Here is a 72,089-nt window from a genome sequence, read left to right on the forward strand (position 1 = left end):
AAAATTTCCCCTCTATTTCTAGTTTACTGAGAGTTTATCATGAAAGGGTGTTGTATCTTGTTGAATGTTCTTATTGCACCTACTAATATGATGGTATGATTTTTCTGCTTCAGCCTGTTGATGTAATGAATTACATTAATTGACTTTAAAATTTTGAACTACCCTTGGATACCTGGAATACACATTTGGTTGTGAGGTATAATCCTTTTTATACATCGTTGGATTTTATTTCCTAATATTTTGCTGAGGATTTTTGAATCTATGTTTATGAGAGATATTGATTGGTAGTTTTCCTTTCTTGTAATGTCTTTGCCTGGGTTTGGTATTAGATAATGCTGACCTCATAAAATGAGTTACGAGGTGTTCACTCTGCATCTATTTTTTGGAACAGATTGTAGAGAATTGGTATCATTTGTTTCTTAGATGGTTGGTGAAATTCAATAGTGAAACCATTTGGGCCTGGTCCTTGCTATTTTAGAAGGTTATTAATTATTGATTTCAATTTCTTTAATAGTTGTAAGTCTACTCAGATTGCCTATTTCCCCTTGTGTGAGTTTTGGTAGATTGTGTCTTTCAAAGAATTGGTCCATTTCACCTTTTATCAAATTTGTGGGTGTAGAGTTCAAAATACAGTTGACGCTTAAACAACGTGGTGGTTAGGGGCACAGACTCCTTGTGCAGTAAAAAAAAAATCCATGCATAACTTTATAGTAGGCCCTCCGTATCCATGGTTCTGCATCCAAGGACTCAATCAACTGTGGATCATGTACCGTTGTAGTGTTTATTTAAAAAAACCTGTGTATAAGTGGACTTCTGTAGTTCAAACCTGTGTTGTTCAAGGGTCTACTGTATTCTTTTATTATCATTTTACTGTCCATGGGATTAGCAGAGCTGGTTCCTCTTTCATTTCTGATACCAGTAATTTGTGTCTCCTCTCTTTTTCTTTCTTTTTTTTTGTTTTAACCCTAACCAGCCTTGATTTCAATGGCAGAGCTCCAGCAACCTGGAAGCACCTCACCAAGCCTCTCAGTGGAGTGGGAAGGGGCAGGGAATTGGAACTCAGAGGCTCAAATCTTAGAGAAGGGCTGATGGCAAGCCTGGGGAGAGGCTGCATGACTGTGGAGAGTCCCCTAGCGCAGGTCGTGGGCCATGAACATGCCCCTGGCCCTGTGCACGATGGGGTCCTTGGCGACATCACTGGGGTGCTCCTTGGACGGGATCTCCAGTACCGCTGGAGTGAAGCGCTGGTGGGCATCGGGCGCATGCCGCACCTCTCTGCGATGTAGTGGTTGATGAGGATGATGCCGATGTCCTCCCCATTCAGAAACCACCGGCAAGTGTCTTCAGTCTCATTGATGGTAGTATCCTTCTCCAGCACCAGGAAACTAGGGTGGTGGTTCTTGTTAAGCTCCCGTGTGCCACCCAGCAGGAAGCCAGTCACCGTGCCCTTGTCTCCCATCACCACAATTAGCTTCCCCCTCTCCGCCACACATCCTTACACTCAGCAATGCTTTAAATATTTTACTTTATTCTCTTTTTGCTTGGATGGTTTCTGAAGATAAGTTCGATTTAAATGTTCTTATTCCTCTGTTGGTAAGACTTTATTTTCTCTGGCTTCATTCAAGATGTTCTGTTTGTCTTTGATTTTCTGCAGTTTGAATATGATACGCCTAGATATCAAATTTTGGGCATTTACCCTGTTTGTTGTGTTCTGAGCTTCCTGCATGTGTGGTCTGGTGTCTGTCTTTCATTTTTGGAAAATTCTCAGCCTTTGTTTATTTATTTATTTATTTAAACATCTTTATTGGAGTGTAAGTGCTTTACAATGGTGTGTTAGTTTCTGCTTTATATTCTTAGCCTTTAAAACTTCAAATATTTCTTCTGTTCCTTTCTTTCTTCTCCTTTTGGTATTGATATTACATGTATATACACTTTTTGTAATTGTCCCACAGTTCTTGAATATTCTGTTCAGTCTTTTTCATTCATTTTTTTTCCTTTTATATTTCAGTTTTGGAAGTTTCTATTGATCTATCTTCAAGTTCACTGATTCTTTCCTTTATTAGTGAATCCATCAAATACATTCAACATTTCTGTTATAGTGTTTCTGATTTCTAGCATTTTCTTTTGCTTCTTTCTTCAAGTTTTCATGTCTCTGCTTACATTACCTACCTTTTCTTGCATTTGTCTACTTTTTCCCTGAGAATGCTTAGCATATTAATCGTAGCTGTTTTAAATTCTCAGTCTGATAATTCCATATCTGAGTCTGGTTCTGATGCTTCCTTTGTTCATTCAGTGTGCTTTTTGTCTTTTAGTATGACTTGTGATTTTTTTTTTTTATCGCCAAACATGATGTATTGGGTAAAAGGAACTGAGGTAGTGTGAGGTTTAAATTTATCTGACTAGGAGGTAGGCTGTACTTTTTGTTGCAATTGTGGTGTCAGAGACTAAAATTTCCTCTGGTGTCCTTGCTTTTTCTATTTGTCTCTCTAGTTCGGAGGGCAGGAGTTTCCCTACGAGCTCCATTGTCTGATGACTACAAGAATTGTTGATTTTTACCTTGAGGAAAGCTCTCTCTTTTTCAAGAAATAAATTTGTTTATTTATTTATTTTTGGCTGTGTTGGATCTTCATTGCTGTGCGTGGGCTTTCTCTAGTTGAGGCAAGCGGGGGCTACTCTTCCTTGCAGTGCGCGGGCTTCTCATTGCGGTGGCTTCTCTTGTTGCAAAGCATGGACTCTAGGCGCACAGGCTTCAGTAGTTGTGGCACATGGGCTCAGTAGTTGTGGCTCGCGGGCTCAGTAGTTGTGGCACACAGGCTTAGTTGTTCTGCGGCATGTGGGATCTTCTCAGACTAGGGATTGAACATGTGTCTCTTGCATTGGCCAGTGTATTCTTAACCACTATGCTGCCAGGGAAGTCCAAAGCTCTCTTCTTGTGAGTACTTCGAAGCTCTTTACGTGTCAGACCTAAAACTGGAAGTCAGAACCATTTCTTTTTTAAGAGTAGACTTTCTATTCTGACTTAACAAGTAGTTTTCAGATGCAACCTTTTGGGTTTTTTTGTACTTGGCCTTAAATTTCCAATATAATTTCTAATATCTGTATTCTCCAACTCTTGATTAAGTTTAGGCTTGCTACTGTTGAGTTCTAGACTGCCAATGGCACATGTCAATTTTTGAAGAACGTATTTGACTTTTATGCCATGCTGAATAATTGTGAAAATCCACCCACCTCAGAAGTCCCCCAGGATTTGGAAGCATCAACTAACTCTGGCACTGGGGACAAAGAGTTGAGCCTCTGAGTTTCCAATCAGCTTTTTGGTTCCTTTGATCTTAATCATGACTGAACCAAGATTTATTTAATGAGGCCTGAAAGCTCTTGCTTCCATTTGTAATTGCAATATCCAGACACTGGAATGGAATGGAAGGAATGGCGAATCATTTTCTAGCCTGGTTTTCTCTATTTTATTATGTCTCTAAACAGTCTGTGCCTCATGGCAAGCAGTTTTTGCTATGGAATGAACTGTGTCCCCCTAAAGTCATATGTTTAACACTAGTCGCCCCCTGCCCACCATGAGACTCTATTGGAGGTAAGGCCTTTAAGGAAGTGATAAAGGTCAAATGAGGTCATAAGGGTGGAGCTCTAATATGATAGAACTGATGTCCTTATAAAAAATGAAGAAGCACTAGAGATCGATCTCCATCTCTCTCCATGTCTCTCTCTCTCTCTGTGCTATGTGAGGACTCAGCAAGAAGGTGGCCATCTGCAAGACCGAAGGAGAGCTCTCACCAGACACTGAACCCTGCTGGAAACTTGATCTTGAATTTTCCAGCCTCCAAAACTTTGAGAAAATAAATTTCTGTTGTTTAAGCCACCCAGTCTATGGTATTTTGTTATGGCAGCCGTAGAAGACCAAGACAGTCCAGTCCTTTGTTGACTAATGTAACTGGGTTTACTGAGAAGTTTCAGCTTGGTGCAATCTCAAGATAAAGTGGCTGCAGTGTTTCCAATTACTGTCTTCTCTCGTGTACTGTTGGATCTCCCTTTCCAGTACAGCAATATGATCTTATGAAGATTCCCTAGCTTTGTGGCCACTTTGGGGTATTAAAATTTAGTTCAAATTAAAGCATTAATTTCAAAGTTGTTTTAAATCTCCTCTCCTTTCCTTATCCTCAGGTCAGGCTTGAGTGGCAGTCCTGACTATGGGATTTGAGATGGAAGGTGTTGGCAGGGTCTGGCTCTGAGACACCTCTTTCCTCTCTCTTTAATAACCCTCTCTGTGGCTATTCCTGCTTCTCTAATACTGACAGGCTGAAGATGCCCTCTGTGTGGCAATGCCGAAATATCAATCTGATCATTGGACATACATCTAGGTTCTTCGTGGGTCTCCAAGAAGCCTCTCTACTATGCTGTTCCCTGACAGATGAGCCCCCCCTTTAGCAGAACATCCTATAGCCGCCTGTTGCTAAGGTGCCTCACTTGGTAGCCAGCCTCCTTGATTGGGCTATTAGCAAACTTGCTCTAGCCAAGTAATCTTGGTAGTGACCACTGGAAATTGATGTATTTTCGCATGCCAAAAGGAGGGAATTCAGACTGCTCTACTGCCCTCCCTCTCTCTCCAGTCATCCATATGTGTTTAAGCCTATTCTTCCTTCTCAGATAAGCACACAAATGAAATCCTAAATAGTGTTTAAGATTTTGATTTATGTCAAAAGAGATCTTCAGGAATAAAGAAGAACCCTTAAAACAGGGACAAATTAACAGGCTTGGGAACTCATTTTTGTAAATATTACCTTATCCTCTAATTCTTAAATTGTTATTCAACTTCCACGGGATGAATCTTTTTACTTTACTCAACAAATATTTATTGAGTACCCAAGGTATGCAAGGCACAGAAATAAAAATGTTCAAGATTGTTCCTGCCCTCAATATATCTAAGGAGAGCTAAAATAGATAAATATTTTTAATCTCAAGGTAAAAGATGATAGGTGACATAAGAGCGTGTTAAGAGAATTCAAAAAGGAATAAATAACTATTTTGATTTATCCAGGAAAGACCTAGAGAATGGGACATTTGAGCTGCATAGGAGTTGTATATTCAGAGAAAGAAAAGATATTCTAGATTATAAAACAAAAACAAAAGCGCTGAAATGGAAAAAAAAAAACCACTTGAAATTGTTGGGGAAAAGATATATATTTTAGTGTATCCCTCTTTGATGTTAGTAAATATTGAAAGTGGAAGGATATAGGAATAAAAAGAAGGCATGAAGGAGTAATAAGAACTAATTAAGCAGTTGGATTTTCCCAAGTTTAAGCAGGTTCGTGTAGCACTTTGCACAGAGTGAATACTGAAAAAGATGTTTTAGCAACTTGACTGCTAAATCCCAACTATGCTTAACCATCTCATTCTCTTCTACTAAATTAATAGACATTAGAATAGGGAGTTTTGAAAGCAGCTTTATGTCTTTTTATTTTTTTCTCAGTTGGGCAACTATTCACTATGTATGTCTAGCCACCATGAGAAATACAAAAGCTATAACATAATCTCATCCTACAAGGAGCTTAAATTTTATTTTTTCCTTTCCCTGATTTGTTTTGTTTTTGCAAAGATAGCAAAATAACTGACACTGAGGAGCCTAATTCAATTTTAATTTATTATTAACTACACCCCCTACTGTTACTGTTCTTCTCACTCCTTTGCTTAAGAAAATGTAGGAATAATTTCTGACATAATGTTAACCTGAGTTGTTACTATGGGTTATTTACTGGAACAAAATGGTTTTATTACGGCTCTTTTGTCACTGAGAGCCAAAAATAACTTTTTGAATTTCTAATTGGCATATTCTTTCTCTGTGATTTCCATGAGTTTTCAGTGACTACTTTTATCAGCTATATATGTATGGCTTATATATTTTTTCACTTCATTTTCAGAATGAACTGCTAATCAAAATGCTTTTCCCATTTCAAAAATGAAGATAGACTAGGTATAAGAAAGTAGGTAAAATAAGGCCCCTATATTACAGAGATTTGAACTTTAGCGAGATCCCTTACGTCAGCTATTCCAGTTTAACTGTCCTAACCTTTCGTGTCGATTACCTTGAGCAAGGCATGTTTGAACAAACTTAAGGCAGAGAGAGGCTTGTTAACAACAGTCCATTCCTCAGCAGATGGTAACCACATCCTATTTGACAATATACATGCTACCTGTAGATGTCACTATACCCTTATAATTCTTCTCAGTGCAGTGACCTATTCATTCCCCTCCACGCCCCCCCACTTCAGAGTTACGGGAATGAATGTTTGAAGAGATCCTGAATTTGTTTTCTAAACAGAGAACTGAAAGGTGAGATTTCCCAGAATACAAAATACAAAATTGCAAAGCAGGCAATCTCAGAGACAGACGGGTGTGTGCACACCCGCCACCACCAAAAGGAGTGCTTTCAAAGGTAGATAATTATATTTACCACCCATGTTTCACTAGTCAATTGGATAACCTTTCAGGTTAGAAACAAGATCAAGGCAAGAATGTGGCTATTACCTCTCTTTTCTTCTTTATTTGCAAATAATCTGTAAAATCTTAGCCTAAAAATAAACAAAATCATGTTTCAACGACTGTTCACTCATGGGATCTTAGAGGAGTTGAAAAAAATGGATTTCCTGTTTTAAAAAAAGAATGTGAAATTGACACTTTCATGGATTAACTAATGGCAGAAGAAATATAAACAAATATGCCTAGTTTTAAGAATAGGTTTTTGCTTTGACAGCCTTTTGCCTGGGCAACCAAACACCAGGCCCAGTTTTTTGTTTACTGGGCACTCAGGTCCCCTTTTGTCAATTTGGGCCTAGGGGTTACTTTAACACCACTCGCAGCATACCGAAGTGTTCCAGATGGGAAGAGAAGGATACTCAAAAGTGACTTGGGCCTTGAAAGTCATCCTTACCATAACTGCAAAAGGCAGATCTCCCCCAGTAAGAGAAACATAGCCCAAGCTGAAGCAGTAAATGATCTCAGCTTTTCAAAGCCAAAGAGAGCTGGAGAAAGGGAGCGTCAGTTAATTAAAATCAGCTTTTCAGGTAGGAATGTGAAATGTCCAGGTTATTCTCTGGTTGATGCTGACTGCCAAAGTGCAAGGCTCAAAGAAAAACCTCTACTGGATCAACAGGAGGGTTAAGGAGTCATATCCTTCTACACATAGGCCCAGAAGAGAGGAAAAATCAAAGAGAGAAAAAAATCAAAATCAAAATCATGTAGTTAGAATGACCATGAGTGAAAAAGTAAGAAAATAAAAATAAAGTAAGGTGTGTAGAATGGAAAAGTCTGAAATAAACCCTATAGATGGCTATGGATTTGGACAGAAGTCAATAATAGCAAGGCATAACTGGAGTTGGGGTAGCCACCGCCAATGCTATGAAGGCCTTACATGGTAGCTATTTGTAAATATGCTTCATACTTGTCGTTAGTGACTCCTTAGAGGGCTAAAACAGCCTATTCATCTTGGTTCCCCCATAGCACCTAGCAAACCACCTGGCACCTACTGGATTCTCAAAAAACATTTATTTATTAAATAAACTGAAAGCAAAAGGTATCCAGTGGGAAAAACAAAACAGAATGTAGATAGTTCTTGGATGCTGTCAATAAAAAAGAATAGGATGTCAAAAACTACTTTGAACGTCTCAATTTGGAGATAGTGAAAAAGTTGGTATTGTTGTCAGACACTTGGAAGGCAGAAGGGAGATTCAATTTGTATATGAGAGATTCCTTTCCTTTGAGAATATATAGGGATGGTCCATATTTGATGGAGGAATATAAAACAGACTGGGCTTAAATCTAACTGGTTGGAAATATAAGATGTTAAGAAAGAAGCTGGAGAGGAAGATTTGGGATTCCTAGGTGGAGAGAATACGTTTAAATCTTCAGAATGAATGAGACCCCTGAGGAAATGTGTATAACATATTATGCATATTAAGAAGGTCAAAAACTAAAGATTTTTGGATATCTGGAGTGAGCAGGTGGGAGAAGAAGGTGGAATCAGAGCCAGCTGAAGAGAAAATAGTGCTATACTAGCTGAGAAAAGAAAATTGTCAAAAAGGAAACCATATTACTGCAATAATGAACAATATATAATAAAGAATTTAGATGGATAATTTTAAAAAAGCAAACAAACCCCTTTACTAATTTCTTCCAACAGGTCTTTAGTTGCCTAAGAGAGCTGACTTACTATGATATATAAGTTAGATATTTTGACAGTTCCTTCAGGAAGGAGTTGGAGGGGTCGGGGGGGGGGAGGTTAGTGGGCTAAGTGGTGAGGAAATGGAAACCACATATATAGGCAGAGGGTGTAAATGAAAGATCTCTTAACAGACTGATTATGTAAGGTCAAGGTAGATGGATTCACTTTTTTTCACTTGGTGGTCCTTTGCCTTCTCCATGGACAATTGAATTAGAACTGAAACTACACTAACTTCACATATGGATAGCTGAGAGAAGGAAGATATAGCACTAAAACATTTATCCATGATTTTTACATTAAGAAAAAACAAATGTTTATTTAATTTAAAGGTTCTTATACCTCATTTTTCGGAGCGGGGGGGAGTATGGGATGGGCTATTCTGAGTCTTTTGAAAGCTATGTTCCCCCCAGAAGAAAGTGCACACTCACACTGAAAATTACCTGAAATTAGAGGAGATCTACAAATCCCTTCCAAAGACCCCAGTGTAAGAAGCCCTAACTCAGCAAACAGCCTGCAAATTCACTGAACCTGACACTTAAAGTGACAAGAGCATAGTAGGATGAGGAGTCCTGAGTCGTAGTTTCACTGTTCCCAGTTCAGCTGTGTTATCAGGAAGAAATACTATGATCTTCTCAGAGGTCATGAGTCTAAATTATATCTTAGGTCCCTTTTAGTACAACCTGTTACATGTTATGTTTCTACTTAAAAAGCCAATAAAGAGTATCATCACTGAATTAATTCTTTTCTATTTGTATTTCTATTTTTATGCTTATATTTCTTCTCACAAAAAGCAACAGACCATTTTACAGATTATGAGATACACATTTCAATTTATGCTTACCAGATATTTAGAAGACAGGTGCTAATTGCATTTTAAACTCCCATGTGAACACCAGCTGCTCCTAAATAACTTTTAGTCTGACTACAACTTTTGGATCTTTCCTTATTTTTCTACTAATTTGGAGCCCTTTTGAAAAAAATAAGAGATAGCTTAGCAGCTTGGAATACAATCACAGGCCACTTTCATAGGGGAATGATCAAATTTAACTTCCTAGAAAAGTTAGACCATTGTTTCTTTTGAACATTTTGAAGTTCTTCTGCCAAACAAGAACTGAAAGACGTCAAACAGGCTTCTTCACAGAAAGCGAGAGCTTAGTAACAGGAGAGTGGCAGGGTCAAATGAAGGTGCTCCAGAGTGCAGAGAAAGAGAGAAGGAGACGAAGCACTCAGAACTGACAGGAGAATGAGGAGAGGACAAGCTAGCTGGATTTCTGCTCCATTTGATACTGCACATATGGGTATACCAGGAGCGGCTGCTTCAGAATGAACACAAGGCAGCTTTGTCTCCAGGTGAGAGTACTGAACCTCCAGACATTTGGAATCCACATCCTGATTATTTTGGAGGAAAAGGAAAGAAGTGTTATCTGGTTATTCTCAACCTAAATTTCCCCTTTAGAGTCATTTAAAAAAAAAAAATTCAGGAAGGCATCTGTCTTCCAAACTAACACTTTTCTAGAACCTTCTAAAGAGGCATTTGGGGCAAATATAGTTTATGGAACTTAGCGGAACAGGATGATTATCTGTAGAGCTAACTTCTGTGATGGGAATACATAAGTTATTAGAGTCAATTCTAACGAGCAGCAGAATTTTTAGACTGTATTTCAAAAAAGGGGAAAAATATTCCAATACCTGAAAGTCAACAGCACAACATTCTGATTCCTAAATAGTCTTTCAAAAGCCCATGAAGACATTGGTTCAAGATGGTGGAGTAGAAGGACGGGCTCTCACTCCCTCTTGGGAGAGCACCAGAATCACAACTAACTGCTGAACAATCATCGACAGGAAGACACTGGAACTCACCAAAAAAGATATGCCACATCCAAAGACAAAGGAGAAGCCACAATGAGATGGTAGGAGGGGCGCAACCACAATAAAATCAAACCCCATAACTGCTGGGTGGGTGACTCACAGACTGGAGAACACTTACACCACAGAAGTCCACCCACTGTAGTGAAGGTTCTGAGCCCCACATCAGGCTTCCCAACCTGGGGGTCTGGCAATGGGAGGAGGAATTCCCAGAGAGTCAGACTTTGAAGGCTAGTGGGATTTGATTGCAGGACTTTGACAGGACTGGGGGAAACAGAGGCTCCACTCTTGGAGGGCACACACAAAATAGTGTGCGCATCGGGACCCAGGAGAAGGAGCAGTGACCCCATAGGAGACTGAACCAGACCTACCTGTTAGTGTTGGAGGGTCTCCTGCAGAGGTGGGGGGTGGCTGTGGCTCACCAAGGGGACATGGACACTGGCAGCAGAAGTTCTGGGAAGTACTCCTTGGCATGAGCCCTCCCAGAGTCCGCCATTAGCCCCACCGAAGAGCTGGGTAGGGTTCAGTGTTGGATTGCCTCAGGCCAAACAACCATCAGGGAAGGAACCCAGCCCCACCCACCAGCAGACAAGCAGATTAAAGTTTTACTGAGCTCTGCCCACCAGAACAACACCCAGCTCTACCCACCACCAGTCCCTCCCATCAGGAAGCTTCCACAAGCCTCTCAGATAGCCTCATCCACCAGAGGGCAGACAGCAGAAGCAAGAAGAACTACCATCCTGCAGCCTGTGGAACGAAAACCACATTCACAAAAAGACAGACAAGATGAAAAGGCAGAGGCCTATGTACCAGATGAAGGAACAAGATAAACCCAAGAAAAACAACTAAATGAAGTGGAGATAGGCAACTTTCCAGAAAAAGAATTGAGAATAACGATAGTGAAGATGATCCACGACCTCAGAAATAGAATGCATGCAAAGGCCGAGAAGATGCAAGAAATATTTAACAAAGACCTAGAAGAATTAAAGAACAAACAAACAGAGATGAACAGTACAATAACTGAAATGAAAACTACACTAGAAGGAATCAATAGCAGAATAACTGAGGCAGAAGAATGGATAAGTGACCTGGAAGACAGAATGGTGGAATTCACTGCCATGGAACAGAATAAAGAAAAAAGAATGAAAAGGAATGAAGACAGCCTAAAAGACCTCTGGGACAACATTAAATGCAACAACATTCTCATTATAGGGGTCCCACAAGGAGAAGAGAGAGAGAAAGGACCCAAGAAAATATTTGAAGAGATTATAGTCGAAAACTTCCCTAACATGGGAAAGGAAATAACCACCCAAGTCCAGGAAATGCAGGGAGTCCCAGGCAGGATAAACCCAAGGAGAAACATGCCGAGACACATAGTAATCAAATTGGCAAAAATTAAAGACAAAGAAAAAGTATTGAAGGCAACAAGGGAAAAACGACAAATAACATACAACGTAACTCTCATAAGGTCAACAGCTGATTTCTCGGCAGAAACTCTACAAGCCAGAAGGGAGTGGCATGATATACCTAAAGTGATGAAAGGGAAGAACCTACAACCAAGATTACTCTACTGGGCAAGGATCTCATTCAGATTCGATGGAGAAATCAAAAGCTTTACAGACAAGCAAAAGCTAAGAGAATTCAGCACCACCAAACCAGCTCTACAAAAAATGCTAAAGGAACTTCTCTAGGCAAGAAACACAAGAGAAGAAAAGGACTTACAAAAACAAACCCATAACAATTAATAAAACGGTAATAAGAACATACATATCGATAATTACTTTAAACATGAATGGATTAAATGCTCCAACCAAAAGACAAAGGCTTGCTGAATGGATACAAAAACAAGACCCATATATATGGTGTCTACAAGAGACCCACTTCAGACCTAGGGACACATACAGGCTGAAAGTGAGGGGATGGAAAAAGATATTCCAAGCAAATGGAAATCAAAACAAAGCTGGAGTAGCAATACTCATATCAGATAAAATAGACTTTAAAATAAAGAATGTTACAACAGACAAGGAAGGACACTACATAATGATCAAGGGATCAATCCAAGAAGAAGATATACCAATTATAAATATATATGAACCCAACATAGAAGCATCTCAATACATAAGGCAACTGCTAACAGCTATAAAAGAGGAAATCAACAGTAACACAATAGTAGTGGGGGACTTTAACACCTCACTTACACCAATGGACAGATCATCCAAACAGAATTAATAAGGAAACACAACCTTTACACGACACAACAGACCAGATAGATTTAAAAGATATTTATAGGACATTCCATCCAAAAAGAGCAGATTTCACTTTCTTCTCAATTGCTCACAGAACATTCTCCAGGATAGATCACAACTTGGGTCAAAAATCAAGCCTCAGTAAATTTAAGAAAATTGAAATCATATCAAGCATCTTTTCTGCCCACAACACTATGAGATTAGAAGTCAATTGCAGGGGAAAAAGTATAACAAACACATGGAGGCTAAACAATACGTTACTAAATAACCAAGAGATCACTGAAGAAAGCAAAGAGGAAATAAAAAAATACGTAGAGACAAATGACAATGAAAACATGACAATCCAAAACTGATGGGATGCAGCAAAAGCAGTTCTAAGAGGGAAGTTTAAGCAACACAAGCCTACCCCAAGACACAAGAAAAATCTCAAATATACAATCTAAACTTACACCTAAAGGAACTAGAGAAAGAAGAACAAACAAAACCCAAAGTTAGTAGAAGGAAAGAAATCATAAAGATCAGAGTAGAAATAAATGAAACAGAAACAAAGAAAACAACAGCAAAAATCAATAAAACTAAAAGCTGGTTCCTTGAGAAGATAAACAAAATTGATAAACCATTAGCCAGACTCATCAAGAAAAAGAGTGAGAGGACTCAAATCAATAAAATTAGAAATGAAAAAAGGAGAAGTTACAACAGACAACGCAGAAATATAAAGCATCTTAAGAGACTACTACAAGCAACTCTATGCCAATAAATTGGACAACCTGGAAAAAATGGACAAATTCTTAGAAAGGTACAACCTTCCAAGACTGAACCAGGAAGAACTAGAAAATATGAACAGACCAATCACAAGTAATGAAATTGAAAGTGTGATTAAAAATCCTCCAACAGGGCTTCCCTGGTGGCGCAGTGGTTGAGAATCCGCCTGCCGATGCAGGAGACACAGGTTCGTGCCCTGGTCCGGGAAGATCCCACATGCCGCGGAGCGACTGGGCCCGTGAGCTATGGCCGCTGAGCCTGCGCGTCCGGAGCCTGTGCTCCGCAACGGGAGAGGCCACAACAGTGAGAGGCCCGCATACCGCAAAAAAAAAAAAAAAAAAAAAAAAAAAAAAAAAAAATCCTCCAACAAACAAAAGTCCAGGACCAGATGGCTTCACAGGTGAATTCTATCAAACATTTAGAGCAGAGCTAACACCCATACTTCTCAAACTCTTCCAAAAAATTGCTGAGGAAGGAACACTCCCAAACTCATTCTATCAGGCCACCATCACCCTGATACCAAAACCAGACAAAGATACTACAAAAAAAGAAAATTACAGAGCAATATCACTGATGAATATACATGGAAAAAGCCTCAACAAAACACTAGCAAACAGAATCCAACAACACATTAAAAGGATCATACACTATGATCCAGTGGGATTTATCCCAGGAATGCAAAGATTCTTTCATATATGCAAATCAATCAATGTGATACACCATATTAACAAACTGAAGAATAAAAATCATATGATCATCTCAATAGATGCAGGAAAAGCTTCTGACAAAATTCAACACCCATTTATGATAAAAGCTCTCCAGAACGGGGGCATAGAGGGAACCTAGCTCAACATAATAAAGGCCATATATGACAAACCCACAGCAAATATCATTCTCAATGGTGAAAAACTGAAAGCATTTCCTCTAAGATCAAGAACAAGACAAGGATGTCCACTCTCACCACTATTATTCAACATAGTTTTGGAAGTCCTAGCCATGGCAATCAGAGAAGAAAAAGAAATAAAAGGAATACAAATTGGAAAAGAAGAAGTAAAACTGTCACTGTTTGCAGATGACATGATACTATACACAGAGAATCCTAAAGATGCCACCAGAAAACTACTAGAGCTAATCAATGAATTTGGTAAAGTTGCAGGATACAAAATTAATGCACAGAAATCTCTTGCACTCCTATACACTAATGATGAAAAATCTGAAAGAGAAATTAAGGAAACACTCCCATTTACCAGTGCAACAAAAAGAATAAAATACCTAGGAATAAACTTACCTAGGGAGACAAAAGACCTGTATGCAGGAAACTATAAGACACTGATGAAAGAAATTAAAGATGACAACAACAGATGGAGAGATATGCCATGTTCTTGGATTGGAAGAATCAATATTGTGAAAATGACTATACTACCCAAAGCAATCTACAGATTCAATGCGATCCCTATCAAATTACCAATGGCATTTTTTACAGAACTAGAACAAAAAATCTTAATATTTGTATGAAGACACAAAAACCCCAAATGGCCAAAGCAGTCTTGAGGGAAAAAAACTGGAGCTGGAGGAATCAGACTACCTGACTTCCAGCTATACTACAAAGCTACAGTAATCAAGACAATATGGTACTGGCACAAAAACAGAAATATGGATCAATGGAACAGGATAGAAAGCCCAAAGATAAACCCACACACCTATGGTCACCTAATCTATGACAAAGGAGGCAAGGATATACAATGGAGAAAAGACATTCTCCTCAATAAGTGGTGCTGGTAAAACTGGACAGCTACATGTAAGAGAATGAAATTAGAACACTCCCTAACACCATACACAAAAATAAACTCAAAATTGATTACAGTGCTAAATGTAAGACTGGACACTATAAAACTCTTACAGGAAAACACAGGCAGAACACTCTGACATAAATCACAGCAAGATATTTTTTGATCCACCTCCTAGAGTAACAGAAATAGAAACAAAAATAAACAAGTGGGACCTAATGAAACTTCAAAGCTTTTGCAAAGCAAAGGAAACTACAAACAAGACCAAAGACAACCCTCAGAATGGGAGAAAATAGTTGCAAATGAAGTAACTGACAAAGGATTACTATCCAAAATTTCTAAGCAACTCATGCAGCTCAACAACAAAAAAACAAACAACCCAATCGAAAAATGGGCAGAAGACCTAAAAAGACCTAAGTAGACATTTCTCCAAAGGAGATATACAGATTGCCAACAAACACATGAAAGAATGCTCAACACCATTAATCATTAGAGAAATGCAAATCAAAGCTACAATGAGATATCATCTCACGCCGGTCAGACTGGCCATCATCAAAAACTCTAGAAACAATAAATGCTGGAGAGGGTGTGGAGAAAAGGGAACCCTCTTGCACTGTTGGTGGGAATGTAAATTGATCCAGCCACTATGGAGAACAGTATGGAGGTTCCTTAAAAAACTAAAAATAGAACTACCATACAACCCCACAATCCCACTACTGGGCATATACCCTGAGAAAACCATAATTCAAAAAGAGACATGTACCAAAATGTTCATTGCAGCTCTATTTACAATAGCCAGGACATGGAAGCAACCTAAGTGTCCATCAACAGATAAAGAAGATGTGGCACATATATACAATGGAATATTACTCAGCCATAAAAAGAAATGAAACTGAGTTATTTATAATGAGGTGGATGGGCCTGCAGTCTGTCATACAGAGTGAAGTAAGTCAGTAGGAGAAAAACAAATACCGTAAGGTAACACATATATATGGAATCTAAGAAAAAAAAATGTCATGAAGCACCTAGGGGCAAGACGGGAATAAAGGCACAGACCTACTAGAGAATGGACTTGAGGACATGGGGAGGGGGAAGGATAAGCTGTGACAAAGTGAGAGAGTGGCATGGACATATATATACTACCAAACGTAAAATAGCTAGTGGGAAGTAGCCGCATAGCACAGGGAGATCAGCTCAGTGGTTTGTGACCACCTAGAGGGGTGGGATAGGGAGGGTGGGAGGGAGGGAGACGCAAGAGGGAAGAGATATGGGAACATGTGTATATGTATAACTGATTCACTTTGTTGTAAAGCAGAAACTAACACACCATTGTAAAGCAATTATACGCCAATAAAGATGTTAAAAAAAATAAATAAAATAAAAATAAAGAAGATGTCGGGGGTAGGAGTTTATTAATTAATTTATTTATTTTTGCTGTGTTGGGTCTTCGTTTCTGTTCGAGGGCTTTCTCTAGCTGTGGCAAGTGGGGGCCACTCTTCATCACAGTGCACGGGCCTCTCACTATCGTGGCCTCTCTTGTTGCGGAGCACAGGCTCCAGACGCACAGGCTCAGTAGTTGTGGCTGACGGGCCTAGTTGCTCCGCGGCATGTGGGATCCTCCCAGACCAGGGCTCGAACCCGTGTCCCCTGCATTGGCAAGGAGATTCTCAACCACTGAGCCACCAGGGAAGCCCAGCTGTTTAGCTTTAAGGAGATTTTTCACATTTCTGATCCTAAGTGTTCTCACTTGTAAATGAGAATAAGAGTGACTGCCTCATAACCTACGTATAGCACAGTTGTCATTCATTAAATTTTAGTTCCCTCTTGTTATTTGAAGATGCAGAGACAAACTTTTAGAAAAGAAGTTTACTTGCTAAGAATTTTGAAAAGTTTGTCCAGAGGTTAGAATAACTGATTCATTAAATTAAAAATGTAACAGGCTTTTAGAGAAATTAAAAAAAAAATGATTCCATAGTTACCAAGGTTACAGTTAGTCTGTTCTTAGTAAAACAGAATTTTCTCATGTTTGTCATATCTATAAAAGTTTTCACATATACCTTAAGATATCAATGAAAGTCAAGGATCAAGTGTTTTATTATTGTTTTAATTTTTTTGTTTTATAATGAGCCAATAGCAAACAGCAAAAGCTAAAGATTACTTATATTCTGGGGACTATCAGTGAGACATGATGTGCAACCTGCCCATAATGACAGCAAGGCAAGGTACTAATTTTGCTTCCATAAGGATGAGAATAAGTTTAATTTGGCTGCTTATTCTTAAAGCCTCTCTATGAAGGATGCAGTTCAACATAGAGTTGGGGCTCTGTCCTGCTGTAGCCTATTAATCATGTGATTACAGATGGGTATAGGCTGTAGATGATGATGACTTTGAAGACTGAAAATTAAGGAATGATCATGGTAGTGATGCTTTGGAGCTTAAACCAGGCCAAAACACTCTGAAAAATAGGACTTGGGATTGAATTGATGCTAGGAGAAGCTGCGATAAATAGAAATGCAGACAGAGATAGGTTGGCAATATTTATCTTCAGTGACTTCTGTGCTAGTGGATTCTGAAATATGAGGTATATAAATGAAAAGAAAATAAATTTAAATTGGTATTTAACTAGTAATCAACATTTACTCTTACTTTTATAATTGAGGCTAATTTTAAAGAATATTTTTGTGCCATATATGTCCAGAAAACTGGTGACTTAATTATATTTAACTAAATAATAAGTTACCAAATGAACCTCAATAAACACAATCTTTAAATTTGGAAGATCTATATACATGATAAAATTTTGATAGGCTTAAATATATTCACCTCATCCTAAAGGGATTAGGCGATATAAGGTATGTTAAGTATATGCTTTTGGAAGCAAGTGATTCTTCCTGCTTATTTCTTCCCTTTTTATATGACCAAATATTTAATACTTACAGTGTGATGTCTGAGGGTGTTCATCATCGTTTTCTATTCATTCATTTGTTCATTCATTCATTCATCATTCAACAAAAATATGTGAGCCCCTATTATGTGTCAGGTTTTGTATGAAGCACTACAGAGAGATTATAAGAAAGATGTGGTCCCTGCCCTCCAGGAGCCCACATTCTAGGGGCAGAGACAGGCACCTAAGCAAGTGCACTTAAAGGCTGTGGTGTATTTGCATTGTGTCAACTTAGCCAAGTTAAAATTATGTTTCTCAGGATTTCCTTCTCTGCCCAGGTCCACATTAGTGTGGACTACAATATACATATTGTAGGAAACCCTAAACAAAATGAAAAGACAATCTACGGAATAGGAGAAAATATTTGCAAATGACGCAACTGACAAGGGATTAATTTCCACAATATACAAACAGCTCATACAACTCAATATAAAAAAAAAAAACCCAATCAAAAAATGGTTAGAGGACCTAAATAGACATTTCTCCAAGGAAGACATACAGATGGCCAAGAGGCACATGAAAAGATGCTCCACACCACTAATTATTAGAGAAATGCAAATCAAAACTACAATGAGGTATCACCTCACACTGGTCACAATGGCCATCATCAAAAAAAAAAATCTACAAACAATAAATACTGCAGAGGGTGTAGAGAAAAGGGAACCCTCCTACCATGTTGGTGGGAATATAAACTGGTGCAGCCACTTTGGAGAACAGTTAAGAAAGGCCCTTAAAAAACTAAAAAGAGAGTTACCATATGATCCAGCAGCCCAACTCCTGGGCATATACACGGAAAAGACAAAAACTCTAATAGGAGAGATACATGCGCCTTAATGTTCAGAGCAGCACTATTTACAATAGCCAAGACATGGAAGCAACCTGTGTCCATCAACAGATTAAGGGATAAAGAAGATGTGGTGTGTATACACACACACGCACGCGCACGCGCACACACACACACACACACACAGAGTGGAATATTACTCAGCCATAAAAAGAATGAAATATTATCATTTGCATCAACACGGATGGACCTAGAGATTATCATACTAAGTGAAGTAAGTTAAACAGAGAAAGACAAATATCATATATCACTTATATGTGGAATCTTTAAAAATGATACAAATGGACTTACAAAACAGAAACAGACTCGCAGACACAGAAAACAAACTTATGGTTACCAAATGGGAAAGGGGGGGAGGGGCAGGGATAAATTAGGAGTTTGGGATTAACAGATACACACTACTATATATAAAATAGATAACCAGCAAGGACCTACTGTATAGCACAGGCAACTATAGTCAATATCTTGTAATAGCCTCTGATGGAAAAGAATCTGAAAAAGAACTGAATCACTTTGCTGTACACCTGAAACACAACGTTGTAAAACGTTGTAAATCAACTATACTTCAGTTACAAAATATAGTACATGACATCTAGAATTGTTATGATGCTCAAATAAAATAACATGGGCAAAAGAAGATACATGTTGTGTGAGATTCAGAAGACAGAATTAAAGCAGCTGCCATCTTCATTTTTTGCTTTAAAGGTTGGTGTAGGACTGCAGCTCCATTAAGCTTCTCTGTGAGCTCCCAGAATGGGTGTGCAGCCAGAGTTCTTAGAGAGCTTCTTCAACTTCTCTGACTCTTAGGCCAGAGGAATGTTTAGCTGCTTGATGATGAGCACCAGCTTCTCCTGCAGGACACCCCCATTGTCAAAGTTGGAATCTTGCAGCAGTGAGAAATCAACCTAGGTTCTAGTAAGTTCTCATTAGTTCAAGCTCAGTTTTGCAGATTCTACTTTATCCTTGCTTCCCCAATATCTTCTTTTTTGACTGATTTCTGTGCAGACTTCAATCTCCAGACACAAAAATATACAGACTGTTTAATCTGCTCCCCCCAAAATCAGGGAAAGTAAAATCCCTTTAAGAAATCCCTTGTCTGTCTATCTGTCATCTATCTCTTTCCCCACCCCTCTCTTTTTCTCTCCCCCCTCCCCCTCCCTGGGGGTTCTTATCTTACTGAACACTGACAGAAACACAGGCATATATACTGAGTACTATAAGCAGAAAGGCGAGTGAATGAGTAATTTTTCCTGAAAGGGGAAGAACAGTAAGGGTGAGGGTAGGGAAAGATTTCACTAAGAAAAATATTTGAGCTGGGCTAGAATGATGAATGGGAGTTTGTTACGTGAAAAATAGGGACAAATTTATTTCACCAGACAGGAAATGCCATGGATAAAGACATGAAGTTGGGAATCATAGAGCTTATTAGGGTGACGATGAAATGATTATATTTGAGTATGGGGAGCTGGGAAGCAGGGGAAGAGATATAATATCAGAAAGAGACAGGGTATGAGCAGAAAAAAACAAAGGGAACCCAAACTGTGAAGGACTATATAGTAGACATACAGGGAAGGTATTAACAAAGTTCACTGAGAAAATGAAATAATCAGATCTCATACATATAAACTATTTAGTCAAATACACTAAACTTCTTAAGGAACATAAATTCTGTTTGCCTTCCTCACCACCCTTTACATTCAATAAAGTCTCAATAAATATTTTATGATGATGTAACTCCTTATATTTACTTATTCAAATACCACTATCCAGCCTCCTCAATAAAAACGCTCTGAAAGGCAGAAAGTGATATTTAGATCCATATAGCAATATGTCCATAATGGATACCTATTTGAAATAACTTCAAATACATGGGAAATGGCATAGAGCTGTGGTTCCCAAACTGTGTGCCAACGTGTCACAGGGCAACACAGTAAACTTACAGGAACACCTTAGGCTAGTTTAAAATTTCAAGGTAAACTCAGCGACACATGTGGGCTACCAGGTGGATTACATTCATTTTGATGATGTCATATCTTTGCAAAGCTGGCATTCTGGTAGTTGTGATAAAAAGCAAGTGCTGTGCAAAAATCAATGTGGAACAGGAAATGAGGGAGGCAGTGTCCAATTGGATTCCAAGGTTTGAGAAGTTGTACAGTGACCAACAGGCACATATATCCCATTGGTAAATAACTGGGATTATTTAAAGTTAATTTTTTCAATTTTTAACTATTATAAAGTACAAATATAAATATTATTCCAAACAGATACTAAGTTGTTAGGATATGAATACTTATTAAGTTCTTTGGACCTACCTAACTGCTTAGTAAACAGAACTATTAAGTGTTTTTTTGCGGGGGGGGGGTGACTAGAGAGTCATGAAAAAATTACTGAGAAACTAAGGGCGCCATGAACCAAGAAAATTTAGGAACCTCTGTTAGAAAGACTACAACACCGCAAAACGTGTGGTATAAGACACTGTTGGGGCAAACATTTCAGACTGATCCTTGTAGGATTCAACATTTGGCCTAAAGTTGCTATTGTATTCCATAATTGCAGCATCTTATAGGAGCATGAATATTTCTCTGCTTGCCTAGCTTTTTTTTTTTTTTTTTTTTTTTGCGGTACGCAGGCCTCTCACTGTTGTGGCCTCTCCCGTTGCGGAGCACAGGCTCCAGACGCGCAGGCTCAGCGGCCACGGCTCACGGGCCCAGCCGCTCCGCGGCACGTGGGATCCTCCCGGACCGGGGCACGAACCCGCGTCCCCCACATCGGCAGGCGGACTCCCAACCACTGCGCCACCAGGGAAGCCCTTGCCTAGCTTTTGATAGTAACTCTAGCTGTGAGCCCCTTATGTCACATTTTCCTTGGAGCAGAAGCCACGTGGAGAAAGAATACAGAGGATTTCAACAATTCAATGCACCAGATTTCTACAATGGCAAAGTGAAGTGCATTACCGAAAAACTGCAAGTAACTAAAGCAGCTGCTTGATTTTCCATCTGATAACAAGTGGTAATGTTTAAGGTAGTTTCTACTCTTCTGCATGGCCATTTCATACATCAACGAATAGTTATTACATTTACAGTCTTTTGCCTTCTTATAAGCATGAACCTTTTATCCATCATGACTGGAATTCCAGATATCCGTAACTTTCAATGATGTTATTGGTTTCTAAATGAGTAATGGTTCTCATTTGCACTAGTTTTCTTCTGTCTGCATTTCTTGATTGTGTTCACTCGAAGAGGGTGAAGGGATGCTGTTCAATTTTAATGATATCCTGCTATAATAAAAAGTGAATACCTATTTGCTTACTATGTGCCAGGCACTTTTCTAAGTATTTTATAAACATAGGAATTTAATCTTTATTGCAACACTGTGGTATGGGTATTATTTTTATCCATGTTTTGAGGATGAGGAAACTGAGGCACAGAAAATTTATGGAATTTTACCAAGGTGACTCATCTAGTAGATGATAGAATCCGTTTCATCTCACACTTGACTGATGCCTGGACCACCATCTTAACCATTGCGCTAAACTGATTTCCTGCTGTGCCAGAATTTGGTAATCACTGTTTGGTAATCATTTTAGGAAAGTCAAGCTGTTTAAATCTCACAATATTCCAGAGGTTCAGAGATGCAAAGTAATGTCTCAAAAGCTCCAGGGATAGCTAAATGAGGGCATCGAAGTTCTGTCTCTCAATTCTCTGCCCTTTTGGCTATATCAATGGTTTCCGAAATGGGGTGAATTAAGTCTAACCATAAGAAATTGCCAATATTTGTTCATTTTTACTTCAAAATCACAAACTCATATGGTTCAGCTTTCAACAATATGATCCATGGAGATCAGCAGAAAATATTAGAAATCCTATTAATGTCTACTTCTAATTTACAATGAAGAGTAAATTCAGTTTTATGAAGTTTTAATTTTTTTATTGATAACGTGCCCTCCTCACACGTCAGATGATCCTGCCCACAGACAGTCAGTGAGGTCCTTGAGGGATGAGTTGTAGTTCTACATTGCAGAAAAATGGAGAGAGGCAATGACATTACTTTGTTTTCTTTCTACATATTGTGCGCTTTAATGATGGATGCAACTTTCCATGTTATTGTATATTGCCAATATGATTAATTATCTAAACTATGACCTTTAAATAACAAAAATGTTTACAATACTTTGTAGTGAGGTGCAAAATGACCATGAAAATTACTAATTACTTTTTCAGAAATATGGAGAGGCTAGGTTATTCAGATCATCCTCTTAATGAAGACAAACTAAAGACATCAAAGTGCTGTTAAGAGAATACATTATGGGACAAAAATCTAAGGGCACTTGGGAATCCAGAGAGACAAGCACAACACTGAATTTTATTTTATTCTAGGCATTTATCAGTACCAGCTAACTTGAGCTTTTCTTTTAATGACTCAATAGGGGAAAGCAGGGAGAAACCACAAAATTTGGTGCCCATCTTAGTTGGGAATTATAGTAGACATTCTTTCTATATTGAACTGGGACCATTTTACTCAGCGTAAGAGTAAGTCTGTCTCCCTCATACCAACACCACAACTGTTGACACTTTTTTCCCCCTTCAGTATTTTAAGGACATGCATCCACTATCTTCTGGCTTGTGCTTTTTAATGAGCAGTCACCTGTCATTTATATCTTTATTCATCTGTACTTTTTCTCTGGCTGCTTTCAAGATCTTATCTCGATTTCTAATTTTGAACAACTGGACTATGAAGTGCATTGGTGTTTAATATTTCTCGTCCCTCAGAGGAATGGATAAAGAAGATGTGGTACATATATACAATGGAATATTACTCAGCCATAAAAAGAAACGAAATAGTGCCACTTGCAGAGACGTGGATGGACCTGGGGATTGTCATACAGAGTGAAGTTAAGTCAGAGAAAAACAAATATTGTACAATATCACTTATATGTGGGATCTAGAAAAATGGTACAGATGAACTCATTTGCAAAGCAGAAATACTGGAGACAGATGTGGAAAACAAACTTACGGTTACCAAGGAGGGAAGGAGGAGTGGGATGAATTGGGAGATTGGGATTGACATATATACATTACTTTGTATAAAAGAGATAACTAATGAAAACCTACCGTATAGCACAGGGAACTCTACTCAATGCTCTGTGGTGACCTAAATGGGAAGGAAGTCTAAAAGAGTGGATATATGTATATGTATAACTGTTTCATTTTGTTGTATAGCAGAAACTAACACAACACTGTAAAGCAACTGTACTCCAATAAAAATTAATTAAAAAATATTTCTCATCCCTCGGGTTCATTGAGATTCTTGGGATCTGTGGTTTATAGATTTTCTTTTTAGCATTTTTTAAAATTTATTTTATTTATTTATTTTTGGCTGCATTGGGTCTTTGTTGCTGTGTGCAGGCTTTCTCTAGTTGTGGCAAGCAGGGGCTACCCTTGGTTGCAGTGCACGGGCTTCTCAATGTGGTGGCTTCTCTTGTTGCGGAGCATGGGCTCTAGGCACTCAGGCTTCAGTAGTTGCAGCAATGTGGGCTCACTGGTTGTGGCATGCAGGCTCTAGAGCACAGGCTCAGTAGTTGTGGCGCACGGGCTTAGTTGCTCCACGGCATGTGGGATCTTCCCAGACCAGGGCTCGAACCCATGTCCCAGGCATTGGCAGGCAGATTCTTAACCACTGCACCAGCAGGGATGCCCCTATAGTCTTTTTTTAAAATCAAATTTGCAAGAATTTTGTCCATTACTTTTGAAAATGTTACTTCCATCCACTTCCCTCTCCTTTGTGGACTCCAATTACACATATATTTGGCCTCTTGTAGTTGTCCATAGCTCACTGATGCTCTATTTTTTTTCAGTCATTTTCCTGTGTTTAGTTTTGGAGTTTCTACTGCTTAGTCTTCAAGATCACTGATCTTTCCTCCTGCATCAGTACCTAATCTTCTGTTAATTCCATCTAATGTATTTTTCATCTAAAAATCATTTTTTTAAATCTCTAGATGTTCAATTTTAGAGTTTTAAAATATATTCCATTTCTCTCCTTAACATGCTAATGCTCTGCTCTACCTTCTTAAACATATGAAATATAGTTATCATAATCATTTTAAATGTCCTTATCTACTAATTCTATCATCAGTGTCATTTCTGTTTGTTTCCATTGGTTGATTTTTCTCATTATGAGTCACATTTCTCTGATTCTTAGCATGCCTAATAATTTTTTATTGGATACAAACATTGTGATTTTACCTTCTTGTGAGCTGGAAGAAGGTATATATTCTTGAGGTTTGTTTTGTCTGGAGCATAGTTAAATTATGTCAAAAGGGTTTGATTCTGTTAAGTTTTATTTTAAAGCTTTGTTAGGTAAAACCAGAAAAATGTTTATTCTGGGGTTAATATTTCTCTGCTAATAAGGTACTAAGTTATCTTGAATACTCTACCTGATGCCTTAGGAATAATAAGGTTTTTCCACTGTTCTGGTGGGCACATGAACTATTCCAGGCACTGATGGCTCTTTCCCTGGTCTTGGCTATTTCCTCACACACATATGCTCACCAGTGTTCAGATAAAGACGGGAGGAGAACTCTCTGTAGGACTCTGGAGCTCTCTCTTTAGTAGTTATCTCCTCTCTGTTTCTCTACCCAGCAAACTCTAACCACCTTTACCTTCCCGGATTTTAAACTCTGTCTCCTCAACTAAGAGAGAACAGAGATTCTGTTTCGGTTCTCCCTCTCTGCACTGTGGCCTTGAAAGTTTCTCTAGGCAGTGCATTTGGACTATCTCATTTATTTCTCTTCCCTCAGAGATCACTTTGCTGTGCTGCCTGTCATACAATGTCTGAAAACTGTTGTTTGATATATTTTGTTCAGTAATTTAGTTGTTTAAGTTGGGAGGGTAAATTGGCCATAAACATAAGCCTGAATATGCTTATTATATTTTCTAAAAGCTCATAATTGTAAAAATATCAACAAGGAACAGATATGTATATAAAAAAACCTAGCAGGTTATAGATAATAATCAAGTATGATTCCTAGAAAAGAAAAATAGTATAACCAAGTTTAAGATCTTCATGAACAAGTTTACCAGCAGACATGACTGAAGAGAAAATTAGTAAACTGTCGATAATTTAGAAGAAATTATAGAGGCAGTATCCATTTGCAGGACAGATATTCTATTTAGGTGTAAAATGTGAAAAAAGAAGGCCATGCAAGGTTGTGTGTGAAGGTTTAACATACATTCAATTACAATGTCAAGAAGAGAGAAGGAAAAGAATGTGGTGTAGGCAATATATGAAGATTTAAATACTGAAAAAATTCCAGAACAGAATGAAGACATCATTCTACAGACTTAAGACTGATGAACTTCTCAAGGGATAAACACTGGAAGAATCCACAATTAGACACATCAGAGTAGAAATGCATAACTATAAAGACAAAGGGGAAATATTAAGAGCAACATTTTAAAAGGAACATCAAGTATAGAACAGAATGACTTCTACAGTGAAAACACAGAAAACAGACAGTGGAATGATATTTTCAGTGTGTTAAGAGAAAATAACTGCTAACCTAGAATTGTATCCAGGGAAAATAACTTTTAAGAGTGAGGTTAAAATAAAGGCATTTTCAAATTAAAACAAATAAATAAATAAATAAACATGGGAGAGTTTACCAACAGCAGATCCTAATTTCCTAGATAAATTCTAAGAAAATTACTTCAGAGCGAAGAACTACAACGTTGGACAGAAGTTCTAAGATACAAAAATAATGAAAACTGCAAAAAGTGGTAAATGTGTGGTTAAATAATGAATGGTGACTAAATAAAGTCATAATAATTATGTCTGTGTCTCATACAATTAACAGTTAGAACTAAAATATAGGCAAATAACAACATGTTAGTAAGGGTGTTAGTGGAATTAAGTTGTTTTAGAGTACTCAAATTTTCTAGGAGGAAGGTAAAAGCAATGATATATTTTATAATTTGATGCATTTGGCATATTATTGTCATTTCTAGGGTAACAAATAACAGAACAGAAACACACTGTATAATTTTCAAGTGAGTTAATGAAAAGTAAGGAAAAATAAAGATATTAACGCACACACCCCCAAAAGATAAGAAAAGAGAGAAACATTAATGAAAAATAGGTGGGAAAGATATAAGGTGCAAAAAATGTAGGTATATCCAATCCCATCTTTCAAAAATTACATTGAATTAGATATACTAGTTGCACCACTTAAAAGGCAAAGATTGTCAGACTGGAAAAAATAACTAAACCCAGCTATATGTTGTTTTTAATAAATTCATCTAAACATAAGTTTCCAAAAGGTTGAAAACAAAATAATAAAAAATAAATTAGCATGCAAATACCAAATTCAAGAAAGCCTAATACCTGTATTAACAGACTTATTTGATAGACTTATTTTTATTATTATTTTTTATTTTTTTGGCCGCACCATGTGGCATGTGGGATCTTAGTTCCCAGACCAGGGATTGAACCTGCGCCCCCTGCAGTGGAAGCACTGGAAGTGTGGTGTCTTAACCACTGGACCACCATGGAAGTCCCTGAAATAGACTTTTAAAGAAAAGTCATATTCCATTTTATAATAAATGATGTATTTATGACAAAATTATAAAAATAATTTTGTATACACTTAATAATATAGGTTCAAAACATATAAAGCAAAAATCAACAGGAGAGAGAAAGTAAGCAAAAATACAATCATAGTGAAAAAATTTCAAAATGCATTGGTCAAAAACTGATAAACAGAGAAACACCAAGAATATAGAATTAATTATGATTAACAAATTTTAACTAATGGAAATATATAGCACTTGTACCCAATAGTTGAAGAGCATTCATTCTTTTCAAACACAAATAAAACATTTTTGAAAAATTGACCATTTTGTGCCATAATTTTTCTATCAGTTTCAAAGGTTTGACAAACCACACAGAGCATGCAATTAAACAAGATCTTTAACAACAGTGATGACAAAAAAACTAATATACTCCCATATGTTCTATTTATCTATCTATTTATTTATTTATTATTTAACATCTTTATTGGAGCATAATTGCTTTACAATGGCGTGCTAGTTTCTGCTTCATAACAAAGTGAATCAGTTATACGTATACATATGTTCCCATATCTCTTCCCTCTTGCGTCACCCTCCCTCCCACCCTCCCTACCCCACCCCTCTAGGTGGTCACAGAGCACCGAGCTGATCTCCCTGTGCTATGCGGCTGCTTCCCACTAGCTAGCTATTTCACGTTTGGTAGTCTCCCATATGTTCTAAATCCACTAATCCAAGAAGAAAATAGTAACAGAATTTAGAAAATATTTTGAGGTAATAACAGTTTAAACCAAAACAGGTGAGATGAAGCTGAAGAATACTTAGATGGGAAGATATAGTTTTAAATGTGTATATTATAAAAGAAGGTAATTAATGAACTAGACATATATCCAAAGAAGTTAGAACAGCAAAATAAACTCAAAGAAAGCACGAAAAAAGGAGAAGAGAAGAAAATGATGGAACAGAAAATACACGTACAACATGGTATCAATGAAATCAAAGGTTGGTTCTTAAATTGACAAACCTCTGGAAAGCTTGACCAACGAAACAAGAGATCAGGCAAAAATAAACAATATCTATCTAAATCACAGATTATCTCTTCAAGATAAAGGCAACATATTAACAATATGTGAGAAAATAACTATTTTTCCAGGAAAAAGCATGCTACAGAGAGCTCATTTTGATAATGAATATTTGGAAAATTTTCCTTTGATATGTGTGTGTGGGGGGGGGTTACTCACAATTATGGCACCTATAGAAAACCTCATACCTTCATGCTTAAAAAATTTTCAGGAGAAACTATGACTAATCGGTAGACAGAATTAAAAACAGTTTTATGGTCAATAAGTGGAAACTAATATCTTGCTTTCATAAGCACAGCCAGTGATCTCATTTAGGTTTCAATAACTTTGTGAAATATATTTTTCTACTCACTAGATGGCAATGCCATCTCCCCCTTTCTCTCCATTATGACAACCAAAAATGTTCCCAGATATTGCTGGACGTCCCCTGGGGACAAAATCACCCCAGGTTGAGAACCACTGAGCTACAATAATGTTGATTTCAGCACTGTTTCTAAAAACTAAAAAATTAAAAATAATATAAACATTCCCAAGTAGGAGTGGATTAACAAATTATTACAAATTCACAAAGTGGCAAGACTATTCGATCGTTAAAAAACTAAGTTATAGAAGAATATGCAGTGATGAGGAAGACCTTTCCCATATATTGTTTAGGGAAGTTGTTACATTACAAAACATTATTTTTTATAATGTGTGTGTGTACTGACAAAAAAAACCAACACTCAATGGGCAAATGCAAACAGTACTTTAGGTGTAACTAAACTCTGTAAACTCTCTGTAAACTCTTTAGGTGATGAAGTCAAAACTATTTTTTTTTTGCTTTGTTTGTCTACATTTTAAAACATTCTGCAGTAACAGTGCATTACTTTTATAGTAAGAACACAAACAGGGGCTTCCCTGGCGGCGCAGTGGTTGAGAATCCGCCTGCCAATGCAGGGGACACGGGTTCGTGCCCCGGTCCGGGAAGATCCCACATGCCGCAGAACGGCTGGGCCCATGAGCCATGGCCACTGAGCCTGCGTGTCTGGAGCCTGCGCTCCGCAATGGGAGAGGCCACAACAGTGAGAGGCCCGCGTACCACAAAAAAAGAACACAAACAATATGTTTTGTTATTGCCTTTTAAAACTATAGCTTGAAAAAGAATTTCCCAAAGATATGACAAAAGAAAGAGCTACTTTGAGGTAGGAAATCAATTTGTAGTTCCAATCAAATCATATTAACAAGATAGCTGCTCACAATACCTAATCATAAACTGATCTTATTTGGAGATGATATTCTGGAAGGTATGGGCTGAATTTTTAGTGAAGCACATCAGGTTATGCAGGTTGCCTGCCTCCCTGCTTTCCTGACTTCCTGCCCGCGTTTCCTTCCTTCCTTCTTTCCTTCCTTTTTTAAAAGAAAAAACTGTCCAATACCTTGTTTCTTTTACATTTTCTTCTTATCGTTTCTGAATAATGTAAAGCACTAAAGAGTCTCATTCGTTGGGGTTTTGTTCTCCCAACAGCCAGAAGTGAAAAGGTTAGCAAATTGAGAGCTTAAAAAATTATCAATAGGTCCATTTTACCTTGAACCTGAACACCTGTGAAGAGTACATAGGTATACCTAGAACAAGACCACACCTAACATGGGAGGTGAATCACATAATATCCAAGCTAATATCATTTATAGCAACCTTGCTTCCTTGGTTGAAATTCTATTTTTTTCCTGACTTTCAGACATTTTGCAAAAATTCATTCATACACTTCCTTTTCTAAATTTTACAGCCAGATCGTAAGAGTAGAGTCTAGTTTTCAACCTTGATTTTATTTAGCAATGACTGGATCCATGTTTCTTTCAAATGCTCACAATCACTGCTAACTGCATTCTGAGAGCCCTGGCGGGTCTGACTATTTAATCATCTTGATTTCTCAGGTGGTCATCTTCTTAGCCTTTATTTGCCATAACTTCCTCAAGGTCTGCTTGAATGGCACCAATTCTAATAGCCCCTCAAGATGACTATGGGCTATTTAATTACGAATTGAAAAATTGAGCCTGTTAGCATGAAGTAAAAGAGCAACAATTCCCTCACCCGGATCTCCAAGGGACACACAAATCTTTAAATGTTATGTGGGAGGCCTCCACATAAATGCAATATATACTGCTTCTAAAATCATACCTACCCCCAAAGACATTTAAATCAAACTGCACTAACATCTGGTTTTCTATAAATCAAAATCTTAGATGCTATGTTTAAAGGACCATCTGCCTTTTGAAAGGAGAACCTTAATGAAGGAAATAAGAGTAATTTTAAAAATTTCAGGCTTCATCTGGAAACATTCCCCTGATAACCTCCCCATACATTTATTCCCATGACATATCTTTTCAGCCCCGGAGATGCTAACCTGTTTTGGATAACTTGTAAATCTCTTTCCTTTGGAGCACGGACAAGATGACTCTCTTGTGTTTAGCAAAAGGATACAGATGTTGGATTGAACTGGGGTAGACTTAACTTTACCTTCATCAGCAATGTGCAAGCTTACTTCATTGCTGAAATATCATCAGTGGCCACAGTACCAAGCGTCCCCAGTCCTCAAATTGATCATTTAACAAAGTCAAAAAATTTAAAAAGAAACAACAAAACTTTTGCCTATGATAGACTCAGACTATGTGGTATGATTATTATTGAAATTTACTTCAACAGACTCAACTTTATTCTCTGCCTTCTTTTTTAAAATCATGGCATACCTCTAAATGCCTATTAAAAAGTTATAAACTTATTGCTTAAATATTTTTCTACATTTCACCTTCACCTGTAAGAAACTACCAGGAAAATGTGTACAACAGTAGCTGCCTGGCTTGTTAATGAGCAGTAACTTGGACACGCTCCTTAGCACAGCACATTTTGATAGTGCCTTTGATGGTGGTGGCAAGTTAAAGAACAGATGGGTAAGGGAGGACAAGGCATCTACTTTGACAGTGTTATTCCAGGCAGAGACATCTAATAAGTGACAATACAAATGCACACAGCCGCTCTGGAGCGAATTCTTGCCCTAGTGTAAAACCGCTTCCCAAATACATTTGAAGATTGCTTAACTTCTCGCTCCCTTTTTCTCTTCTTTGGTTCATTTCATTTTTATAGTAAAACAGAATTGGGGGACTGAAGACAAGAAAATGAACAGGAGGAAATAGCATCATAGGTTACAGTATGTACGTTACTCTCTTCGAACTCACTTTTTACAACTGGATGGCTTGCTAAACAGTGATTTCCAAAATTAATTGCGTACACATTATCTGGGGATCTTGGTAAAATACATATTCTTTTTTTTAAAAATTTATTTATTTTATTTTTGCTGTGTTGGGTCTTCGTTTCTGCGCGAGTGCTTTCTCTAGTTGTGGCAAGCGGGGGCCACTCTTCATCGCGGTGCGCGGGCCTCTCACTATCGCGGCCTCTCTTGTTGCGGAGCACAGGCTCCAGACGCGCAGGCTCAGCAGTTGTGGCTCACGGGCCCAGGTGCTCCGCGGCATGTGGGATCCTCCCAGACCAGGGCTCGAACTCGCGTCCCCTGCATTAGCAGGCAGACTCTCAACCACTGCGCCACCAGGGAAGCCCTTAAATACATATTCTGATTCTACAAGTCTGGAGGGGGCCTGAGATTCTGCATTCCTAGTAAGCTCCCAAGTGCTTCTGTATCTGCTGCTGGCCTGGGGACGAGCCGCCCTTCAAAGAGCAAAGCTGTAAAGGACTTTAACCCATTAGAATCTGAATCCTATCTAATGTCAAACCATTCAGTAAAGGCATCTCTCCGCTGTACTGAACATAAAAGAACAAAATCATAGGCTGAATAAATTTCAAATCAAGGCACATTTAAGGAGTATGCTCTCTGCTTGAATTCACAACTCATTTAATCTTAATAAAAACTTCGAGGGCTAGGGAATATTATCCCCGTTTCCTGGGTAAAGAGCCTAAGGAACAGAAGTGTTAGGCAGTTTGCCCAAAGTCACGCGACTGGAAAGTGATAGAACAACATTTTGCACTGAGCTTGTTTCGTGTCTTCTCATCCAGCTGCTTTGTACAGCATTTTACATGAGTAAAAAGGCTTTTATACGCGTGAACACATTTGATCCTCACGATATATACCCTGTGAGAAAAGTATGATAGACCTTATTATCCTTATTTTGTAGATGGGGAAAGTAAGGCAGGAAAGATTAAACAGCATGGCAAGGTCCCAAGGCTAATTAGCAACAAAATCAGAGCTGTCATTGAGTCCTTCTGATCCCCACTTTTCTTTCCTCTTTTTATCATTATCATGCTACTCAAGAGTAATGAATTTGTAAACTAGAATGAAACAACAACAGCTAGGAATATGCTTCTGAAATTTCCAGTAGGAAAAATTAGCATGATTTAAAAACTCAACCTATTAAAATAACTTTGAAATAGGGGATATGAGCATTCAGCTTTCATTTCACTTTTAAAGCTCTCAAAACATACATTTCCAATGTTTCCTAAATCTGTGCTGATATCCCAGGTGGGAGGGTAATGAGCAGATCATACCCCTTGGAGATGAAACCTTAATCACTTTTGTAATTACCTTATTTTCACTCTCAGACTTTATACTAAAATATGAATTACTTTTCTTGATTTTAAAGGTCTACCCTAGGTTGCTGAAAGTAAAACCCATTTCAAGGGAATCTGCTTCATTTCTCTTAAACAAAAATAATATCCATTTTACTCCACAGATATTTTAATTCCTGTATTTTCAATTTTTCTCTCAACTGGTTCTTTTCAAGGAGTATTTAAACATAAGCATCTTCTTCCCATAGTAAAATAAAAGACTCTCCTTTTAAACCAACATGTTGCTACATATACCACCTATTTCTCTCCTATTCTCCAGAGACAAACATGTTTAAAGACCTGTCTATCTACACTTATCTCTCCTTCTCTATTGTACTACTCAACCCACTATAGTTCAGAATCTGCCCTCATCATGCTATTGAAACCACTATCCCTAAGATGATCAATTACCTACATATTAGTTAACGTCATGGGCCCACTTGACTTTCCAGCAGCATTTGATTAGTTTACTGCTCCTTTTCTTTGTAAAATGCTATTTCCCCCTTGGCTTGTGAAGCTAAGGCTTGTAAAGCTGAGTTTCTTCTAACTTTCATGCTTATTTTTTCTCAGCTTCCACTGTAGATCCCTTTCCCTATGTGTGGTCCTCATTAATTTGACAGGTATTTATTGAGCCATACTCTGTTCTTTGTATTATGCTAGGTGCTGGGACTAAAATTGTAATTAAAATATATATTGTCTCTACTCTCCTGGAACTTACATTCTAACAGGGAACAGGCCAAATGAGTCAAGAAGTCAGGAAAGGCTCCAAGAGAAGGTTGGTTTAACGGAAATCTAAACAGTCAAGTAGGCAGTTCTAGCTTTTCCGCATCACGCCAAACTTCAATTTAATTTAATCAGGAGGCAGCTTTGCTTTAGTAGGAAAAAACAGGTAATATGAAATCATGTAGATGTTACTTTTAATAGCACTTCCTTCTCATAAAAGTTTTGTGCACCCGAGAATGTTAGTTATTCCAGGCTTGAGTAGTTCCCTTACTATTTCTCTCGTACTCAACTCTTAGACTGCACAATGTAGTTACTAAGGGCACAGCCTCCAGAATCAGTCCGCCTCTAAAAGCTGTGTAAATTTAGAGTACGTTAAAGTCTCTGAGCCTCAGGGCAATATTCTAGAAATGCAGGATAAGGATAGTCTTTATTTCATGTGATTTTCTGTGGCTTAAATGAAATTAATTCATTTAATGCTTTTACCTGAGCTCCTGGCACCCACTGAACAAGATATAAATATTAGTATTATTGAAAGGTTTTTATACTCAATAAATGAAATTATATTGGTTTCATTCCCCACTTTTCACTCATTTATCCCAGAATATGTAGAAGAGATATTCCCATTACAGTTTCTCATGTTACTTTCATTTCATTTCAATCCTTCCACTTACTCCAGAACTTGGAAATCTTGTGCTTTTCATTCACCTTTATATACCCAACGCCTGGTACAAAACCTCATGCACAGTGGGCACCAAACACATATTAAATGTAATTGTTCCATTATCCTATTTGGTACTTTTTGAGCAGCTCTGCTTACATACATCAGCTGTTATTATTCTAGTATTTCTATTTGTAACTTTCATGAGAGTTGATACATATTCACAGTTTATTAATTCTCCACTATCTCTAGAGAACTCTACCAAAATGATGGTAAATAAATATTGATGACTAAAAAAACAAGTGAGTAGGAATTCATGAGGTAGTGAGAAAAGGAAAGCACATTCTATGAGTCGGGAATGGATACACAAAGGCCTTGTGCCATGAGGAGCAAGGGTCATAGGTTTAGGATGGAAAGGTTGGCAGAGACATGTGAAGGATTTTGATTTCTCCTATAGGAAGCACTGAAATGTTTTAAGCGGTAGAGGGATGTGATCAGATCTGTATTTCTGATAGACATGGAAGATCACTCTGGCTATAATATAGTGAAAAACTGGAGAATACAATAGTGGATCACGGCAGATCTCTCAGAGGCAACTGCAGTGGTCTAGTCTACAGATGATGATTGTTTCACGTAGGCCGAGAGCAGCAGACTTAGAGAACAAAGTGTTGGATTAGGTAAGAGGAATGAGGAAGAGGAAGATTTAAAAAACGGCCCATGGGATAAATTATCCTTGAATTATTTGTGTGGGAATAGGTTAGGGGGTTCTAGACACTTTCGGAGACAAATGGTAGTGTAGGAAAACGGACACCATTTCCATTATAAGGGAAAAGGACAAAGAATAGTTGAGGATACTGGTAAATTTGTACGTTTGGAGGCAGGGAGGTAAATGTGGTCCCATCTGTAATTTCTATATTTAACATGAAGAGAGAGGTAAATTTAACTCCTGGCATTGAAGAAGATCATGGTGAGGTGGTAAGTTTAGTAAAGTGAAACAGGTTGGAAATTACATTTGAAAATAAGGATGCACAAACTTAGAAAAATTCCTGGCCAATGGGTTTCTGATTCCAAAGATGAAAGTAAATTCTTCATCAATGAAAAGCCTTCTTGTATCATGCAGAAAACCATCACTCTCTCCATTCTTTTGAAAACTCTAACTGGATTTTAGGACAAACATTGGGGTAAAGGAAAATATGATAACATTCTTCTTTCTCTGCTATGTTGAGGCTGGCATCTAGGGAAGAATGGCACACACATGCTGAACATGAAAATATTTATGTCGATTCAGTGCTATGGGACCACATAAATGGAAGTTACAAAATGTTTGCTCAAAATGAATTTTCCTAGGAAGGCAGCTGAGCACTGACAGAAGTTACGTAGATGAGACCTGGCAGAAATTCACAAACACCTCCTTAATAATGAAGGATAAGGTCTGAAGGTGAGGGTGAGCTCTGGTAATGATTTTTGCTGCTGAGTTCAATAGCAGGTAAAATGTTCATAGTCAAATCCCGGAAGCCACCCAGTGAAAAAAGCATCAAGGACAGGGTTAGGTGTGACCAAATCAGTTATTTAGCACAGGGGCATGGATATTTGCCTTAGAAAGCTGGGGGCTCTCATAAGTCATCACACACACAGAAGAATCTATACAGGGACAACATTCTTCACAACTCTTTTTCTTCTTACTTCTCTCTGGCTGACAAAGCATTGAAATGTCTATCATCTGCCTTTCCTCTAATGTGCTACTTGGCTTCTAATTGCATCTAGGGCAATCTAATGGCCTTCGGGGGTCAAAGACGTGATGCAGGAGAAATCCTCCCACCAGGCTAGGGAGAACCAATTGGAATTGCATGGAGAGTGATCAATAAAAGTCCAACACTGGGTCAAGGGAAAGAGAGAACACATGAAAAGATGCAATGGGAGAAGCACAATTTTAAAAGCATTGGTTACAAAAAATAAAAGTAAATAGAAAGCATATGATATTTGTTCACAGTACTGTTTAAGAAAACATGACTACAAGAAATAAGAGCTAGGATACAAGATATGGTAAGAAAGAAAGGAAGTAAAGTAGAAATTAAAAGAATGTTAGGTATAAAGCTTAGTAAAGAAATGGAAATTATTTAGCATATTAAAAACCTGTAGTGGAAACAGTAATAAGGAAATTTGACACTGCAAAATCATTAAGGTGGAGGAAAACTTGAGTATTTTCCATTAGGTAGAGAGGAAATGTAAACAGATAAAAATTATGAGAAATTATAAATGTAGAGGCCAGAGAGCAGAGATTCAGCAATGAAGACAATCATATTTCTGAGGAGTATACCAAAAGAAATGAAACAGAAACAAAAGATGTAATAAGAGAAAACTTTTCTTACGAAAACAAAGACTTGGATTTCTAGATAAAAATGAGAACAAAATAAATGTTTGGAAAATTTCCTAAAATATATGACTTTTCACACCTTGGAAAAGAAATAAAAATAAATAAATATTGCATTTCATTTTAGGTATTATGTTTTGATCTAGAATGTATTGTGGTTTTTTTTTTTTTTTTTTTTTTTTTGTGGTACGCGGGCCTCTCACTGTTGTGGCCTCTCCCATTGCGGAGCACAGGCTCCAGACGCGCAGGCCCAGCGGCCATGGCTCATGGGCCTAGCCACTCCACGGCATGTGGTATCCTCCCAGACTGGGGCATGAACCCGTATCCCCTGCATCGGCAGGCAGACTCTCAATCACTGCGCCACCAGGGAAGCCCAGCATTTGTTTTTAATAATAACTATTTGTAAATTAAGAATAGAAAGATACCACCACAGCCCGATAAAGTATATGAGTCTCAAACCAAGAGCTAACAACATATTAAATATTGAACGCAGAGGCAATCCCACTAAAGTCAGAAACAAGATTAAGGATGCCTTCTATCCCTACTGCATTGCAATTTTCTTCCAGAATATCTATCCACTGCTGTACGTTAAGAAAAAGAAATGAGGTGTAAGTACTAGAAAGGTGGGGAAAAAAAAATCACCATTTGAAGAAAATATCTATGTAGAAATTTAAGAGAAGAAACTTCCAAAACTTCTTAGAATAACAATAAATCTCAACAAAGCACCTGATTACAAAATAATTATACAACATTAATACAACCTCTATAAAACAATAGTTAAAATATAATAAGATCCTTTATTAACAATGTGCTCTGAGTACCCACTGTAACCACACCACATTCTTAAGCAAGCATTCAAAACACAGTTTGCCATGCTTTATTTATACCACATGACTTCATTTCCCTATCCACAGAAAATCTGATCAAAGCAGTCATGCATAAAGGAGCCTCGGCCTGTCGAATGAGGTGATCTTTATTTCTTATCTCTGAACCAACCAGATTCTCTCTATTAATGTCAACACACCTAGGGATACAGTCACTAGAACACCTCAGGAGCTGAGACACACAACAGAGAGAAGGAAATTTGTATATGCCAAAAGGCAGAAAGGGAGAGGAGAAGCAGAGATGGGGAGGAAGATTCAGGCAGAGAAGCTGACCTGGAGGAGCTGAGTCACTTACGTACTACACTGGTAGAGCTGTTTTGTCATTCTGTTTGGTCACTAGTCTATTTCTAGAAGGACTGATTGGAAAAGCTGTGAAAATGTGGAAATAGAACTAAAAACAGAAGGCATTCTGAATGTAGAACCATGTCTTACAACCTAATATTGCCAAACACAGATGCCATATGCAACAGCAACACTAAATATTAAAAAAACAAGTAAAATGTGTATCAATAAAAGACCTATTTAAAGAAAAATGATATTTTAAACTCAAGAATAATTGAACAAATGGAGAATTATGTATCAAAGCAGAGAAAATTCAATATTCAAAAATGTCAACTGGACAAAAAATAATTTATGACTTTAAAATGCAATTTTAATCAAAATATCAATGGGATGTTCAGAAATGTGACAAAACTGTTTTAAATTTCCTCTGAAAAGTTTAAATAGATGAGCTACTTCCAAGAATATATATTAAAGAAATAGATGCACAACATATGTATGAAGATATTAATCATGGCATACTTTATAACAGTAAACTCTGAAAATATCTAATATGTGTAAATAGATTATGGTATAGCCATACTAAGGGAAACAACTAAGTCATTATAATGTTGTCAAAAATATTTAGTTACAGTGGAAAATGTTCATGATATACTTAAAATTAAAGAGGTCTACATATTAAGTACACATTTAAAAAAACACTATCCGTCTGTCAGGAATACTTATCACTCAAGTTTATAGTCCAAAGTATTAACGCTGGTAATTAGATTGCAGGTATTTTTATTTTCTAATTTGTATATTTTTGAATTTTCTAAAATGTCCCTACTGAAAATGTATTATTTTATGATGAAATAATACATGCTATTATAATGTTACAAAAACCCAATTCAGCAACAAGAGCTTGAAACAGAGCATAGCAAATGGTAGAGCCAAATAAGTGTGTTAGAATGAATGAATGAATGAATGGCCAAGATAATTTTGAAAAAAGACACTTGTGTTGATGGATGGTAAAGTTCATGCTACAAATGTAACATTTTAGTCACAATTTATCACAGAAATGAATGTAAAAGTAATCAGTTAACTGAAATAAAATAAAAAGATCAGCAACAAACCCAATATAAAATATTTTAGTATGTGATACATGTGAAATTTCCAGTGAAAATATTCATCGAGGAAATGGACAACTATTCCCTAAGCTGTTCTGAGACAACTGGTTAAAATTTGGGGGGAAGAGATAAAAAAGAACTCTATATCCTATGTCATGAAGCACCATAAACAAATTTAACAGGAAAAGACAGATAAAGAAATATTTGCGACAGTTTTAACTACCTTAATGTATACAGGTTTGATTTTTTTTTTTTTTTTTTTTTTTTTTTTTTTTGCGGTATGCGGGCCTCTCACCGTTGTGGCCTCTCCCGTTGCGGAGCACAGGCTCCGGATGCACAGGCTCAGCAGCCATGGCTCACGGGCCCAGCCACTCCGCGGCATGTGGGATCCTCCCGGACCGGGGCACGAACCCGTGTCCCCTGCATCGGGAGGAGGACTCAACCACTGCGCCACCAGGGAAGCCCCCTTTTTTTTTTTGAAAAGAAAAACGCACTACTTATAAAAACTGATTATTGGCTTTAGCACATCAATAAACAACTCACAATGGAAAAAAATACAAGTAGATAATGATAATATATTATTAAATCAAAGGAACACAAATTGTAACAATGATAGCTAATATGTGCCTCTGAAAAGATTTTTTTTTTTTTAAATTAGTAACTCTACTGCCTAGGCTGAATCACTTATGCGATTTAAATGGCTATACTCTTTTGGGAAGTAACTGGTCTGTGTGTATCAAAAGCTTAAAGTGGGACCTAGTGATTCAAGTTCTAGGAATATGAAAGGATCAAAGATTCAAACCAAGATTTACGTATAAGTGTGTTCATTATGCTGCTACTCGTAATAGCAAAAAACCAGGAAACATTATTAACATAGGGAATTAACTTAAAACATTAATAAATTATTTCTATGATATACACTACTATAAAAATCACATTATACAAGAGGATTAACTAGAGTGAAACATGCCTACACTATATTATCAAATATAATCTTTGGATTATAAAATAATATCTACAAACCAAATTTCTTTAAGAAAAAATTTTTACTTTGTGTACCTAAGAAAAATCTGTGAAAACAACTGGATATCAAAATGTTAATACTTATCTCTGGATGGTAGGGCTACAGGGTTTTTAAATTTTTCTCTTTTAAATTTAAATGTTTTCCTTTTCATTCAATTATAACTATCCCAAATTTTCTTTAAATAAAATATTTACATTCAAAATATAAACTACTTGTTATATCTCTTGTTTCAGGGAATTTCTACTGTGCTCATTTTTTTCATGAAACATTTATAACATTTTTCTTAATTCCAACCCACCTTCTCTTCCCCTTCACACTCTACTTTATTTGGCTACGTTTGTTACAGACTGTATTAAGCTTCATTAAAGTCTATCTTCTTTTTAGTTGTAAGCTGCTTAAGTGTAAAGGCTATGCAGTCTGTGGCTGATATTCTATCACTTTGTGTATAAACTGTACATACTCAGTAAATACAGGTTGAATGTACGAAGATTACAAAGTATGGGAACTGCATACTGATCATTCAGGCACCAGGTAAACTAAAGAAGCTGATTCCTTATGGCTAAATTGAGTCACTTTGAGGAAATGTACCACCCATGAATCCAGGAAAAATGGGCTATCCCTTCATTTATGTTCCCACAACATCTAGTACATTCTATTTTATAAAGATTATCATATTAGTTTTGTGACAATCTTTCTTGAGACTGTGACTTCTCGTCTATCTTCTCTATCCTCATATCTGTAGCATCTAGGGACATCTGCCCCATCATAGGTGTTCAAATAAATGCTTTTGTTTTGAAACCACTTTATTGAGGTATGATTTACAGACAAAAAGCTGTACCTATTCAACATGTATAACTTGATGAGTTTGGAGATAACTGTATACACTTAAAACCATCACCATAATCTATGCCATAAATATATCTATCACCTGCCAAACCTTCCTCCCATCCTCTTAATTTATTATTATTATTATTATTATTATTATTAGTGATAAGAACACTTAACATCTACTCTCTCATTAAATTTTTAACTAGATGATACAGTATCGTTAACTACAGGCTCTAGGCTATACAGTAGATGTCTAGGACTTATTCATCTTGCATAACTGAAAATTTGTACCCTTTGACTAATAAATCCTCATTAACCCCTCCCCCCAGCCCCTGGCAACCACCATTCTACTCTGAGTCTATGAATTTGACTATTTTAGATTTCTCGTATCAGTGCAATTATGTAGTATTTGTCCTTCTGTGTCTGCCTTCTTTCATTTAGCATAATGTCCTCCACGATGATCCATGGTGTCACAAATGGCAGGATTCCCTTCTTTTTAAAGGCTGAACAATATTCCATTGCATGTATATGCCACACTTTATCCATTTGTCCACTGATAGATACTTAGGTTGCTCCCATGTCTTGGCTATTATGAATAATGCTGCAATGAACATGGGAGTGCAGATACCTCGTCAAGATCCTAACTTCAATTTCTCTGGCTGTATACCTAGAAGTAGCATTGCTGGATCATATGGTAGACCTATTTTTCATGTTTTTTAGAACTCTATACTGTTTTTCATAGTGGCTGCACCAATTTACATTCCAATCAACAGTGTATAAGGTTCTCTCTTCTCCACACCCTCACCAACACTTATCTTTTTTTGTTTTTTAATAATAGTCATCCTAACATATGCGAGGTGACATCGCACCACACTAAATGCTCTTTAAAGGAATGAATAGATTTAACTGTGGAAAGAAGACTGTGGAAAATGGAAACAGAGTTACAGCAAAGTAGAAAGGATCCTGGGGCGGTAAGATTTCATTGTCTTCCACAAATTAATCATAGGACCTTGTATAAGTCACCTCGCTTCTTCTCTGTTAAGAGAAGCATTTGGATTAGATGATTTTTAAAGCTTCTTTCAATTTGACAGTCTGGAACCCTAACAATGGGTTTAACATCACTGAATATTAAAGTGGACCCTGGGCTTAGGGTTAGACTTTTCTATTTATTATGTAAATTTTTCTTCCCTACAGTGGAATTTTCCCCTAAGTGTTAGGACCCAAACATTCCATCTACTCAACCTGTGGCAAATGAAATTGATACTCTGACACTGGGAATGGTGAAATGCTCTGATATGTAGTCCTCAAATATTGAAGGGGAGTGTGGCCAACGGGAAGCAAGTATATAAACACTTAGTGGATACAGTCTGAAAAATCCTACCAGTTCTTTAAGGAAGCAGTGTAAAAAGGCAGTACACTCCTTCCACAGTTACAGAAAAATACTTTTTTCCAGTAATAGGCTAACTTAAAATATAACTCCTATTGTCAAATGTAACTTTCAGGACTATCCACATATCAGAAAGAATCAACACTCTCTCAAGGTAAAATGCAATGTGTAATATGCTCTCACATCAGCAAACATCATTTTTCCCCCACTGAAATGTCAAGGATAAATTTGCTGAAGTTTGCCACAATCCAGAAGTCCTTGAACACCTCGTCTGTGGCTGATTGCAGAGAGCCAACCAATGCAAAGCAAACAATGGCTGAAGTTCATAACATTATTGAAAGCATCCTAAACTTAAGTGATCCCAGTTTCTTTTTCTTTACTTTTTTTTTTTTTTTTGCGGTACGCGGGCCTCTCACTGTTGTGGCCTATCCCATTGCGGAGCACAGGCTCCGGACGCGCAGGCGCAGCGGCCACGGCTCACGGGCCCAGCCGCTCCGCGGCTTGTGGGATCTTCCCGGACCAGGGCACGAACCCGTGTCCCCTGCATCGGCAGGCGGACTCTCAACCACTGCGCCACCAGGGAAGCCCCCCAGTTTCAATAAGATTTTCCTCTATCTAAATATGTGTTTTTCCAGTAATTCTTTCCCTGAATCAAGAGAGGAAATAAAATCATCCTTGATCCTTAACTCATTGGTGAGGATGTTATGTTCCTTAGGCTCAAACTCGCCTTCCATTAAATTAGACCATGTCCCTAAGATTATCTCTATTAGAACCACATTTTGAAGTTTAAAAAAGGCATTGCAAAGACCAAAAGACGACCCTCAGAACGGGAGAAAATATTTGCAAATGAAGCAACTGACAAAGGATTAATCTCCAAAATTTACAAGCAGCTCATGCAGCTCAATAACCAAAAAACAAGCAACCCAATCCAAAAATGGGCAGAAGACCTAAAAAGACATTTCTCCAAAGAAGACATACAGATGGCCAAGAAGCACATGAAAATCTGCTCAACATCACTAATTATCAGAGAAATGCAAATCAAAACTACAATCAGGTATCACCTCACACCAGTCAGAATGGCCATCATCAAAAAATCTACAAACAATAAATGCTGGAGAGGGTGTGGAGAAAAGGGAACCCTCTTGCACTGTTGGTGGGAATGTAAATTGATACAGCCACTATGGAGAACAGTATGGAGGTTCCTTAAAAAACTAAAAATAGAACTACCATAGGACCCAGCAATCCCACTACTGGGCATATACCCTGAGAAAACTATAATTCAAAAAGTGTCATGTACCACAAGGTTCATTGCAGCTCTATTTACAATAGCCAGGACATGGAAGCAACCTAAGTGTCCATCAACAGATGAATGGATAAAGCAGATGTGGCACATATATACAATGGAATATTACTCAGGCATAAAAAGAAACGAAATTGAGTTTTTTGTAGTGAGGTGGATGGACCTAGAGTCTGTCATACAGAGTGAAGTAAGTCAGAAAGAGAAAAACAAATACAGTATGCTAACACATATATATGGAATCTAAGGAAAAAAAAGGTCATGAAGAATCTAGGGGTAAGACGGGAATAAAGACACAGACCTACTTGAGAATGGACTTGAGGACACGGGGAGGGGGAAGGGTAAGCTGGGACAAAGTGAGAGAGTGGCATGGACATATACACACTACCAAATGTAAAATAGATAGCTAGTGGGAAGCAGCCGCATAGCACAGAGAGATCAGCTCAGTGCTTTGTGACCACCTAGAGGGGTGGGATAGGGAGGGTGGGAGGGAGGGAGATGCAAGAGGGAAGAGATATGGGAACATATGTATATGTATAACTGATTCACTTTGTTATAAAGCAGAAACTAACATGCCATTGTAAAGCAACTGTACTCCAATAAAGATGTTTAAAAAAAAGTCATTGCAAGTTTTTGATAACAAATATCTTACAGGTGATAAGAAATAGATGCTATTTGAAAATATAGTGACTTTTCTATAAAATAATATACAACATCCCATTTTTTAGAATATGAAATTGGATTTCTAAAAATGTTAAAATGAGGCAGAGAGGATTTGAAAAGATTTAGTTAGTAAATGTTAGAAATTGGCCTAATATTTAAAATAACTTACTGCAGTATTCTTCCATAGATTCACACATAAAAATATATAAATGCAATTAAAGGACAGGATGAGCATGTTGACCTTTGCGTACTTCTATTATGCTTTCTACTGCTCTTCTCTGTGTATGTCACATGTGTGTGCACACACATGCCTGAAATCATTCCTTGAGTATATATATCATTCTATGACACTGTTTCTTCCCTGTCTTTTAAAAAATATATTTCTCTCTTTGAGTATGTGTATTTGTCTCTTTTTCCTAGGGTTCTTCTTCTTTTGTCGTACCTCCCACTCCTATCTTTCTTCTTTATTTGGTCATAATATAAATCAGGCAAACTATGGCCTATGGGCCAAATCCAGACCACTGCCTGCTTTTCTGAGTAAGGTGTTATTGGACCTTAGCCATTCCCAATTTGTTTATGCATTGTCTAGATGTGCTTTTGCACTACAAAGACAACAGACACAATACGATATGGCCTGTAAAACCTGAAATATTTACTAGGTGGTCCTTTACAGAAAAAAAAATTAATAACTCCTGATGTAGGTGATAAGAATACCTTTCAAGAGTCTTTGTTATTGGAGTTGTAATGAAGGGACGTGGGGCACAGGGAAGTTTCCAAAGAGAAGTTTCCTGCCACTATTTCCTAAAAGGAAAAACTGTTTCCATATATTGAACGAGGTTGCCTTAAGCAATTCCTTTTAAGTTCCTGGTAAGATATGTCTGAGAGTTGTACTCATTCTCATAAGAAATTTATTTCATCAGTTAAATTGCAAGCTGTATGAGAGCTGAAATATTTGTTACTGTTGTTATTTTCCACTGTACCAAGCAACCTAACAGTAGTACCATTCTTAGAAAGGGATAAGATGAGATCCTGCCTTGTTTCCTGTACTTTTGAGGGCCTGCTTTGGTCTTCTACCAACTATGCCCCTACCTAGGGTGAGAGGTCCACTTGGAACTCAAGTCTTTCTCAACTCATTCTAGACCACACTTCAGCTTCCAAGGTATATATGGACTCTTTTTATTGGTTATATGCATTTTAGGGTAGACATACTGCTGGTGTGTGCACCCCTCGGTCTGAGAATTGGCTAAGGAGTGGATGCTTGCAAAGGAGGTAGGAAGATGGAGGATGGAGGTTGGACGTGTGGGTTAAGGGTCCACATGACTATGTATGTGACCCCTTCTGGAACAGAGCCAAGGTGAGGGGAAGGAAAGGGGGTCAGGCTGGAGACCAGCCCTTTCTTTACTGTTCAAGGTAGGAGGACAGAACATATATTATTTCTCTGCTAGCCTGATTTACAACTTTCTCTGGAACCCACAAATTTTAGATATGGCTTGGCCTATCAGATTGCCTTATTTCTTTTTCTTTTTTTTTCAGATTGCCTTATTTAATAAAGGGCCTTAAAGTAAATTTGTGAATTGATATATAATTTGAAACTATGGAATGTTCTAAAAATATTATACTTATATTTATTATATAATTGTATATATAACTTAGAAGTTTTTCGAGTTGCTGCAAAATATTTAATATATTTATTACACAAATGTGTCAATATATAATACATAATATATTATAAATCAAAATAACTGAATGTGATGATTATCAGACTTTAGTTTTCATTTAAATTAATGAGTGTTTATTTAAGATGCCATCAGAAATACTTCAAGAGTCTTGGCACCTAGCTCAGTTACCCAAATAACTACCATGAGATTTTTCTTCTGTTGTATGGCACGTGGCATTAGCTGAACTATTCTCCTGTTTATGCATTATGTTTGTTGGCACTGGCACCACGTGATTACACCTATATTCAGTCGCTTCTCTAACTTTGGAGCCACGCAGGTGGCTCCAAAGAGTTAATGCACCTTCCTAAGTGTCCAACTTACTACTAGTGAGGCACTGAGGAACTGGGATGTAAAGAGTCCAGTATCAGCCAGCACAGTTAAGTTAGCATATCTGCAGCAAATCATACACCCTTGCTTATGTAAGTCCTGCAATGCCTATGAATCTTTCTGTTCAGAGAATTTACAGCTTAGAGGATGAAGAGAGTTACTTACAACTTAGATATTTGGTTTTCAAGTTTTATGTTTAAAATACCCACTTGTTTTGTCCTGACGAAGTAGCTGCATTAGATAACATGCACAAATCTCACCTTTCAGATGTGGAATGATTTGCAAATTATGCTTCTGCTTCTTGCTCTATGACTGTACATAGTGGCTATCATCTCGACTGCTTAATATAGCATTGACAATGCAAAATAATCTATCATAAATAAAACTTAATTAATTAAAAACCTGACTTCCTGCATTGTTCAAAGTGGGGCCACTGTCCTGACTTTCTGCTAATTTCCATGGAAAATTTGTTCATATTTAATACGAGCACACCCATAAAGAAGCCCTGAAAGCATAGGAAAATAATAAAATACAAAAATAATAAAAAGGATCCTTATGGGCTTCCCTGGTGGCGCAGTGGTTGAGAATCCGCCTGCCGATGCAGGGGACACGGGTTCGTGCCCCGGTCCGGGAAGATCCCACATGCCGCAGAGCGGCTGGGCCCGTGAGCCATGGCCGCTGAGCCTGTGTGTCCAGAGCCTGCGCTCTGCAATGGGAGAGGCCACAACAGTGAGAGGCCCGCGGCGTACCACAAAAAAAAAAAAAAAAAAAAAAAAAAGGATCCTTATGAGGAATGTAAGAGTGGGAACCGGGTGAACCCAAAACAATGGTGGGAGGGATATACTTTGCTATATTTTTTAAAATGTTTTTTCTTTTTGAACGTGCAACTATTTTATGTATTCAAAAACTAAATTCAAAAATTAAATAAGAAAAAGCAGTTGCTCCAGTAAAAAATTGGGGAAAAGTCTTGAACGGACATGTCACAAAAAAAGATATCCACATGATATCCATATATAAAAAAAGATATCCACAAGATATCCATATATAAAAAGGTGTTCAACTTCATCATTAAGGAAATGCCAAATAAAGCCAAAATGAGGTGTCACATCAAAAAGAATAGTAAAAACGAAAAATAAACAGGTAACCACAAAACAAAAACATCAATAGATGCACAAAAACCGAAAAGAACACAAGCATAATACAAAAGAAAATCATCAAACCACATCTGTCCATCGACAGATGAACAGATAAAGAAGATGTGGTACATATATACAATGGAATACTACTCAGCCATAAAAAATGAATGATGCCATTTGCAGCAAAATGGATGGACCTAGAGATTATCATACTAAGTGAAGTAAGAAAGAGAAAGACAAATGCCTTATGATATCACTTATATGTGGAATTTAAAATATGACACAAATGAACTTCCATGAAACAGAAACAGACTCACCGACATAGAGGACAAACTTGTAGTTGCTAGGGGGTAGGGGGAATGGGAGAGGGAAGGATTGGCAGTTTGGGATTAGCAGATGCAAACTATTATATATAGGATGGATAAACAACAAGGTCCTACTGTATAGCACATGCAACTGTATTCAAAATACTATATAATAAACCATAATGGAAAAGAGTATGAAAAAGTGTGTGTGTATATATATATATATATATATACACACACACACACACACATATATATATATATATATATATACACATATATATGTATGTATGTAAATGAATAACTGAATCACTTTGCTGTACGGCAGAAACTAACATAACATAAATCAACTATATATCAGTAAAATAAACTTCAGAAAAATAACGTGTTGGTGAGGATTTAGAGTAAGTAGAATTCCTGTACATTGTAGATGGAAGTGTGAAATGGTTCAACCATTTTACAAAACTGTTTGGCAGGATCTCCTAAAGTGAGTATATGCATATCCAATGATCCAGAAATTCTGCATACATGCACCAAAGACATGTACCAGTATGTTCAAAGAAGCACTGTTTATACTTGTTCCAAACTTTAGAAACCATACAAATATTTATCTAGAGTTGAATGGATAAACTGTGGAACATCCATACAATAGAATATCATAATACATGAAAATGAACAATCTATAACTATATGTAGCAAAATTGATTAGATGAATCTCACAAAACCATAATTCAAAAAGAGTCACGTACCACAATGTTCATTGCAGCTGTATTTACAATAGCCAGGACATGGAAGCAACCTAACTGCCCACTGACAGATGAATGGATAAAGAAGATGTGGTACATACATACAGTGGAATACTACTCAGCCATTAAAAGAAACAAAATTGAGTTATTTGTAGTGAGGTGGATGGACCTAGAGTCTGTCATACAGAGTGAAGTAAGTCAGAAAGAGAAAAACAAATACCGTATGCTAACACATATATATGGAATCTTAAAAAAAAAATGGTTCTGAAGAACCTAGGGACAGGACTAGAATAAAGACACAGACCTAGAGAATGGACTTGAGGATATGGGGAGGGGGAAGGGTACGCTGGGACGAAGTGAGAGAGTGGCATGGACTTATATATACTACCAAATGTAAAATAGATAGCCAGTGGGAAACAGCCGCATAGCACAGGGAGATCAGCTCACTGCTTTGTGACCACCTAGAGGGGTGGGATAGGGAGGGTGGGAGGGAGACACAAGACAGAGGAGATATGGGGATGTATGTATATCTATAGCTGATTCACTTTGTTATAAAGCAGAAACTAACACACCATTGTAAAGCAATTATACTCCAATAAAGATGTTAAAAAAAACAACTAAAAACTAAAAATAGAACTACTATATGACCCAGCAATACCCACTACTGGGCATATACCCTTCGAAAACCATAATTCAAAAGGAGACATGTACCACAATGTTCACTGCAGCTCTATTTACAATAGCCAGGACATGGAAGCAACCTAAGTGTCCATCAACAGATGAATGGATAAAGAAGATGTGGCACATATATACAATGGAATATTACTCAGTCATAAAAAGAAAAGAAACTGAGTTATTTGTAATGAGGTGGATAGACCTGGAGTCTGTCATAGAGAGTGAAGTAAGTCAGAAGGAGAAAATCAAATACCGAATGCTAGTGTATATATATATGGAATCTTAGAAAAAAAAATGTCATGAAGAGATTAGTGGTAGGACGGGAATAAAACACAGACGTACCAGAGCATGGACCTGAGGATATGGGGAGAGGGAAGGGTAAGCTGGGACGAAGTGAGAGAGTGGCATGGACATATACACACTACCAAATGTAAATTAGATAGCTAGTGGGAAGCTGCCGCATAGCACAGGGAGATCACCTCCGTGCTTTGTGACCACCTAGACGGGTGGGCTAGGGAGGGTGGGAGGGAGACACAAGAGGGAAGAGATATGGGGACATATGTATATGTATAGATGATTCACTTTGTTACAAAGCAGAAACTAATACACCACTGTGAAGCAATTATACTCCAATAAAGATGTTTAAAAAGAATCCAGATGCAGTATATGCATGATTGATTCTGTTTATATGAAGTAAAAAACAAAAACAAAAAATAAATAAATAAATAAGTAAATAACAAAACCCCCCTGATCCTTACAGTCAAAAGTAAGCATGGTGCTTCCTACCTACCTTGGTGGGAATGACCCACATGCTGGTTCCATGGCTGTGTTGAGCTTGTGAAAATGCATCAAGTTTTGGTATGTGTACTTTCTTACATACAAATTATTCATAAAACACAGTGGCACCTTAGAACTGTGTGGTCCAGGATATAAAGAGTTACTTCCACTCAGGCAGACTGAATTTGTCAAATCAATCCATAGTTTTCCAAAGCCGTAGAACATACAGTTATAGAATGTGACAAATATTGCTTTCTGTTTGGAGCATCAACTATAATTCAGGATCCAGTCAGAGGTCAATGAACGAGATTTCACAGGAGTGCGGCAAAGTTTCTTGTGGAAACCCAGAAGCATAAATCCACAGGTTTATTGTTCAGTAAGTGCCCACTTCATCATGCACTGAAATGATCCCTGTTAGGCTGGTTTTGAAAAGCAAACTTCAAAAAGGAGAGGAGGGTGGCATGGAAACTGAGCTTGCCAAAACTGACTCATCAACGGCTGAAAGGTCAGAATTTTGGAGCTGACAGTGTTAATAAAGTGAAAAAGCCTATTGAGAAGGAAAACTTAAGCCCCAACCTTGATGAGACCTATACTAGTACCTAAGACCACCTGAAGATGTCTGCATTATTGGCAGAGACACTGCACCTCATGAACTCCATGCCTAAGAGCTTTACCCATGCCTTAGCTTTCTCAGGGAGAAATAAGGGCTTGCCTGCTCCATATGTATGACGCTCAGCCAAACACGCTGAAAGCAAAAGGGAGGCTGTTAGGTTCACTGGAAAGACAGAGCATATGTTGTTCTCACTTTCACTGTTTCCAACATTGTGTTTCCCAATGAATAAGCAGCTGGGGCAGAAGGTTTGACAGAAACATGATGAAGGGGTCAGGGCTTTGCCAGTATGGTAGTCACCAGCCACATGTGCCTATTTAAATGTAAATAAAATAAAATTCAGATTCTCAGTAGCACTAACCACATATTAGTTACCATACTGCACATCTCAGATTACAGAATATTTTCATCCTGCAGGAAGTTCTGTTTGACAACACTGCCTTAGATAAAGGATCAGAAAACCAAGTCCCATGGGCTACATCCAGGCTGCCACCTGTTTTTGTAAATAGTTTTCTTGAAACATTCATTTATGCATCATTACTGGCTGCTTTTGAGCCAGAATGGCATAATTGGGTAGTTGTGATGGAGACCAGCCACAAAACCGAAAATGCTTAGTCTTTGGTCCCTTTCAGAAAAGGTTTGTGGACCACTACTTTAGACTGTTCTCAACCATGTCTGTTTAGACACTTGGCATAGAAATGCTCAAAGACTTCACAGAAATACCAGAGGCATTCGATTCTTTCACTCAAGAGACCACAAGGCCACTCCTTCAGACTCCAAATACTAAGTAGAAATGTGAATTAAGGGACCTCCTTGACTCCTAAAACGTCTCTTTAGTTACAAGTAGGGACCAATTCACTGGGGAAGAAAGTCAGTTCCATCATGAGCACCTACATGGTGCCTAACATCATGCTCAGTGTCGAGGGAAGCAGGAGTAACAGAAACCTGCCCCCAGTGCACTTTTTGTGAATTAGGAAGACAGAAAATTATTTGCCTACTGTTTTCAGCCTATGTCAATCGGAGCGCTTAAAGAGCTGCTGCTCTAAAAGCACACATTTATGAACAAGGACCCAGAGATGTAGCTTTCATGCATACACGGTGCTAGGGTAGAGATGATAGTGGCCAAGTGTCCCCCTTGCCCTTAGATTGATGCATGCCTGAAGGTGGTGGAATCTTACTTTAGGTTCCCCAGGAAAGAGATGCCAAGATGAGGATTTAAGTGTTGGTCGTTTATTTGCTAGGTGATTCTGGAACAGGACTGGGAAATGAGACAGGGAAGGGAAGGAAGCCAAGACAGGTTGTGTTAATGAGCATATTATTGCTGTGGGCAACTGTGTCTGAATCCCACTGGCGATCTCTGGGAGATGGTATAGAGCACAACTCAGGGCTCTCCCACCCAAGGGGCAGGCAAGCAGTGGTGTTTATCCACCAAATCTCATCTGCAATGGTTGAGGGCTGCTCCCAAAGACATCAATTCCACACCCTCCTCTCCCCCTGCCCATATACCTCAGGCCTGTCCTGCACATGAGCTGAGTATGTTCATGCAGTTTGAGAAAGCGTTCGAGAGTCACAGGTGCTGGCAGCAAGAGAAGCAAGCTCTGAGGTGCTCTATCTTCACTGAAGTGAATCAGAATCTCCCAGGATGCAGCAGGAGGCTGCAATGACCCCTTCAGGATTTGAAGGCGCTGCCAGCTTCCTGTGATTCCAGCTGCCTGGCCCTGATACACTAACCATGTACCTTGTTCATCACTGTGTACCCAGCAGAATCCCAGGTATATAGTAGGATACAGTAGGTGCTTAATACAGATTTATGAAGTCAATTAGTAATTGAACATTTGTGGTAGATTTTCTCAAAAATCATTGAACTTATTTGTTTAGAAAAGGTTTTTTAAAGGGATATAACTGCAGCAGACTGGATTTTATTCAACAACTAGGCAATGCAAGATGTATCACATTACTTTTCCTTGCAAAGTTTAAAATCAATTTGATTGGTTTCTGCAGAGCTGGAACTCCTGGCTTGGGGTCTCTTCCCTCCACCGTCATTGAACTGCCCAGGAGGCTGAGGGAGGGCAGCCTCATTGAGGCTGCCGGCTCTGGAGGGGCCCCAGAAGCCGAAGCCGTGACAGTCCTGGGGACCGTGGCCTGGATCAAACATCCTGGGGTAAGCCAGCTGCCATGTCATGACGACACTCAAGCAGCCAAGGAAGTGAGGCCTCCTACCTAGAGCCACATGAACGTGTGGATGACAGGCTCTTGGTGCTCCAGCCAGGTGTCAGTGCTATGCCTCTGAGGTGGGAGAGCCAACTTCAGGACACTGGTCCACAAGAGACCTCCCAGCTCCACATAATATCAAACGGTGAAAATCTCCCAGAGATCTCCATCTCAACACCAACACCCAACTCCACTCAACGACCAGCAAGCTACAGTGCTGGACACCCTATGCCAAATAACTAGCAAGACAGGAACAAAGCCCCACCCATTAGCAGAGAGGCTGCCTAAAATCATAATAGGCCAAAGACACCCCGAAACACACCACCAGATGTGGACCTGCCCACCAGAAAGACAAGATCCAGCCTCATCCACAGGCATTACTCCCCTCCACCAGGAGGCCTACACAACCCACTAAACCAACCTTAGCCACTGGTGACAGACACCAAAAACGACGGGAACTACAAACCTGCAGCCTACGAAAAGGAGACCCCAAACACAGTAAGATAAGCAAAATGAGAAGACAGAGAAACACAGAGCAGAGGAAGGAGCAAGGCAAAAATCCACCAGATCTAACAACTGAAGAGGAAGTAGGCACCCTCCCTGAAAAAGAATTCAGAATAGTGATAGTAAACATGGTCCAAAATCTTAGAAATAGAATGAAGAAAATACAAGAAACGTTTAACAAGGACCTAGAAGAACTAAAGAGCAAACAAACAGTGATGAACAACACAATAAATGAAATTTAAAATTCTCTAGAAGGGATCAATAGCAGAATAACTGCAGCAGAAGAATGGATAAGTGACCTGGAAGATAAAATAGTGGAAATAACTACCACAGAGTAGAATAAAGAAAAAAGAATGAAGAGAATTGAGGACAGTTTCAGAGGCATCTGGGACAACATTAAATGCACCAACATTCAAATTATACGGGTCCCAGAAGAAGAAGAGAAAAAGAAAGGCACTGAGAAAATATTTGAAAACATTATAGTTGAAAACTTCCCTAATATGGGAAAGGAAATAGTTAATCAAGTCCAGGAAGTGCAGAGAGTCCCATACAGGATAAATCTAAGGAGAAACATGCCAACACACATATTAATCAAACTATCAAAAATTAAATACAAAGAAAAAATATTAAAAGCAGCAAGGGAAAAACAACAAATAACACACAAGGGAATCCCCATAAGGTTAACACCTGATCTTTCAGCAGAAACTCTACAAGCCAGAAGGGAGTGGCAGGACATATTTAAAGTGATGAAGGAGAAAAACCTACAACCAAGATTACTCTATCCGGCAAGGATCTCATTCAGATTTGATGGAGAAATTAAAACCTTTACAGACAAGCAAAAGCTGAGAGAGTTCAGCACCACCGAACCAGCTCTACAACAAATGCTAAAGGAACTTCTCTAGGCAAGAAACACAAGACAAGGAAAAGACCTACGAGAATAAACCCGAAACAATTAAGTAAATGGTAATAGGAACATACGTATCGATAATTATCTTAAATGTAAATGGATTAAATGCTGCAACGAAAAGACAGACTGGCTGAATAGAAAAAAAAAACAAGACCTGTATATATGCTGTCTACAAGAGACCCACTTCAGACCTAGGGACACATACAGACTGAAAGTGAGGGGATGGAAAAAGATATTCCATGCAAATGGAAATCCAAAGAAAGCTGGAGTAGCAATACTCATATTAGACAAAATAGACTTTAAAACAAACACTATTACAAGAGACAAAGAAGGACACTACATAATGATCAAGGGATCAATCCAAGAAGAAGATATAACAACTGTAAATATTTATGCACCCAACATAGTAAGACCTAAATACAGAAAGCAAATACTAACAGCCATAAAATGGGAAATTGACAGGAACACAATCATAGTAGGGGACTTCCCAACTTTCACGAATGGACAGATCATCCAAAATGAAAATAAATAAGGAAACACAAGCTTTAAATGATACATTACACAAGATGGACTTAATTGATACTTATAGGACATTCCATCCAAAAACAACAGAATACACATTCTTCTCAAGTGCTCATGGAACATCCTCCAGGATAGATAATTTCTTGGGTCACAAATCAAGCCTTGGTAAATTTAAGAATACTGAAATGTTATCAACTATCTTTTCCGACCACAACGCTATGAGACTAGATATCAATTACAGGAAAAAAAAACCTGCAAGAAATACAAACACATGGAGGCTAAACAATACACTACTTAACCAAGAGATCACTGAAGAAATCAAAGAGGAAGTCAAAAAATACCTAGAAACAAATGTCAATGAAAACACAACGATCCAAAAACTATGGGATGCAGCAAAAGCAGTTCTAGGAGGGAAGTTTATAGCACTACAATCCTACCTTAAGAAAAAAGACACATCTCAAATAAACAACCTAACCTTACACCTGAAGCAATTAGAGAAAGAAGAACAAAAAAAGCTCAAAGTGAGCAAAAGGAAAGAAATTATAAACATCAGATGAGAAATAAATGAAAAAAAAATGAAGGAAACGATAGCAAAGATCAATACAACTAAAAGCTGGTTCTTTGAGAAGATAAACAAAATTGATAAACCATTAGCCAGACTCATCAAGAAAAAGAGGGAGAAGACTCAAATCAATAGAATTAGAAATGAAAAAGGAGAAGTAACACCTGACACTGCAGAAATACAAAGGATCATTAGAGATTACTACAAGCAATGATATGCCAATAAAATGGACAACCTGGAAGAAATGGACAAATTCTTAGAAATGCACAACCTTCCAAGACTGAACCAGGAAGAAAGAGAAACTATGAACAGACCAATCACAAGCACTGACATTGAAACTGTGATTAAAAATCTTCCAGCAAACAAAAGCCCAGAACCAGATGGCTTCACAGGCAAATTCTATCAAACATTTAGAGAAGAGCTAATACCTATCCTCCTCAAACTCTTCCAAAATACAGCAGAGGGAGGAACACTCCCAAACTCAATCTACGAGGTAACCATCACCCTGGTACCAAAACCAGACAAAGATCTCACAAAGAAAGAAAACTACAGGCCAATATCACTGATGAACATAGATGCAAACATCCTCAACAAAATACTAGCAAACTGAATCCAACACCATATTAAAAGGATCATACACCATGATTAAGTGGGGTTTATTCCAGGAATGCAAAGATTCTTCAATACATGCAAATCAATCAACATGATACACCATATTAACAAATTGAAGGAGAAAAACCATATGATCATCTCAAGAGATGCAGAAAAAGCTTTCGACAAAATCCAACACCGATTGATGATAAAAACCCCCCAGAAAGTAGGCTTAGAGGGAACTTTGCTCAACATAATAAAGGGCATATATGACAAACCCACAGCAAACACTGTCCTCAATGGTGAAAAACTGAAACCATTTCCACTAAGATCACGAACAAGACAAGGTTGCCCACTCTCACCACTATTATTCAACACAGTTTTGGAAGTTTTAGCCACAGCAATTGGAGAAGAAAAAGAAATAAAAGGAATCCAAATTGGAAAGGAAGAAGTAAAGCTGTCACTGTTTGCAGATGACATGATACTACACATAGAAAATCCTAAAGATGGTACCAGAAAACTACTGAAGCTAATCAGTGAATCTGGTAAAGTAGAAGGATACAAAGTTAATGCACAGAAATCTCTTGTACTCCAATACACTAATGATGAAAAAACTGAAAGTGAAATTAAGAAAACACTCCCATTTATCACTGCAACAAAAAGAATAAAATATCTAGGAATAAACCTACCTAAGGAGACAAAAGACTTGTATGCAGAAATTTATAAGACACTGATGAAAGAAATGAAAGATGATACAAATAGACAGAGAGATATACCATGTTCTTGGACTGGAGGAATCAACATTGTGAAAATGACTCTACTACCCAAAGCAATCTACAGATTCAACGCAATACCTATCAAACAACCAATGGCTGTTTTCACAGAACTAGAATAAAAAATGTCACAATTTGTATGGAAACACAAAAGACCCCAAATAGCCAAAGCAATCTTGAGAAAGAAAAACAGAGCTGGAGGAATCAGGCTCCCAGACTTCAGACTATACTACAAAGCTACAGTCATCGAGACAATTTGGTACTGGCACAAAAGCAGAAATATAGATCAATGTAACAGGATGGAAAGCCCAGAGATAAACCCATGCACCTATGGTCAACTAATGTATGACAAAAGAGGCAAGGATATACAATGGAGAAAAGACAGTCTCTTCAATAAGTGGTGCTGGGAAAACTGGACAGCTACATGTAGAAGTATGAAATTAGAACACTCCCTAACACCACACACAAAAATAAACTCAAAATGGATTAGAGACCTAAATGTAAGACTGGACACTATAAGACTCTTAGAGGAAAACATAGGAAGAAGAGTGCTTGACATAAATCACAGCAAGATCTTTTTTGATCCACTTTCTAGAGTAATGGAAATAAAAACAAAAATAAACAAATGGGACCTAGTGAAACTTAAAAGCTTTTGCAAAGCAAAGGAAACTACAAACAAGACAACCCTCAGAATGGGAGAAAATAGTTGCAAATGAATCAATGGACAAAGGATTAATGTCCAAAATATATAAACAGCTCATGAAGCTCAATGTTAAAAAAAAAAAAAAAAGACAACCCAATCCAAAAATGGGCAGAAGACCTAAAAAGACATTTCTCCAAAGAAGACATACAGATGGCCAAGAAGCACATGAAAATCTGCTCAACATCACTAATTATTAGAGAAATGCAAATCAAAACTACAATGAGGTTTCACCTCACACCAGTTAGAATAGGCATCATCAGAAAATCTACAAACAACAATTGCTGGAGAGGGTGTGGAGAAAACGGAACCCTTTTGCACTGTTCGTGGGAATGTAAACCGATACAGCCACTATGGAGAACAGTATGGAGGTTCCTTAAAAAACTACAAATAGAACTACCATACGACCCTGAAATCCCACTACTGGGCATATACCCTGAGAAAACCATAATTCAAAAGTAGTCATGTACCAAAATGTTCATTGCAGCTCTATTTACAATAGCCGGGACATGGAAGTAACCTAAGTATCCATCAACAGATGAATGGATAAAGAAGATGTGGTACATGTATCCAATGGAACATTACTCAGCCATAAAAAGAAACAAAATTGAGTTATTGGTAGTGAGGTGGATGGACCTAGAGTCTGTCATACAGAGTGAAGTAAGTCAGAAAGAGGAAAATACCATGTGCTAACACATACATATGGAATCTAAAAAAGAAAAAAAGGTCATGAATAACCTAGAGGCAAGATGGGAATAAAGACGCAGACCTACTATAGAATGTACTTCAGGATACGGGGAGGGGGAAGGGTAAGCTGAGACCAAGTGAGAGAGTGGCATGGACACATATACCCTACCAAACGTAAAATAGATAGCTAGTGGGAAGCAGCCGCATAGCACAGGGAGATCAGCTCGGTGCTTTGTGACCACCTACAGGGGTGGGATAGGGAGGGTGGGAGGGAGAGAGATGCAAGAGGGATGAGATATGGGGACATATGTATATGTATAACTGACTCACTTTGTTATAAAGCAGAAACTAACACTCCACTGTAAAGCAATTATCCTCCAATAAAGATGTTTACATAAATAAATAAATAAATAAAATCAAGTTGATTGTCAGCTCCCATCTTGCTGCTGATCTATGGTCCAAGACTGCATGTTTCCTTGAAGGGCCCTCTGGACCCAGGAATTTTGCTGGCATCAGTACCCGAATTTCTCATTTCCAGGCTCTGAGCTACATAATTCTGCCAGTCTCCTCCAAGGTCTTGCTGGGGTGTTGTAAATACATGGTGGGCAGGTCTTGATGCTTCATAGAACACAGGCACCAAACCATGGATCCCTTCCTAGTCCAGAGTTATCCCATTCCCCCAGGGTTGGCTACTTCCCTCTCAGCTCATCTCTCCATCCAGAACCTTAAAGGTCAAGCATATTTGCATCAGAGATTTTGGCCAAAAAGAGGGATTATCTTCAAAGAACGCAAAGGGTCCCAAGGCAAGGTCTGGGCATGTTCTTAGAATGAAGAAAAGACACATCCAAAAAGAATAACTCACAAAGTAGTATCTCAGTAAATTATCCTTGTCACAGGTTGTGCTTTCCAGAAGCATACTCCGAGATGGAGGTCAGGGTACAAGATATTTACTAAGGCTCAACTCGTGAAGGAAAGGGGGAGAAAGAATGATTGGGCAGAGTGAAAAGTTAGACTGACATGCAGATCCCACAAAGCCTTGGCCAGTCTGGCGAGGAGCTGTGCAATGAGCATTGCCTATCAGAGAGCTGAGGCCAAAATGGCTGAGACTTTATACTCCCATCCTGCTCCGTCACAGGGATGTCTGCCTTGGGTGAGGCAGCTCTCGGCTGACCCTGAAGCAGCCGACAGCTGGAGGCTGCCTGCTCTGCACACTTCTCACAGTGTCTCCTTGAGGCACAATTTCCGTGCCTATCACAATCTTGCTGCAGAAAGATGAACAGCTCTGTTCCCGAAATATACAATAAGCTAATATCTTTTAAGTATACCATGCTTCATATTTTTAAAAGATTTTTCACATAACAATATCCCATTTGGATCCTCATATGTAAGGCAAGTAGTATTATCGCCATTTTACAGATGAGAATGCAAAACCCAGACATGGTCATTGGCTTGTGATCAAATGGCAGAAATGGGCCTCAAAGTTAGCACTAGTCGTGTGGGCTAAATCCTGTCTACCACTTGTTTTCGGAAATAGTTTCTTTGGGTCCATGTCATTTGTTTATGTTTTGTCTCCGGCTGTCTTCTTGCTACAATGCCAGAGTTGAGTAGCTGTGACAGAGACTGCCTGACCCACGAAGCTTAAAATGTTTAGTATCTGGTCCTTTACAGGGCACTGTTCCATCCTTCCTACTGTTCTATACAGTCCCTTATTGAACTCTGAAACATGAATAAGATGAGACCATAGTCTCAGACATCCAGCCAGTAAGGAATATGAGTCTAGTGTGATGGCTGGGACTGTGGTCAACTGCAGAGAACACGTCTGTCTAAAAGGGATAGTTGTGGGAATTTCCTGGAGGTCCAGTGGTTAGGACTCTACGCTTTCACAGCTGAGGGCCTGGGTTCAATCCCTGGTCGGGGAACTAAGATCCCACAAGCTGTGTGTCATGGCCAAAAAAATTAAATAAGTAAATAAATAAATAAATAAGATAGTTGCTATTCAGCTTCTTCCATGCAGATCTACATACAAGCTGAGCCTTGCCAAATTTTCCTCTTTCACAAAACACGCTACATTTTAAAAAACAAGTTGTGCTTTTAATGTGCAGTGTAACAGGTTTAAGTGCCGACTAGTAACAAAAGAAGAACCATCTATGAGGGCTCATGTTGGTATATCTGTGGGACATTTCCCTCATCTCTGTACTACGGAGATCCTGAGATGGATCCAGCCAGTTGCACAGTAAGACGATGCAAAACTGTCCTGAGAGTTGAGATGTCCCCACTGAACATAACACACAGGGTGGTTTATAAACAGAATATATACACACAGTGTACATAAACAATGATCAGACCAAGCCACAGAGGCAAGTACACTCCACAATAGTAAAGTCACTAAATGACCCCTCTTCTGTCTAATATGTGCTTCTTCACCAACAACTCTAGAATTGCTTTAATTTTCCTGCCTCTTAGATAAAAGTTATCAAGATACCAAGTCACCAAGTATTCCCACTTTCTGACAGCACCCAGTCCAGAAATGGCCCCTGCGTCTTTGAACCCTCCTTAGAATCACCCAGCACAAGCCCGATTCCTCGGGGTTCCTCTTCTGAGCTACAGCAAGTTAAATATTCTAGGTGGTCCATGGCTGGTAAGTTTCAACAAAAGATAAGGAAGGCTTCATGAAGTTAGCATTTGAGGTTGGTCTTGAAAAATGTGTTATTTAGTCAACGAGGATATATGGAAGAGGTGGGAATGCAGTGGGGCACAGGCACAGACAATGAGGTAGCAGAGGACAGGACTCATTAGGGGATGTAAGCCCCATAACATGTCAAAAATTCCGGCTACAAGTACGTAGAGTAATAGAGAAAGCTAGAAAGGTAGGGGGGTGCAGGGAGTCATATTGCAAAAAGCTTTGTCTTCCAGGTCAAGGATATTGACAAGCCATGGGGAGCCCCTGAAAGTCTTTGAAAAGAGAAGTGGGATGCTCAGAGCTACGCATTAGGCCATTAGGATTTCTTTGACTATCCCTGTGGGCAAATCCACAGTGAAGTACCTTCTGGACATTGAAAAATCACTTAGCCTTCTTGGATGCAGCAGCAAGAGGGGGAACTTGGCTTAACTAAAAAAACTTGAACAAAAATCCAGCTCCTAGTAATAATTGAATATTTCCTCTTTTGATTTGTGTTGTTTTGGTGAGCCCCAGAATAGCAGTTTAAAGTGTTCAATTGGTTTTTCTCTGTTCAATTTAATAAAGCTGTCCTAGGCTCTTGAGTCGGCAAACTTAGCATTTTTTTTTTAAAGCTGAGCTTGCTTTCTCTAGAAGGTTTCCCTCCAGTATATTCAGCTTAACTTCTCATATCTGATGCTGAACACTCACCAGCTGCTGGGCATGCAGGAAAAAAAGAAAAAAGATCTCAGTAATGGTATGAGAAGTTTTCTGTTTTGCCTCAGAATATGTGTAGCTCAAAGAAAAACAGTGTGAACAAGTTTCCCTCTGCTGTTGGACAATATGCCCAATAATTAACTTACCGTGAATGCCTGAGGGTATCACCGTCTTCCACAGCATGCAATGATAGAAGAAACAGCAGGCAGGGGCTCAGGAGAACCAGACAATATCTCTGCGCTGCTACTGACCAGCTGTGTGATCATGCGTGTAATGATTTTGATGACTGACACGCCAATATCCATTCCTTCTCAGTGATTACTCCAAATCAAATGATTACTCCCAACCTTGGGTGCATACCAGAATCACCTCTGCCACTTGCTAATACTTCACATTCAATTAATGAAACATAGGCAAGGAGGAGGGCCTCTGGTCTAAGCTAATCATTGTTATGATTATTTAGATAATCATTCCATTGTTGGTGATTGATCAATGAGACTTACTAGCAAGGGATAGCCAACTCTTATTGAGTGCTTACTGTATCGGTTAGCCTTTGCAACATAACAAACCACCCTAAAACTTAGTGACTTTAATCTGCAACTTATCTCATGATTCTATGGGTTGGCTGCCAAGTTCCTCAGATCTGAGCTGACACGGCTGATCTGTGCCGGGCTTGCACAGCTGTCTGTGACCAGCTCGAAAGATGACTGGTGACTAGTTGATCTAAGGTGACCTCATTCATGTATCTACCTCTTGGCCAGGGCTATAGAAGCAATGTGTTTCTCCTCTCCAGTGGGCTACCCTAGGCTGCTTCATACAATAGCGGTGTTCAAGAGCAGCAAGTGTATTTCAAGTTTCTGCTCATGTCATGCCCAGTATCATTTCAACAGTCAGGGTAAGTCACATGGCTGAACCCAGAGTCACTGCGGAAGAAGACTACCGTAAGGATGTGGATACAGGGAGGCTTGAACAAATTGGTAGCTACTATATTCACTACGTGCCAGCTGATGTTCTAAGTCCTGTAACACAATAACTCGTTCAATCCTCCCAAAACTCAGTGAGGCAGGCAAAATGTGCTCAGTCCATTTTACAGTTGAGGAAAATGAGACACAAAGAGGTTAAATAATTTGCCCAAGGAAGGCTACACAACTAAGTGGCAGCACTGTTATCTGAACCCAGTCAGTCTGGATGTAGATTTCATGCTCAGAATCACAGCATATGTAACTGAGGGGTGTAAGGGAAACTATTCCTCACTGTTAAGAAGGAGAGACAGGATGGCACACTCCCATTGTTTTTCTGGACACTGTCACGTGCACATGTGAGGCCTAGTGGTAGGGCAGTCATCTTGCTAATACCCAGAGCCAAGAGATATTCCAACAGAGTTCTGATACGCTATGGTGAAGGCTGCCCTGTTTCTTCTTATGTGAGATGATGAAACCCCTTATTGTATAAATCGGGATGAGGGAAACTTTTCTGATACTTCCCATTTCAACCATTATAATGTTTCAACAACTAAGTCACATACCTCTCCAGGCCTTAATTTCTTCATGTATAAAATGTTAAGTCTTGAATTAGATGATTGCTGAAGCTGTTTCCACTATTAACATTTATGATTTTAATGACACTGTTCGTAAGGGCAGCAATTTGGTTCCTGATTATGGTAGAGGGGCTACACACTAGCAAAAAGCTTAAACATTGGCAAATATTTAGCTTTGTCGTTGTATTAATTTTATATTGCTGCTGTAACAAATTACTATAAACTTAGTGGTTGAAAACAGCACAATTGTATTATCTTTCAGTTCTGTAGTTTGGAAATGCAACACAGATTTCAATGGGCTAAGAGCGAGGCGTAGGCAGGGACTGTACTCTGGAGTCTCTAGGGGAGAATTTGTTTACTTCTCTTTTCCAGCTTTAGAGACTTGGCATTCTTTGTCTTGTGGCCTTCTTCCTCCGTCTTCAAAGTCAGCAAAGGTAGGTTGATTTCTGCTCACATCACATCTCTTGGACCTTTCTGTCATTACATTCCTCTCTGACCACAGCCCATGGAAGTTCTCTGCTTTGAAGGACTCATTTGATTAGATTGGGTCCACTGGAGAATCCAGAAAAATCTTTCCATCTCAAGGTCTTTAGCAAACACTTAATCACATCTTCAAAGTCCCTTTCACCATGTAAGGTAACGTATTTAGTTTTTGGGCATTAGAGCATGGGCATCTTTGGGGGGGGGCATTATTTTGTCTACCACAATTGTCCTGGCAAATGTGTTTACTAAGCACTGCAGTAAATATATATTGGCTTTTTTAATCTTAAAGATACCATATTTTAAAATTCCTAATCATGGAGCTAACAGAAATTCTTGAAAGCACCAGAAAGCACAAAGTAAACAGTAAAATTACCTATAACCTATTACCCAACGTTAAGCACAGTACCATTTTAGCTAATGTCCTTTAGTTTCTATGAATATACTTCTGACAAAAAATGGATTCATATTGTACATATATATCTTCACTGTCTTCGCTTTTCACTTACCACTAAATTATGAAAATGTGCCTTAAATGTAATGGCTACATAGCATTCCATCATATAGATAGGACTGACATGGTTCACTTAATGAATCCCTTATTTTTGGACATTTACACTGCTGCTAAACTTTCAGCAAACATTCATTCACAAACATTTGCACATAAATAGTTAGCACAGTCTTTAAGACCAAAATGAAACAGTGATTAAAATCTTGGGTTTTAGAGTTAGATTTTCTAGAAATGGAATTTTACACTTTTTAAATGTTCTTACTCATATGAATCTCAGTGCAGGGTGTCAGAATCCCCTGGTGTGCTGGTGAAAATGCTAGTTCTTGGTCATGACCTAGATCTATTTATTCAAACCCTCTCTCTTGAATATTGAAGTTCTATATTTTTAAAGAAGCTTCCATAGCTGTGATGCACAGTTAGTGATCTGTGATACCACCTCCAACTTTTCCTTACCCTGAAATTTGTTGACACAAATGCCATGGCCCCTACTTAAATACCATAGGCCCTATAATAATCTTCCAGTGAAATGAAAGGAAAATCAAGGTGGAAAAGACATGTATGAAAGATATGGGAGCCATTTTCTCCGTCCTGCTCCACAAATGTGTCCAGTTTCTTGCATAGAGGCGAATTCTTCATAGCCTGTCATCTAAATCAGAGTGGGCATTTCCTCAAAGATTTTCTAACAAATTGTAATGCAAGTATTAAAACTGTTTTGTGGGATAGCCTCATCCACAGGAGGGCAGACAGCAGAAGCAAGAAGAACTACAATCCTGCAGCCTGTAGAACAAAACCAACATTCACAGAAAGATAGACAAGACGAAAAGACAGAGGACTATGTACCAGATGAAGGAACAAGATAAAACCCCAGAAAAACAACTAAATGAAGTAGAGCTAGGAAACCTTCCAGAAAAAGAATTCAGAATGATGATAGTGAAGATGATCCAGGACCTTGGAAAAATAATGGAGGCAAAGATCGAGAAGATGCAAGAAATGTTTAACAAAGACCTAGAAGAATTAAAGAACAAACAAACAGAGATGAACAATACAATAACTGAAATGAAAACTACACTAGAAGGAATCAATAGCAGAATAACTGAGGCAGAAGAATGGATAAGTGACCTGGAAGACAGAAAAGTGGAATCCACTACTGTGGAGCAGAATAAAGAAAAAAGAATGAAAAGAAATGCGGATAGCCTAAGAGACCTCTGGGACAACATGAAATGCAACAACTTTCGCATTATAGGGGTCCCAGAAGGAGAAGAGAGAGAGAAAGGACCCAAGAAAATATCTGAAGAGATTACACTCAAAAATTTCCCTAACACGGGAAAGGAAATAGCCACCCAAGTCCAGCAAGTGCAGAGAGTCCCATACAGGATAAACCCAAGGAGAAACAAGTCAAGACACAGAGTAATCAAATTGGCAAAAATTAAAGACAAAGAAAAATTACTGAAAGCAGCAAGGGAAAATGACAAATAATATACCAGGGAACTCCTGTAAGGTCAACAGCTGATCTCTCAGCAGAAACTCTACAAGCCAGAAGGGAGTGGCATGATATACTTAAAGTTATGAAAGGGAAGAACCTACAACCAAGATTACTCTACCCGGCAAGGATCTCATTCAGATTCGATGGAGAAATCAAAAGATTTACAGACAAGGAAAAGCTAAGAGAATTCAGCACCACCAAACCAGCTCTACAACAAAAGCTAAAGGAACTTCTCTAAGTGGGAAACACAAGAGAAAAAAAGGACCTACAAAAATAAACACATTGTGACCACCTAGAGGGGTGGGATAGGGAGGGTGGGAGGGAGGGAGATTCAAGAGGGAAGAGATATGGTAACATATGTATACATATAACTGATTCACATGTTATAAAGCAGAAATTAACACACCATTGTAAAGCAATTATACTCCAATAAAGATGTTAAAAAAAAAACACAAAAAAGCCCAAAACAATTAAGAAAATGGTCATAGGAACATACATATCGATAATTACCTTAAACATGAATGGATTAAATGCTCCAACCAAAAGACACAGGCTTGCTGAATGGATACAAAAACAAGACCTATATATATGTTGTCTACAAGAGATCCACTTCAGACCTAGGGACACATACAGACAGAAACTGAGGGGATGGAAAAAGATATTCCATGCAAATGTAAATCAAAAGAAATCTGGAGTAGCAATACTCCTATCAGGTAAAATAGACTTTAAAATAAAGAATGTTACAAGAGACAAGGACGGACACTACATAATGATCAATGGATCAAACCAAGGAGAAGATATAACAACTATAAATATACATGCACCCAACACAGGAGCACCTCAATACATAAGGCAAATGTTAACAGCTACAAAAGAGGAAATAGTAACAATAATAGTGGGGGACATTAACACCTCACTTACACCAATGGACACGTCATCCAGACAGAAAATTAATAAGGAAACAGAAGCTTTAAATGACACAATAGACCAGATAGATTTAATTGATATTTATAGGATACTCCATCCCAAAACAGCAGATTACACTTTCTTCTCAAGTGCGTACAAAACATTCTCCAGGAGAGATCACATCTTGGGTCACAACAAGCCCCAGTAAATTTAAGAAAATTGAAATCATATCAAGCATCTTTTCTGACCACAACACTATGAGATTAGAAATGAATTACAGGGAAAAAAACATAAAAAACACAAACACATGCAGGCTAAACAATAGTTACTAAATAACAAAGACATCACAGAAGAAATCAAAGAGGAAACCAAAAAATACCTACAAACAGGGCTTTCCTGGTGGCGCAGTGGTTGGGAGTCCGCCTGCCGATGCAGGGGACACGGGTTGCTGCCCCGATCCGGGAAGATCCCACATGCCACGGAGCAGCTAGGCCCGTGAGCCATGGCTGCTGAGCCTGCGAGTCCGGAGCCTGTGCTCCACAATGGGAGAGGCCACAACAGTGAGAGGCCCACATACCACACACACACAAAAAAACCCCTACAAACAGGGGTTACCCTGTGGTGCAGTGGTTGAGAGTCCGCCTGCTGATGCACGGGACAGGGGTTCGTGCCCCGGTCCGGGAAGATCCCATGTGCCGCGGAGCAGCTGGGCCCATGAGACACGGCCGCTGAACCTGCGCGTCCGGAGCCTGTGCTCCGCAGCGGAAGAGGCCACAATAGTGAGAGGCTCGTGTACCGCAAAACGAACAAACAAACAAACAAAATAAACCTACAAACAAATGACAATGAAAACACGACGATCCAAAACCTATAGGATACAGCAAAAGCAGTTCTAAGAGGGAAGTTTATAGCTATATAAGCCTACCTCAAGAAACAAGAAAAATCTCAAATAAACAACCTAACCTTACACCTAAAGGAACTAGAGAAAGAAGAACCAACAAAACCCAAAGTTAGCAGAAGGAAAGAAACCATAAAGATCAGAGCAGAAATAAATGACATAGAAACAAGGAAAACAATAGCAAAGATCAATAAAACTAAAAGCTGGTTCCTTGAGAAGATAAACAAAACTGTTAAACCATTAGCCAGACTCATCAAGAAAAAGAGGGAGAGGACTCAGACCAATAAAATTAGAGATGAAAAAGGAGAAGTGACAATGGACACCACAGAAATACAAAGCATCCTAAGAGACTACTACAAGCAACTCTAGGCTGATAAAATGGACAACCGGGAAAAAATGGGTAAATTCTTAGAAAAGTATAACCTTCCAAGGCTGAACCAGGAAGAAATAGAAAATATGAACAGACCAATCACAAGTAATGAAATTGAAACTGTGATTAAAATCTTCCAACAAACAAAAGTCCATGACCAGATGGCTTCACACGTGAATTCTATCAAATATTTATTTAAAAAAATTTTATTAAAGGAACTCCTTTAATTATTTATTTATTTATGTCTGTGTTGGGTCTTCGTTCCTGTGCAAGGGCTTTCTCTAGTTGCGGCGAGCGCGGGCCACTCTTCATCACGGTGCACAGGCCTCTCACTATCTCGGCCTCGCTTGCTGCGGAGCACAGGCTCCAGACGCACAGGTTCAGTAGTTGTGGCTCACGGGCCTAGCTGCTCCGTGGCATGTGGGATCTTCCCAGACCAGGGCTCGCACCTGTGTCCCCTGCATTAGCAGGCAGATTCTCAACCACTGCGCCACCAGGGAAGCCCTATCAAACATTTAAAGAAGAGCTAACACCCATCCTTCTCAAACTCTTCCAAAAAACTGCAGAGGAAGGAACACTCCCAAACTCATTCTATGAGGCCACCATCACCCTGATACCAAAACCAGACAAAGATACTACAAAAAGAGAAAATTACAGACCAATATCACTGATGAATAGAGATGCTAAAATCCTCAACAAAATATCAGCAAACAGAATCCAACAACACGTTAAAAGGATCATACACCATGATCAAGTGGAATTTATCCCAGGGATGCAAGGATTCTTCAATACACACAAATCAATCAATGTGATACACCATATTAACAAGTTGAAGAATAAAAATCCTATGATCATCTCAACAGAGGCAGGAAAAGCTTTTGACAAAATTCAACACCCATTTATGATAAAAACTCTCCAGAAAGGGGGCATAGAGGGAACCTAGCTCAACATAATAAAGGCCATATATGACAAACCCACAGCAAATATCATTCTCAATGGTGAAAAACTGAAAGCATTTCCTTTAAGATCAGGAACAAGACAACGATGTCCACTGTCACCACTATTATTCAACAGAGTTTTGGAAGTCCTAGCCATGGCAATCAGAGAAGAAAAAGAAATAAAGGAATACAAATTGGGAAAGTAGTAAAACTGTCACTGTTTGCAGATGACATGATACTATACATAGAGAATCCTAAAGATGCCACCAGAAAACTAAGAGAGCTAATCAATGAATTTGGTAAAGTTGCAGGATACAAAAATAACGCACAGAAATCTCTTGCATTCCTATACACTAACGATGTAAAATCTGAAAGAGAAATTAAGGAAACACTCCCATTTATCAGTGCAACAAAAAGAATAAAATACCTAGGAATAAACCTACCTAGGGAGACAAAAGACCTGTATGCAGAAAACTATAAGACATTGATGAAAAAATTAAAGATGATACCAACAGATGGAGAGATATACCATGTTCTTGGATTGGAGGAATCAATACTGTGAAAATGACTATACTACCCAAAGCAATGTACAGATTCAATGCAATCCCTATCAAATTACCAAAGGCATTTTTTATGGAAATAGAACAAAAAATCTTAAAATTTGTATGGAGACACAAAAGACCCTGAATTGCCAAAGCAGTCTTGAGGGAAAAAAAAAACAGAGCTGGAGGAATCAGACCCCCTGACCTCAGACTATACTACAAAGCTACAGTAATCAAGACAATATGCTACTGGCACAAAAATAGAAACATCGATCAATGGAACAAGATAGAAAGCCCAGAGATAAACCCATGCACCTATGGTCAACTAATGTATGACAAAGGAGGCAAGGATATACAATGGAGAAAAGACAGTCTCTTCAATAAGTGGTGCCGGGAAAACTGGACAGTTACATGTAAAAGAATGAAATTAGATTCACTCCCTAACACCATACACAAAAGTTAACTCAAAATGGATTAGAGACCTAAATGTAAGACCAGACACTATAAAACTCTTAGAGGAAACATAGGAAGAACACTGTTTGACATAAATCACAACAAGATCCTTTTTGATCCACCTCCAAGAGTAATTGAAATAAAAACAAAAATAAACAAATGGGACCTAATGAAACTTCAAAGCTTTTGCACAGCAAAGGAAACCATAAACAAGACGAAAAGACAACCCTCAGAACGGGAGAAAATATTTGCTAACGCATCAACGGACAAAGGATTAATCTCCAAAATATATAAACAGTTCATGCAGCTCAATATTAAAAAAACAAACAACCCAAACCAAAAATGGGCAGAAGACCTAAATAGACATTTCTCCAAAGAAGATATCCAGATGGCCAAGAAGCGCATGAAAAGCTGCTCAACATCACCAATTATTAGAGAAATGCACATCAAAACTACAATGAGTTATCACCTCACACCAGCTAGAATGGGCATCATCAGAAAAACTATGAACAACAAATGCTGGAGAGGGTGTGGAGAAAAGGGAACACTCTTGCACTGCTGGTGGGAATGTAAATTGATACAGCCACTATGGAGAACAGTACGGAGTTCCTTAAAAAACTAAAAATAGAATTACCATAGGACCCAGCAATCCTACTACTGGGCATATACTCAGAGAAAACCATAATTTAAAAAGAGACATGCACCCTAATATTCATTGCAGCACTATTTACAATAGCCAGGTCATGGTAGCAACCTAAATGCCCAATGACAGACAAATGGATAAAGAAGATGTGGTATGTATATACAATGGAATATTACTCAGCCATAAAAAGGAATGAAATTGGGTCATTTGTTGAGACTTGGATGGATCTAGAGACTGTCACACAGAGTGAAGTAAGTCAGAAAGAGAAAAACAAATATCGTATATTAACGCATATATGTGGAACCTAGAAAAATTGTACAGATGAACCGGTTTGCAGGGCAGAATTGATACACAGATGTGGAGCACCAACGTATGGCCACCAAGGGGGGAAAGCGGCGGGGTGGTGGTGGGGTTGGTGTGATGAATTGGGCGATTGGGATTGACATGTATACACTGATGTGTATAAAATGGATGACTAATAAGAACCTGCTGTATAAAAAAAAAATTAATATGACATGTTCCTCATCAAAAAAAAAAGAAACTGGTGTGTGTGTGTGTGTGTGCATGTTGCTCATTCTGAGTAGTGATTAGAAGGGAGCTAAACTTTATTGTGCATTTATTATGCACTAGGCCCTTCCTAAGTGATTATATATCTCCATCCTAACTTACAATGTTTCAACTTACAATTTCACTTTACAATGGTGCAAAAGCAATACACATTCAGTAGAAACTGTACTTAGAATTTTGAATTTCGACCTTTTCAAACAGGGCTAGCGATTAATGCAGTCTAATATTCTCTTGTGATGCTGGCAGCAGCAGCTCCCAGTCAGCCACACGATCACAAGAGTAAACAATGGGTACACTTACAGCGATTCTGTACCCATAAATCCATTGTTTTTCACTTCCGTATGGTATTCAATAAATTACATGAGATATTCAAGACTTCATTATAAAATAGGGCTTGTGTTAGACGATTTTGCCCAACTGTAGGCTAACGTTAAGTGTTCTGAGGACGTTTAAGGTAGACTAGGCTCAGCTATGATGTTTGGTAGACTAGGTGTATTCTATGTATTTTCAACTAACAATGTTTTCAAGTTACAATGGGTTTATCAGGATGTAATCCCATCATAAGTCAAGGAAGACTGATCTATCTATCTGTCTGTCTATCTATCTAATCCTCAATGGCCCTAAGAAGTAGCTATAACCCCTATTCTGCAGATGAGGAGACAAAGCCATAGGAGGTTAAGGGTTAAACAATTTGTCCAAAGTCTCACAATTCATAAACGATGATGACTGGATACAAAGTCAAGATGTGAGTCCAGACTCCATGCTTTAAACCCATTCCTATCGGACACCATTATAATTTCACTTCTGTATAAACAATATTAAAAATAGTAAGAGCTACCACTTATGACATGCTCTCTCAGTGCCAGTCAGTATATGCACTGACATTTCATTTCATCCTCACAGCAAGGCTAGGAGGTACTGTTTTTATTGTATTCTTTAGGAAGCCAAGCTCAGAGACGTGAACTGATTTTCCCATGGCTGCATAGCTAGGAAGTGGCAAAGCTAAACCTCTGCCTACATCTCTGACTCTAAATCCCAAGGTCTTAACCACTACTTTATTCTAAGAGTAAAGAATATCTTATTAGATAGAAACATCTTTGGTGTATTATTTGGGTTGGCCAAAGAGTTCATTCGGGATGCTACAGGAAAACCTGAACGAATTTTTTGGCCAACCCAATAAAATATTGTCAGTAAATATCCTGGTTTCACTTATTAGCATAGAAACAATTAACAAGAGTGGCAGGCAGAAATGGTCCCAGAAGGGAAATAAAATGGCTTCAGGGGAGGAGGTGAGCTGAGTTTTGTACAGAGATGTTCCTGACACTGGCCTCCATGCAGAAGGTCCTCTGAAGATACCGCTGAACACTGATCATCCAATTCAGAAAAGCCACTGCCCTAAAGCTGGACTCTGAAGTCAGCTCCCATTCTCACACTGTGGTTTCTGACATCTCAGTCCACCCTTGGAGACCCAGGTATCTCAAGAAGGCAAACATGCCCTGTGGTTCAA

The 72,089-nt window shown here is 38.4% G+C and overlaps 1 pseudogene; it reads right to left on the reverse strand.

The window, feature by feature from the left end:
* Nucleotides 1-1,130: 1,130 nt before the first annotated feature.
* Nucleotides 1,131-52,606, reverse strand: LOC131748196 (V-type proton ATPase subunit F pseudogene; annotated as a pseudogene).
* Between the last annotated feature and the right edge of the window lie 19,483 nt (nt 52,607-72,089).

This window comes from Kogia breviceps, chromosome X, assembly GCF_026419965.1.
Source record: "Kogia breviceps isolate mKogBre1 chromosome X, mKogBre1 haplotype 1, whole genome shotgun sequence".
NCBI lineage: Eukaryota > Metazoa > Chordata > Mammalia > Artiodactyla > Physeteridae > Kogia > Kogia breviceps.